At 43.7% G+C, this 72,089-nt stretch overlaps 1 protein-coding gene and 1 long non-coding RNA gene across 2 annotated transcripts in view; both read left to right on the forward strand.

Annotated features, from left to right (window-relative positions):
• LOC137639916 (uncharacterized) overlaps positions 1-4,360 on the forward strand; it is a 10,322-nt gene extending 5,962 nt beyond the window's left edge. The window contains exons 3-4 of the mRNA XM_068372209.1: positions 3,799-4,074; positions 4,356-4,360. Of these exons, the coding sequence (XP_068228310.1) occupies positions 3,799-4,074; positions 4,356-4,360 (281 nt within the window). The remainder of the gene's footprint in view (positions 1-3,798; positions 4,075-4,355) is intronic.
• A 9,902-nt stretch (positions 4,361-14,262) lies between these two features.
• LOC137645357 (uncharacterized) lies at positions 14,263-41,955 on the forward strand. Its single transcript, XR_011045301.1, has 3 exons — positions 14,263-14,560; positions 16,422-16,794; positions 41,585-41,955. It is a non-coding gene; the product is annotated as an uncharacterized lncRNA (long non-coding RNA).
• The last annotated feature ends 30,134 nt before the right edge of the window (positions 41,956-72,089 follow it).

The following is a 72,089-nucleotide window of genomic DNA, read 5'->3' on the forward strand; positions in this document are numbered from 1 at the left end:
CCCCTCTTCCACAGCTTTAAGGCACGCAGCGAAGGCCTTTTCCAAGAATGGAAGTACCGCATTTTCAGGTGCGACATAAGTAGGGTGCTTCTTGCTCAGGGCCGGAAGCTTAGAGCAGGTAAAACCCCTACTCTTGAACGTGTTGGCTAGCATAGCCTGGGCCTTCGCGAGATCGAACACTATCTCTTCCTTCGGTTCGGTCTCTTCTTTAGAGGCAGGTTCAGAGCGAAGTCGGACGTAACAGTCCGGGTAGGCCTCGAAGTTTGGGAAGAACTCCACGTCTTCCAAAGGGACCGTGCCGAACTTGTCGCTGACGAAGATCCTGCCGGTCGCGATAACCATATGCTCAGCATACCTCCATGGGTTGGCATGTGAGCAAGCGGGGAGATCCTTAACCGAAATCCTCTTCGGTTCTCTGGATCCCATCATGGACCTGATGAACTCCTGATTCTCCTTTAACCTGTCGTCCATGATGGCTCTAATCAACCGGATCATTTCTTGAGTGGATGAAGAGGGATCCGGGGTCGTGGAGGTAGACGGGATAGACACTTCCGTCGGTGTAGGAGTAGGGGCGGAGATGGAAGGAGGAGCGACCTCTTGCTCCGACTCGGCGTATTCCACCTGGTCTTCGTCATCTTCAGCTCCTTGAGCCATAAGGGTCTTCTCCGTGTCTTCCGAGACATCCGACATATGTTCGTCATCTTCGGAATCCAGGCGGCACTCGTGCATGGACTGGGCCATGACAACATCAGGTTCCACTGTAATTTGGACAGTGGGGATCACATCCTTGGGTACCACTGAATCAGGGGAGGCCTTAGGGAACAGGAGTGACCTCATTTCTTCAGTGGCCAGGTACGGTCCGGTGGCATTCTTCTGGAAGCCACGCACCCACTTGCGTAGCTTCTCCCGAGAAGTGTCCCTGACCTCCGCTGAGGGAGGGTTATGGAAGGCATCAACTAGGTGAGCCTGGCAGACCGTACAATTCAGTGGGTCCCAGAATTTCAGATCCCCTTTCTTGTTAGCACAAGGGGCGTGAGTCCTGCAAGCCGTATGCCCGTAGAAGTGCGGGCGTTTCACAGCGCAGAAGTCGAAGTCACACTTCATCTGCTCCTCCTGTGGAAGAAAGAGAAAATGAGTATGGGGGGAGTCATAATAGTGGTTCTTAAGCTAAGTTAAGATTAATCATTAATTTTAACTTAAAGAAAGGGTGTGATGCATAGAGATTGAAGTAGTAAAGAAAACATACTCCATGCATCCCGCCCGGCTGGCTACCGCAAGCTTTATCCCTGGATAATCCGAGATGGCCGAAGGCACAGGATAGTATTCCTTAAAATTCCACAGGGCAATGGAATTCCATGGAAAAAACCAAGGATAAGTTTGGGACCGAGATCACTCAGTCCCAAATTAGGGGGCTAACAGGTCCCTTAGGGTAACTGCTTCCGGCAACCAGCCGCGCTAAGATGCACGCAGCATGCTGGAATTTTGAAGAATGCAAAGAGACAGCATGATTACTAATAGAACAGTACCAAGGCACTGATCTAAAGAGTGTAAACAGGCCATCTGTTTGCAGTGTAGGGCTATCAGTATACAAGTGATAGCTAGTAGAAGGGGGTGCAAGTAGTCTTGACGCCTCCGGGAGGTTCCGGCAGACCTCCGGCACGCTGTAGGCCGCTCCAGCAGAGTTTCTGGCATTAGAACAGACAAAATGTAAGTCAAGAGTAATACCAGGGTGGCGGCCGCCGGCACAACGGCGGCACGCTGGCAGAGGAGCGGCGGCTCCGGCAGCCGCAGGATGCCGGATTGGTGACTGGGACAAGGATGGTTATAGCTGAACCAGGTTGCCGGCAGTGGATGCCGGAACTCCGGTGGCCGACCGGCAGGCGGACGGCGAAGCTAGGAGGAAGGAGGAGAGCCATCGGCGGTCGACAGTCCCCCGGCAAGCGGGGGGGCTGGCAGCATGAGGGTAGGGGAGAGTCACCAAGGTAGGAGGCGGGTATCGCCGACAGTGGAGGCGGCAAGGGACCGGCACCCGGATAGTGAGAGAGACAGGGGGAGGGATGTAAGAAGTCCAGTCATGGACTCCCAGACATCCCCCCCTGAGAGGGTGTACCCATGATAGAGGCAGGCTCTATCACCCAGGAGCAGGGGTCTCAGAGGACCGGGAGCTAGGGTAGCCCAAGGGAGGGCTAGGGGACACCCAAAGAGGGGGGAGACCTCCACATGCAGAACACATCCAGTGGCTAACCCCATAGGACACTATGAAGGGTATATGTACCAGAGCGGACTGCACATGGAAGCTCGGGGTAGCCCTATCACTCCACCCTAAGGAGGAGTTGTAGGACAGGGGACAGATGGGTATAGACTAACCTAAGTGTAGGCTAGGTTATACAAGAGATAGGTGGGGAGGGGAGAAGAGAAGAGTCTTCCAAGGAAGGGGTTCTGTACCAGAGCGGCCACTAGGGAAAGGGAGGACACTCCCTAACCTAAGATAAGGCAGCCAAGCTGAAACGGTGCATGGGTACAGTTTCAGCAGGGGACAGAGTAACCTTCCAAAACCTAACCTAGAGCAGGGCTAAGAGCCCTGAACTAGGAAAGATAGAAGACATATCGCTATCGCAGGACAGTCATAGACTATTCCTAGCCATAGAGGAAGGGCTAGCCTTTCCTCACTCTCGGACGCAACCCTAAGGGGGGTTCATTCCCTTAGGGAGGACTGAGAGGCGATAAATACTCCATTAGACACTTGATCCCTCTACTTAGAAAGGGAATCAAGGCTAAACAGAGGGAATGCCAAGGCAGGGGATGAAGGAAGCATATAGGGGTCCTACAAGTAGGTTAGGTTAGGAAGGGACACTAACTAACCTATCCCCTATATGGTCCCTGAAGGCGAAAAAACACTTGCATCACGGTCGAAAGTATTGTAAAATAATGCCACTATCTTCATAACTTAGCCTAGGATCACTAATAAAATCATGCATGAACACTTATATATAGGCGCTCTGGCCTGGGGGCTATAGAAGCCGACTGGTATGAGGTCAATCGATGACCGATAAAAAGCGTCGAAACACGATATAAAAGTTCCTAGCTATGAAGACTAAATAAACTAATGTAATCGATTAGTAAATAAGGCCGGAAGCGTTGTTGTGGCTAACTAAATAAGGCATGCATAACAACAACGACGCCATAAAATGGCGGGTCCGGTAGAGCCACAGCTCTGCCACAAAACAGCAATTATCTCGGAAAGTAATATTTACTTTACGGTCAGAGCTTAACTAAACAATACTGGAACCTTGTACTCAACTTTCCAGAAGAAGGCGAGGCTGAAGGTAGTGACATTACGTAGATGCAAAGCGATAAGTAAAGCAGAGGGAAAATCCGTCTAAGTAGGGCGAGCTACTGAACAAAGGATGAAGACGGACGTGACGTCATTTAAGCAATGGCGCCCGTTTGTTTACGTCTCGAGTACCAGTAGTAGCCACGAATGAGATTAGCTATGGAACGGCTCCCAGCTATTCTCAGCCCTTACACACCGAAGCATTAACTCTGTTCGGGGTGTAGATAGCTATGTGGCGCGTTAATACATGCGTCCCCTGTTGATATACGATGTCTTAAAGGGAAACCTTTAGGATACTCGCTCCAGAAGTTAGAATTCTGTGATAACCTGTGGTTAAATTCTCTGGGAATATCTTAGTAGTTATTTACCCAAGGAAGCTACCAAAAAGGAACCTTCCATCAGGACGCCATGGCTCGAGCCCAAAAATCAAAGTGATCCTGTTTCTAAACATATCCTTGTTGAAGATGAGCATAGTGAAATTAATACAGATTTGACTGAAACTGAAAGGGAAGGAGAGTCCCGTTACCCAAGTAGGGAGCGAACTGCTCCCAAATATCTTGAAGAATATGTTGATCCTGATAATGTTGATTTACTGGGCTATTCTGTTCATTATTGTTGTAAAGTAACTGAAATTCCTGAAAGCTATAGAGAGGCATTAAATTCACATGTGGCTCACAAATGGATAGCTGCAATGGATGATGAAATTCAATCTTTGAGAGATAACAATACTTATGAATTGTGTAGTTTACCAAACAACCGTTGTATTGTAGGTGGACGATGGGTATATGCCATTAAAGAAGGGTTAAATGGTGAAGAGCAATATAAAGCTCGCTATGTTGCAAAAGGGTATTCCCAAATTGAAGGTGTTGATTATACTGATACTTTTTCTCCTACAGTGCGTATGACCTCAATTAGAATGCTTATGCAATTGGCAGTACAATATGATTTAATTGTGCATTGTATGGATTTTAAAACTGCCTATCTTAATTCTGATATTGATTGTGAAATATTTGTTCAACAGCCTGAAGGTTACATTGAGACAGGAAGTAATAATGAACAATTGGTTTGGAAACTGAATAAATCTCTGTATGGTTTAAAGCAATCAGGCAGAAATTGGAATAATATGCTCCATGATTTCTTAATTCAAAATGATTTTGAGCAGTCATTAAGTGATCATTGTGTGTATGTCAATAAAAGACATAACTTTCATGTAATTATTTTGGTTTGGGTTGATGATATGATCATTGCCAGTAGTAATGAGAAAGCTCTGTTTGACACTAAACGTGTATTATGTCATAGATTTGAGATGAAAGATTTAGGGAAACTTTCATGGTTTTTGGGTATTGAGATTGTTTTTGATGGAGATTGTATATAAAATGAACCAGAGTAAGTTCCTTGAGAAAGTTCAAAATGGATGAATGCAACCCAAAGTCAATTCCTTGTGATCTAAGTGTTAATAAGTGTACTTTTGAGGAAAGTCCTGAACTAGTTGATAGTACTCTTTACAGAAACATTGTTGGAAGCTTGATATATATCATGACTTGTACTAGGCCTGATTTAAGTTTTGTTGTGTCTAAACTTTCACAGTTTATGGCTAGGCCAACTCAAAGTCATTTGGCTATGTGTAAATATGTTCTAAAATTTCTTAAAGGTACTAAACAACATTGCCTTGTTTTTAAGAGGTCTTACGGTACTATTGAGATTTCTGGTTACTGCGACTCAGACTGGGGTAGTTCTGAAGATCGTAAAAGTATTTCAGGTTATTGTTACCAAATGAATGCTGATAGTGCTCTTATTTCTTGGAAGAGTAAGAAACAAAGCAATGTAGCTTTAAGTTCTTGTGAAGCTGAGTATGTTTCATTGACTTTTGCTATCCAAGAAGCAAAATTTTTGCAGCAGTTGTTAACTGATATGATTAATGTTGAAGTCAAACCCATCATATTATTTGTTGATAACCAAGGGGCAATTAAACTTGCTAAGAACCCTGTTTACCATCAAAGGTCTAAACATATAGACATAAGCTATCATTTTATCCGTAATGAAGTTATGAGTAAAAATGTTGATTTAGTGTATGTCCCCTCAAGTGAAAATAAAGCCGATATGTTTACAAAACCAGTAACTAAAGCAAAGTTGATTTATTTTAATTTGTGTCATTAATGGTTTTGTAATATTGACCTTTGATAGTTTTGTATTTTTTTTTTTATTACCATGATGCATATATTTGTTTGATGTGTAGTAATTTGCAGATTGATGAGAATAAAAGTTTATGAGGGGGTGTTAGAATATTAAACTTTTATTTATGATGCATTAGTGTATGATTATGCGCTTGGGTACAACCGTACAATCATTTGTTTTTACCCATAATTCTTGTCATGATGTGCGTGGCGTGACGCCGCTTTCTTTTGTCCATATAGTCACGTGTAACCGGCAAGTTCATGGCCGAACGACCTGTGGACTGCTGCCTCCCACATTCTCCATTAAAGTGACTCTTTTAGTGATAATCTTTTATTATAACCCACCATCATGTCCTTCGAGCTCACAAGTAAGTCCTTTCTAATTGTTCTCTCTCCCCACGCCTATTGTACCCAGGTCGGTTTCCGTGTAGTCTTGATAGGGTAGATGTAAAGTTTGTATCTATAAATATTTTGTCGATCCTTGTGCCAGGGGATCAGTGTTGTTGTGTAAAGTAACTCTAAAGGTCTCGGTAAGAGGTTTATCGAAATAACTTTATAAATGTTCAATTAATTTGTTGATATCTTGAGTCCGAAGTGGACATAGTTTTTTTTCGGTCACATGTTCTCGTATGTCAAGTAAAGGTTATTTTTTCATGTTTCTTTCGTATTAGATTATTATTTTTGTCATAAAATTTGTTAAAAATACCCATATTCTAATTACTCCCCCGATGGTTTTGAGTAGTTTGTCCGTAAGACTTTGTGATCTGCCCAGTACATCGGGCTATTTTGTATAAACCGGTGAAAATTTTGCCACAGGTTCTACCAAAATTCACTAAATTCAATGCATTTTTCCAGTCGGATAAAGTTGTGATTACAGTACTGCATGATAAAGTTTGTTTGCTTTATAAGGAATTGTTGTTTTCGTTCATGCAGAGAGAATATGTAGTAAAGACTGATCTTGAGAGGGTTAATACCTCTAGGGAAGATAAATACCTTAAAGACACTGTGAAATGTATCTGGGGGTGGGAGTACGGAGTGAACTTGACAAGATAGACTCAAAAGAAAACAGGTTAGAATTGTCAGACTTTTATAAACGCTGTAAAGACTTCTTGAGGGTAGCGTGTATGGAAATCAAGAAAAGGTATGACTTTAGTGACAAGATAATCCCTCAGCTAGGTTGTTTCATTCCTGAAAATGCTATCTCTAATTCCTATAGGGAAGCAATCCCTTCATTGTATTCACTCATTGCGGAAGTTCCTTTAATTGTGTCACCAGATGACAAATCACTTATACAAAGACTGGATGACCAATGGAGAATTCTCCCAGCATTTAAAGCTTCTTTAACTTATGATAGCAAATTGCCTCCTGATATATTTTGGACTGAAATATTGAAAAGAGAAGATGGTGATTTTTCTGATTTGGCAAATTTTGCTCTCTGTGCTCTTAGTTTACCTCATTCTAATGCTGAGTGTGAGAGGGTATACAGCAAAATAAATTTGTACAAAACAAAATTTTCAATATTAAACTTAGCCGGTGATCATATAGCTGTCAGCTCTGCTGCCCAACAGAAAAACCTAATGACAAAATACGCCAGCGATCGCTATACAGGTGGGGGTGTACATCAACTGCGCCATCTGTCGAGCAGGTACTCAAGTACTCCATGTCAACACAGAACCAATTTTCTCTGTCGTGCCACTGGCAAGACCTACTAAATACGCTGTTACTAACTGGATTTGTTTTCACAACTATTTGGTGAAGTACACTATTCTAGTTTTGAGCTTTCGCTATGCAGGGGTTTTATCTTCATCTCAAAACTTGAACTCGTTTTGGATAGATTTAATTATGGTGACAAAGAGAGTATGGACTCTCACTTTTAAATGGCCGACCCTTCCCTTAGACGGAAGTGTGTTTAGGTTTTCAGTAATTTTGCTTAACACGTTATAGATCTATATATTTTATATCTCTCCGCCTTTATTAGGCCTCTTCGATTAACTTTCCATTTATTATAAACATATAAAAATAAATTTTTATGTTTTGTTTATATGCGACCTTTCCTGATAGTAGGCGGTCCTAACTTGGAACCGAAGTTAATCAACGTTGAGCCCGTTATATCGTATTTAGCCTTTAAGGAATTTAAAACTTTTTAATGTAATGTTTTATGAAAGAATTTCTTTGATAGTCTTCGTACTGTTTTCAAAGATGAACTAACGTTTAGTTTTTTTTAGACTACGCAGTTGTTGACGTTCAGGACGTTCAACTTGCGCTCTATCGTTACGATAGAGAGAGAGTGTATCACGGTTTCACTTTGCAGTAAGAGTAAATCGATTCTGACGTTTCGTTCATTCTTTCTTAACTTAAATGGTTTAAATTCTAAATTAAAGGAACTTTTTATTTGGAAATCCTTTCAGTTTTTTTCCATTAGCCAAATAACATGTTTTTTTGACGATATATAATTGGGCTCTTCTCTCAGGTGCTAAATCAAGAGAGAAAGAGAGAGAGAGAGAGAGATAGAGACGGAGGGAGAGAGAGGAGAAAAAATGTTCCATTCAAGCGGGTAACGTTGTTCTCGTGTTACTCTCCTCCCTAGTCGCTGTACGGGGAAGAAGGTAAAACGTTTCTAGGGTTTTATCCTTGTCCCCAGGCTATGTGCGGTGAGAGTTTGTAAACGTAGTTTATTTGAACTAGTGTTTAGTCTCTTTCCCAGCCACTGAATTCTTTATCTTTATATATGTTTTCTGTTTTTGCTAGTATTAAAGTTTCGATTTCAGTGAAATAAGTGCAAAACAGAAAATCGAAGTGATAAAGTGATATGCGCAAAGTGGTAGTGTTGCGTCCGAGGGTTCGTCTGTTCGTGCCTGTCGTTCACCTAGTCCGGGACCTCTTGCAAGCTCCCAAGCCCAGGGGAGAAGTAATGTCGAACGACTTATGGGTTCGTCAGGCCTTGATCAACGAACAGACGTTTCCCTCCGTGGTTTCGGGCGTATCTACCCAAGATCGCCCCACCCACACAAAGACGAGATAGCCCATTTACTTCTCGTCTGCGGAAGAGGTTTCGCGTAAGAAACCATGGACCAAGGTCTCGCAGCTTATTAAGCGCAAGTCGGTCCCTTCCGCGCAGGTCCAACGGCCCAGTTGTAGCCACTGGGTCAGTTCGGACTCGCTGCAGTCTTCCGATGACTGCACACCTCCTAAGAGAGGCAAAGTGGTACCGCAACAGGCAGTAACACCGTCTGTTGCCGCACCTGCTGCTGTAGACCCTAAGTGGTGTTTGCTACAGTCTATGCAGACACAGTTAGCATCTTTTATGCAGGAGTATCGTGCGGAGAAGGTTGACGCTGCACCCGTTAGCCTACAACCAACCACGGTTGTGCGTACAGTAGACGCTGAGGCTACCTGCTCCCGCACTCCGCCTGTGAGAGTTCCACCACCCATGCGCAGTGTACCCTGCCAGCCGCACGTTGACGTTCACAGACGCACGCTACCCTCCGTTGACGTTCGCGAGTTACCACAACAACAGGAGGGTGGAGTTAAGTTGCTTTGTTTTGACGCTGTGCGTCAACCTCCGCATTCTAGAGTTGTTTTGACTGCTCAGTATAGACAGCGCTGTGCGTCAACCTCCGCATTCTAGAGTTGTTTTGACTGCTCAGTATAGACAGTCAAAGCAGTCTCGAGTGAACACTGTATGTCCTCACGCACCTGTTGTGGTTGACAGTTCAGTTGTTGACAGTTCACAGACTGTCAAGCAGTTACATGACGTTGCCTCCTGGTCTGCTACTAATGCACCAGTGCTGTATGTCCTCACGCACCTGTTGTGGTTGACAGTTCAGTTGTTGACAGTTCACAGACTGTCAAGCAGCTACATGACGTTGCCTTCTGGTCTGCTACTAATGCACCAGTGAGAGACTCGCTGAGATAACCTAGCTTTTATCGGACAAGGTTCCTGTAGATGAGAAAGTGCTGTTCTCCCTCCTACTGATATTCCTTTGAGGACTCTGTCATTTGGAGAGGAGCCTTAAGCTGCTTAGCCTCCTATGGACTTTAATTAAATCATGATGATTTTTTAAGGATCTTCGTCCGGATCTTGTAAAGCTGCTCCTCGTTCGCCTAAACGTCAGAACTTACACTAGGCCTAGCTACTTCGAAGCCGTTGTTGTTAAGCTAGTGCTCTCTCGCTCTCCTAGAGAGCGTTACGTTGGCTAGGCGACTGGTTTTTGCACCAGGAGGAGTTTTAGGGATACAGCCTTTGATTTCCCTTCTTTTAAACTGGCTTATAGAGCGAGAGTCTGATAGGACACGAGAGAAGTTCTCGGCTTGGGAGTTCATACCTCTGCCCAGATAGACTTCTCAATTCTGGTAGACTCGCCCTGGCCCCTAGCCAGGAGACGCTCCAAGTTGTTTACAGGTCAACTTCTCAACTTTTGTCGAGCCTTTGAAGTTTTGCTGTACTATTATGTCACACATAACAAGGCTTCCAGGGATGCTAAATGGTTCCGCCTCAGTCGCTAACCCCGTCTGTTGCCACACCTGCTCCCGTAGACCCTAATGGGCTTTGCTGCAAGACATGCAGTCCAAGCTTGTGTCCTTGATAGAGGACTTAAATGCGGAGAAGAACCTTCTGGCCAACAACCTTCCAACCGGTTGGTTGTGCGCCCTGTTGACGCTGAGGTATCATACTCGTGTCTGCCAGTTGAGGTGGTTCCTCCACCGATGCGACCCAGTGTGGGTTGCCAGTCGCACGTTGACGTTAAGCGACGCTCGGAGGTGGTTGTTGACGTTCAGTGTGTCACTAGGAAGACGTTCAACAACCAGCAGAGGTGACTTGTTGTGACGCAGTGCGTCAACCTCAGCAACCCGGTAGGGTGTTGACTGCACAACCCAGACAGTCTAGACAGTTTCGGGTTGACGCTGTACTTCCTCGCGCACCCATGGTTGTTGACAGTTCACAGACTGTGCAGCAGTGCCATGATATTGCGTCCGGCTCCGTCACGCATCCACCAGTGCGACCGGATTCAGCGAGTCAGACGTTGCCCACTCCATTGCCGTTTCCTCATCAGTTTCGGATGAGGAACCCTCTGATGAGGACGTTGCTGAACAAGACGATCAACCCCCAGCCCTGCTATCCATCCAGAAGATGCTGAAGAAGGAACGCTGCCCAGTCAGGCTGTGGATGAGTCTGGTAGGGACACTGTCATCCGTGGATCAATTTGTGTCACTAGGAAGACTACACCTCCGTCCTCTTCTATACCATCTAGCTTTTCACTGGAAAAAGGACAAGACGCTAGAAGCGGTCTCGATCCCGGTTTCCAGAAAGATAAAGTCTTGTCTGACTTGGTGAAAGGACTATATCAACCTTAGAGAGGGTCTTCCCCTGACTGTTCAGACTCCCAACTACGTTCTCTTCTCGGACGCATCGGACGTAGGCTGGGGTGCGACATTAGACGGTAGGGAATGCTCGGGATTATGGAGCTCGAGTCAAAGGACAATGCATTTCAACCGCAAGGAGCTACTGGCAGTATGTTTGACCTGGAAAGCTTCAGGTCTCTCCTTCAAGGCAAAGTGGTGGAGGTGAACTCGGACAACACCACGGCTTTGGCGTACATCTCCAAGCAAGGAGGGACCTACTCTCTGACATTGTACGAGATCGCAAGGGACCTCCTCACCTGGTCAAAAGGTCTAGACATTTCACTAGTAACGAGTTTCATCCTAGGCAACTTGAATGTCATGGCAGATTGTCTCAGTCGGAAGGGACAAATAATTCCAACAGAATGGACCCTCCACAAGGATGTATGCAAGAGACTTTGGGCCACCTGGGGCCAGCCAACCATAGATCTCTTCACAACCTCGATGACCAAGAGGCTCCCAATATTTTGCTCACCAATCCCGGACCCAGCAGCAGTTCATATAGATGCCTTTCTACTAGATTGGTTACATCTAGATCTATATGCATTCCCTCTGTTCAAGATTGTCAACAAGGTACTGCAGAAGTTCGCCTCTCACGAAGGGACAAGGTTGACGCTAGTTGCTTCCATCTGGCCCGCGAGAGAATGGCTCACCGAGGTACTTCGATGGCTAGTAGACGTTCCCAGAACACTTCCCCTAAGGGTGGACCTTCTACGTCAGCCACACTAAAGAAGGTACACCAAGGCCTCCACGCTCTTCGTCTGACTGCCTTCAGACTATCGAAAAACTCTCGAGAGCTAGAGGCTTTTCGAAGGAGGCAACCAGAGCGATTGCTAGAGCAAGGAGAACATCCACCCTTAGAGTCTACCAATCGAAGTGGGATATCTTCCGAAACTGGTGCAAGTCAGTATCCGTATCCTCGACCAGTACCTCTGTAACTCAAATAGCTGACTTTCTCTTATATCTGAGGAAAGAACGATCTCTTTCAGCTCCCACTATCAAGGGTTACAGAAGCATGTTGGCATCAGTCTTCCATCACAGAGGCTTAGATCTTTCCAACAATAAAGATCTACAGGACCTCCTTAAGTCTTTTGAGACCTCGAAGGAGCGTCGTTTGGTTACACCTGGTTGGAATTTAGACGTGGTACTAAGATTCCTTATGTCAGACAGGTTCGAACCGCTACAATCAGCCTCCCTGAAAGATCTCACCTTTAAGACTTTTCCTGATATGCTTAGCCACAGCTAAAAGAGTCAGTGAGATTCATGCCTTCAGCAAGAACATCGGATTCTCATCCGAAACGGCTACATGTTCTACAACTTGGTTTTCTAGCCAAACACGAGCTGCCTTCTCGGCCTTGACCAATATCGTTCGATATTCCAAACTTATTGTATGGTTGGAAATGAACTAGAAAGAGTCTTATGTCCTGTAAGAGCTCTTAAGTTCTATTTAAAACCTTTACGAGGCCCGTCTGAAGCTTTATGGTGTTCAGTTAAGAATCCATCTTTGCCTATGTCAAAGAATGCTTTATCCTATTTTTTCAGACTCTTAATACGAGAAGCTCATTCCCATCTGAATGAGGAAGACCAAGCTTTGCTGAAGGTAAGGACACACGAAGTTAGAGCTGTCGCAACTTCCGTGGCCTTTAAATAAAATAGATCTCTGCAAAGTATAATCGACGCAACCTATTGGAAAAGCAAATCAGTGTTCGCGTCTTTTTATCTTAAGAATGTCCAGTCTCTTTACGAGAACTGCTACACTCTGGGACCATTCGTAGCAACGAGTGCAGTAGTGGGTGTGGGCTCAACCACTACAATTCCCTAATTCCATAACCTTTTTAATCTTTCTCTTGAAATGTTTTATTATTGTTTTTGGGTTGTCCGGAAGGCTAAGAAGCCTTTCGCATCCTACTTGATTTGTCGGGTGGTCAAAGTCATTTCTTGAGAAGCGCCTAGATTAGAGGTTTTGATGAGGTCCTGTTGTATGGGTTGCAACCCTTGATACTTCAGATCCTAGGGGTCGCTCAGCATCCTAAGAGGATCGCGAGGGTCCGTAAGGAAGACGTACTTAAAAAGGCAGAGTAATTGTTCAAGTCGACTTCCTTACCAGGTACTTATTTATTTTATGTTTGTTATTTTGAATAACTGCTAAAATGAAATAAAAAATCCTTAGCTCATAATAATGTCAACATGTAATGCTGGTCTCTACCCACCCCCCTGGGTGTGAATCAGCTATATGATCACCGGCTAAGTTTAATATTGAAAAATGTTATTTTTATTAATAAAATACATTTTTGAATATACTTACCCAGTGGTCATATATTAAAGGACCCTCCCTTCCTCCCCAATAGAGACCCAGTGGGCCGAGGAGAAAATTGGTTCTGTGTTGACATGGAGTACTTGAGTACCTGCTCGACAGATGGCGCAGTTGATGTACACCCCCACCTGTATAGCGATCGCTGGCATATTTTGTCCTTAGGTTTTTCTGTCGGGCAGCAGAGCTGACAGCTATATGATCACCGGGTAAGTATATTCAAAAATTTATTTTATTAATAAAAATAACATAGAAATAAGCTCAAAACAGATACCGTCAATGGTGCTTTGCTGTCTTCTGAATGTATCAAAGAACAGAAGTCTTGCATTAACTTTAAACCACCAGAAGACATGATTGCTCGTGTAAAAAACAGTTCAGTTTTATATCAAGATGTAAAAGATGACTCTGAAGTAGAGTAAGGTCTTTCCTTTTATCTGCATACATTTTCTGTACTCATTTAAGCTGTTGTGGCACTAACCATTTGTGTATGTCAGTCAATTTTATAAGTTCTTTTTCAGGTACTATTTTATAAGTTCTTTTTCAGGTACTATAATAATTTCTTGTATGTTTCAGGTTTTTTACTTTTCTTTTCATGAGGAAAAATTCCAAGTAATTCTTATTTTTTCCTAAGTATTGAAATATACATGCTCTTTTTTCTGAATAAATGTATAGAAACATCCATATGTAAATATTTATCCCTTATAATTTTGCAAAAGGAAATTGTCATAATGTGAGAATGCAGAAGTGATATTAAGTAATAACCTAACTATCTAAAGCTCTAGTTCTTATTTATGTCAGACAGAAACTACAATTTACAGATAAACTGTCAAATATTGCATTAGAAAAAAGTGGTGGAAGAACACTATTTTAAATGACAATACAAAAACATGTATGCCCATATTCATTTAGTCTATATGCTGAAACTGCACAAGAACAATTTCCTTTGGTATTCTCAAAACTAGATTAAGTATTAGTATTAGGTAAATGTACGATAATTAATCTCAAGAATCTGATATATTTGTACGATAATTTTGGTAGGAAAACGATAATTTTGAACCCAAGGTACAATAATATGGCCAGAAAAATCTGGCAAGTGGCAACCCTGGCATCTGGCAACACTGCTTGCAAACGCCGCCGTTGCACGTGAGCTCCTGTGTAATTTGATGTAAGTGAAGAAAATTAAGGACATAAAGGTGTTATGGGCTCAAAATCGAATATGGAAAATAAGGGCAAGACCGGAACGAAGCCGAAAGTGAAGATGGTGAGGAACGAGGAAGTAGAAACCTCATCAGACGAAGAATGGAAAGGGAACCGGCTGACTGTGCCATGTGCGACAGAGAGGTAACCAAGAAACAATGGTTTCATTGTATATTATTACATCTCAATGTATCCTAGTATTCCAACTACTTTTTCTTATAGGAAAAATTACGCTCCTTTCGAAAATAACACTCGTTCCCGTCGCAAATGAATAGTTACAGAAATATATATACATCTATATCCGCCGATAATGGGGGACCCCCTTTGGAAACTCGGGGTTTTGGGTGGGGAAAACATACTGGGGAACCGATATATAACCGTAATTCAGTCCTTTTCTTCTCTATACATTTCTGAAACAATATGGAATCGCCTGTGACTACTGTGAGTCTTGGTTCCACAATGGTTGTGTTAAAATTAGCAGGGAAGATTATAAAGTGCTGCAGAATAACAAAAGTCTCTCTTGGTTTTGTAGAGAATGTAGGGGATCATATAGGAATATGAAGGTTGAGTTGGAAAATTTACAGTTTCATCCATTATGGGAAATCTATTATAATAATATATTTCCCGAGTAAAGCAAGTCTTTTGTAGTATTTCTGTAAAATATTATCTGTCGCAAATGCCTAGTTCTTTATATATCGACGATCAAACTCTCGCTACTCATGTCTTCCTCCCAGATATTTTCTAAGTCTGTTGTTATTGTTGACTGTGTCTTGTATTTGCTTAAATGAGCCCTGTAACCACTATAATCCGCCGACAAACTAGTCCACTATGAAGTCTTACACGTTTGGCCAATCAGAGCGCCTGTCCACTATGACGTCATACATGTTTGGCCAATCACAGCGCGACAATACAACAGCGCCACAATACAATATCTTCCCAGGCATTTCATTTCGTTTTTAGACATGGATACCATAGAAAGGGCGTCATCTCATGTTGCACAAGAAGTTGAAATTCCATTTTCTTGTCCTGACTGTTTCGTAACTTACAATGAATTTGTTGAAAAACTAGTGCATTTGTGCCAGAGACACAATTTAATTTTACAAAATCAAAATTGGCCTGCATGTCAAGGAACCTTCCCAACGGCTTCATGTTTTCCTCAAAGCAGCAACACATCTTATTGAACCAACAGTTTAAGGTAAGCTTCATTGATTTATAGAGTATATTATAATGGTGATAGTATAACGATGTATGCAGAAGTACCATCACTTTGGATTTGGTTTGATGGATGTGTTAGGTAGTGGCTGTAAGGGGGGGGGGTGGCCTCGCAGGGGTAGGCCTAGGTAGGGGTACAGGGCCCTAGGTTAGGTGGTTGTATTAGGTTCGGTAGTGTCCCAAAACTCACTGTGGCCTTAAGGGGGGGGGGTCGCAGGGGGGGGGAGGCCCCCCCCCCCCCCCCGGTAGGCCTAGGTAGGGGTACAGGGCCCCTAGGCTAGGTTAGGTGGGGTTATTAGGTTCAGTAGTGCCCTGAAAATCACTGTGGCCTTAAGGGGGGGTCGCAAGGGGGGCGGAGCCCCCCCCCGGTAGGGCTAGATAGGGGTATAGGGGGAGGGGTGGTGGAAGGATAAGTATTCATTTATTGCAAATATCATTTGACGCCCCCCCCCCCCCACCCAAAACCCCGGTTCCCACCTGGTGTCCCCCATAATTGTTGAGATGAAGTAGGGTCTTTCTGCATTCTAGAACAACTTGTTGTTTTAACTCCAATTACATAGTAAATCTCTAAATCGGATGGTTTGCGGTCAAAATAAACGTTAAATTCGTTGGAACTACACTATTTCTGATGCAACAAATATATTTTTATTCCAGTTTCCCCATAATGGATGAAACTGTAAATTTACCGTATTTTGTACCTTTTGATATGTTTTTATTTGTACCTTTGATATAGCCAATGGCATCCTACCAGTTTTGTAGGCACTAGCCTAAAAGTGTTTTCTTTTGTTTTCAGTTATACTCAATTAATGGCTCATGGTTTATATAATAAACTACAAAAAGGACCATGGAATGTTATTAACCCAATTTGAGAATCAACACTGAACGGGGCTAACATCAATAAATAAATACAGAGCCACGTACTGTTCACAAGAACAAGAAAACACAATTCGGTTAAGGATTGATGAACCCAAGAATAGGAGCCGAACCTAACCAAGGAAACGTGGAAAATCTACAAATCAAGACAAAATGGAGCTTAATGAACAAGAGAAAAAATGAAGATCAACATTTAGACCAAGATGAAGAGCAAGACTTGCATTCATTGAAACCTAGGCCTAGGCCTATATCACCTAGTATGGGTAAACGAGTGAGATTGCAATCAGAAAAAGGTAAGATGTATAATTTTGATCTTCTGGTTGATGAATTAAAAAAACACAAAAGAGATTGTTAGGCAAGATAAATAAGGAAGCAGATTTGGCACTTTCTAAAAATGATTGTAATGTAGGCCTACTACAGGATGTTGCAAATAGGCTTCAAATAGAATTAAAGAATATTAACTTAACTCTCCAAAGTGAAAGAATCAGAAATACCAGAGGTTGATATTGTATGGAGTTTAGAGTTAATTACCAGGAAATATGCTTTGAAAGTCACACTAGGTTAACAATATTAAAAGCAAAAATGAAACATGAACAAGAAGATAAAATGTCAAATGTCTCTCTCAAGTCAAAGTCTTCATCTAGTAGGTCACATCATACAAGTGTAAGTAAATCTTCACATGTTTCTAGTACTAAGAGAATAGAACGTGTTTTTGGGCTCAAGCCATGGCGTCCTGATGGAAGGTTCCTTTTTGGTAGCTTCCTTGGGTATATAACTACTAAATATTCCCAGAGAATTTAACCACAGGTTATCACAGAATTCTAACTTCTGGAGCGAGTATCCTAAAGGTTTCCCTTTAAGATATCGTATATCAACAGGGGACGCATGTATTAACGCGCCACATAGCTATCTACACCCCACATAGAGTTAACACTTCGATGTGTAGGGGCGGAGAATAGCTGGGGAGCCGTTCCACAGCTAATCTCGTTCGTGGTTACTTTTGGTACTCGAGACGTAAACAAACGGGCGCCATTGCTAAATGACGTCACGTCCGTCCTCATCCTTCGCTTAGTAGCTTGCCTTACTAGTCGGATTTTTCCCTGTGCGTATCTTATCGACTTGCATCTTAGCCATGTCTCTACCCTCGGCCTCGCCTTCTTCTGGAAAGTTGAGTACAAGGTTCCAGTATTGTTTAAATAAGCTCTGACCGTAAAGTAACATTTACTTTTCGAGATATTTTATGTTTTGTGGCAGAGCTGTGCCTCGACCGGACCCGCCATTTTATGGCGTCGCTGTTGTTTTGCATGCCTTATTTAGCTAGCCTCAACAGCGTTTTCCGGCCTCATTAACTAATCGATACTATTAGTTGTTTAGTCTTCATAGCTAGGAACTTTATATATCGTGTTTTGACGCCTTATTATCGGTCATCATCTGACCCCAAACCAGCTCGCTAGTCTAGCCCCTAGGCCAATACGCCTAACATCAGTGTTCATGCATGATATATTTCAGTGATCCTAGGTTTAGTTATGAAGATAGTGGCATTATTTTACAATACTGTTGACTGTGATGCAAGTGTTTTCGCCTTCAGGGACCATATAGGGATAGGTTAGATAGTGTGCCTTTCTAACCTAACCTACATGTAGGACCCCTATATGCTTCCTTCACCCCCTGCCTTAGGGCATCCCCTCTGTGTAGCCTTGCTCCCCCTATCACGTAAGGGGATCAAGCTCATATCAGAGTATCTATCGCTTCTCTGTCCTCCCTAAGGGAATGATCCCCCCTTAGGGTTGCGTCCGAGAATGAGGAACGGCATGTCCTTCCTCTATTGCTGGGGCTAGGTCTCCGACCTTTCCTGCAATAGCGATACGTCTTCCATCCTTCCTAGTTCAGGGTGTAACATCCCTGCTCTAGGCTAGGCTTGGGGGGAGTTAGTTCTGTGTCTTGCTGAAACGATACCCATGCACCGTTCTCAGACAGGCTACCTTACCTTAGGCTAGGGAGCGTCCTCCCTTCCTTGGTGGCCGCTTTGGTACAGAGCCTCCTCCATAGAAAACCCTTCTTCTTCTCCCCTCCCCACCTATCTCTTGTATGGCCTAGCCTATACTTAGGTTAGTCTATACCCATCTGTCCCCTGTCCTACAACTCCTCCTTAGGGTGGAGTGATAGGGCTACCTGAGCTCCTGTGTGCAGTCCGCCCTGGTACATATACCCTTCATAGTGTCCTATGGGGTTAGCCACTTGATGCGTTTTGTCCACAGGGGTTCTCCCCCCTCTTGGGTGTTCCCTAGCCCTCCCTTGGGCTACCCTGGCTCCCGGCCGTCTGCGCCCCCTGCTTCTGGGTGATAAGGCTAGCCTCTATCATGGGTACACCCACTCAGGTGGGATGTCTTAGGGTCAGTGGCCGTACCCCTACATCCCTCCTTCTGTCTCTTTCACTATCCTGGTGCCGGTCCCTTGCCGCCTCCCCTGTCGGTGATACCCACCTCCTACCCTTGGTGACACATTCCTTGCCCCCTGGGTCGTCAGTCCTCCGTGTGCCGGGGGACTGCCGCCTCCCGTCGGCGTCCAGCCGATGGCCTTCCCTCATACCTCATAGCTTCGGTCGTCCGTCCACCGGTCCGGCCCCCGGAGTGCCAGCATCCACTGCCGGCAGTTCGGTTCTGCTATAGCCCTTTCCTTTTCCCTGTCACCAAGCTGGCAACATTCGGCTGCCGGAGCCGCCTCTCCCCGCCGGCGTGCCGCCGTTGTGCCGGCGGCCGCCATCCTGGTATTACCCGACTTATATTTTTGTCTTCCCTAATGCCAGAAACTCTGCCGGAGCCTTCCGGAGGCGTCAAAGCGACTTGCACCCCTTCTACTAGCTATCATCTCATGCTGATAGCCCTACATTGCAACCAGATGGTTTTACTACATAAATAGATAGGTATTATCTTACCGTTCTATTAATAACCATGCTGTCTTCTTGCATATCACAGATTTCCAGCATGCTGTGTGTATCTTAGCACGGCTGGTTGCCGGAAACCGTTACCCTATGGGATCTTCTACGTTCCCAATTCTATGGTCTGAGTGGCCTCAGTCCCAGTTTTATATCCTTGGCAATTCCCACTGTCTTCCTGGCATTCTATGAAGAATTCTGTCCTGTGCCCTCGGTCACAACAAATTGCCTTCCTGGCATTCTATGAAGAATTCTGTCCTGTGCCCTCGGTCACAACAAATTGCCTATGGATAAGGTTACGGTAACCAGCCGGGCGGGTTACACGGAGTATGTGTCTATCTCCTTCTTTTCCGCCCATTCTCTGAACATCACATTGTTTATACCACTTAATATTAAGTTAAAGATTAATCCTTTAATATTTAACTTTAGAATACAAGTCATTCTTATGACTTCCCCATACTCATGTCCTCTTTCTCTTACAGGAAGAGCACGTGAAGTGCGACCACGGCTTCTGTGGAGTGAAGAGCCTGCACTTTTATGGGCACACGGCGTGTAGGACTCGCGCCCCTTGTGCCAACAAGAGAGGTGATCTGAAGTTTTGGGACCCGCAGAACTGTTCGGTCTGCCAGGACCGCCTGGTCGAGGCGTTCAATAACCCTCCCTCAGCGGAGGTTAGGGACGCTCCTCGAGAGAAGCCACGCAAATGGGTGCGTGGCTTCCAGAAGAACGCCACTGGACCATACCTTGCCTCTGAAGACTTGAGGGCCTTACTGTTCCCAAAGGCATCCCCAGACTCTGTGGTCCCCAAGGATCAGATCCCCACCGTCCAGATCACGGTGGAACCCGATGTTGTCATGGCCCAGTCCATGCACGAGTGTCGCCTGGATACCGACAACGCGGAGCGTATGTCGGAGACAACGGAGAGGAACCTCATGGCCGAAGAATTGGACTAAGAAGAAGACCGAGTGGAATACGCCGAGTCGGAGCAAGAGGTCGCTCCGCCTTCCACCACCGCCCCAACTCCTACACCGACGGAAGTATCACTCCCGTCTACCTCCGCCACCCCGGACCCATCCCAACCAGCGCCCAGGAGATGTTCCGTATGCTCGAAGCTCTTATGGACAAGAAACTCCGTGAAACACACGAATACATCAGGACCATGGGAAGTTCCAAGGAGCCGAAAAGGATTTCGGTTAAGGACCTCCCGGCATGCTCGCACGCCAACCCCTGGAGGTATGCTGAGCATATGCCTATTGCAACGGGCAGGATCTTCGTCAGTGAGAAGGTTGGCTCGGTTGCCCTGGAAGAAGTGGAGTTCTTCCCGAGTTTTGAGGCTTATCCGGACTGTTACGTCCGGCTTCGATCCGAACCTGCCTCTAAAGAAGAGACCGAACCTAAGGAGGTGATAGTGTTCGATCTCCCGAAGGCCCAGGCTATGCTGGCCAATGCTTTTAAAAGTAGGGGTTTTACCTGCTCAAAGCTTCCGGCGCTGAGCAAGAAGCACCCTACCTACGTCGCACCAGATGATGCGATCCTCCCCTTCATGGAAAAGGCCTTCGCTGCGGTACACAAGGCAGTGGAAGAAGGGAAACCTTGCCCTGCACTGGAGGAGTGCAGACCCTTCTCCCTGATTACTCCCCCCGATGTTCGACACTGGAAAGATATCCAGCATACTTTCGTGGTGGGGAAACTAGATCCTGACGTTGCTGGACGTCAGTTTAACGAAGACCTCCCAAAACTTAATGACCATCTCCTTTGTCGGGAACAAGACAAGAAGGAAAGGCTCGCCGCATCCATGTCCCTCCAGGTACAGCTTGACGTCATGGCCGGTGACACTAGAGTCCCCGACCACTACATGGTGCTCGCCAAAACGCATTTGGCGACTGTAGTTAAGGACTTGTACTGCTTCTTGAAGGCTCGGAGAGCCTGTCGTGAATTCGTGTTCTCAAGTGCCACAGTGAGACACGAACCCCGGAGGCTGATTTCCTCCAACATCTGGGGTAAGCACCTCTTTCCCTCTGATCTTGTGAAAGAGATCACCGACAAGGCCGCCACGGAGAACAGGAACCTTCTCCACAAGTGGGGCATGTTGAAGAAGAGGAAATCCTCTCAGGACGACGGCCCTCAACCTGAGAGGAAATCCTCCAAGCAAAAACCCCAGCAACGTCAACAGAGACGGCAGTTTCCGGGACCCGCTACTCCCCAAGTGGTTGCTCAGCCACAGCAGACCTTTCAGCTGGTCACCCAACCGGTCTTGTCCCAGTCACCGGTTTTCACCCCTGCTTTCGAGCAAGAGACGACTACCTTTCGTCCCAAAGGTAGAGGCTCAAGCATAGGTGCAGGCAGAGACGCATCTCGCCGTCCCTCCAGAGGCAGAGGAGGAAGGGGAGCTAGCGGCCGAGGCAGTAAACCCTCGGGACACCAGAAGCAATGAAGTGCTTCCGGTGGGAGGAAGACTCCGCCAATTCCAGGATCGTTGGACCTTCGATCCCTGGGCACACAGCATCGTCGGACCTTCGATCCCTGGGCACACAGCATCGTCAAGAAGGGTCTAGGCTGGAGTTGGACTCAACCACCCCCAACCTTCCAGCAATTCTTCCAACAATCAACCCCCCTTCAGGAAGAATATGTTCTAGATCTCTTGAACAAGAAGGTGATAAGGAGGGTAAAGTCAACCAGGTTCCAAGGGAGACTGTTTTGCGTCCTCAAGAAGGACTCCGACAAGCTCAGAGTCATTCTAGACTTATCCCCCCTCAACAAGTTCATAGCGAACAACAAGTTCAAGATGGTGACTCTTCAACAGATAAGGACCCTTCTGCCTCAAGGTTCCTACACGGTCTCCATAGACCTGGCGGATGCCTATTGGCACGTTCCAATGAACCACCACGCTTCCTCCTACCTAGGATTTCGACTCCAAAGGAAAAGCTACGCCTTCAGGGCCATGCCCTCCGTCCTCAATGTGGCCCCTCGGATCTTCACAAAGCTGGCGGATGCCATCGTTCAACAGCTGCGCCTCCGAGACGTCCAGGTGATGGCCTACCTCGACGACTGGCTAGTCTGGGCTCCATCGCCAGAGGATTGTTTAAAATCCTGCAACAAAGTCACCCAGTTCCTAGAACACCTTGGATTCAAGATAAACACGAAGAAATCTCGCCTCTCTCCAGCTCAGAAGTTCCAATGGTTAGGAATCCAGTGGAACCTTCAGTCACACCGCCTTTCCATTCCCCAGAAGAAAAGGAAGGAAATAGCAGGGTCTGTCAAGCGACTGCTGAAATCCAAACGGATCTCAAGACGTCGGCAGGAACGAGTTCTAGGCTCTCTACAGTTCGCCTCGGTGACAAACCCAGTGCTTCGTGCACAGCTAAAGGATGCCGCGGGAGTCTGGAGACGTTCCGCATCCATCGCTCGAAGAGACTTCAAGAGACAGCTCCCAAACAGACTTCGGCTGCTCCTCAAGCCGTGGTCGGAAGCAAAGGCCCTGAAAAGGTCCATCCCTCTTCAACACCCACCTCTATCACTCAACATCCACACGGACGCCTCGCTGGAGGGTTGGGGAGGTCACTCCCACCAAAAACAGGCTCAAGAAACATGGTCTCCCCTATTCAAGACGTTTCACATCAACACCTTGGAGGCCATGGTGGTCCTTCTAACTCTGAAGAAACTCTCCCCGCCTCCCTCGATCCATATTCGTCTAACCCTAGACAACTCTGTGGTAGTTCGATGTCTCAATCGCCAAGGCTCAAGATCGCCCAAGATAAATCAGGTGCTTCTGATAATCTTCCGTCTGGCAGAGAAGAAGAAATGGCACCTGTCTGCAGTTCACCTACAAGGATTCCGCAACGTGACGGCGAACGCTCTATCCCGGACAAGCCCGATAGAGTCGGAATGGTCTCTAGACGCAAGATCATTCTCCTTCATCTCTCACCAAGTCCCAGAACTTCAGATCGATCTCTTCGCAACGAGCGACAACAATGAACTTCCTCGATATGTGGCCCCGTACGAGGACCCCAAGGCAGAAGCAGTGGACGCCATGTCACTGGACTGGAACAGATGGTCCAAGATCTACCTGTTCCCTCCCACCAACCTTCTGCTGAAAGTTCTCTCCAAGCTGAGAACCTTCAAAGGGACAGCGGCCCTAGTGGCTCCCAAGTGGCCCCGGAGCAATTGGTACCCCCTGGTCCTGGAGCTGCAGCCCACGCTGATTTTGAGCGAAGCGAAAAATCTATTTTTGGGTGAGATAGCCATGGCGTCCTGATGGAAGGTTCCTTTTTGGTAGCTTCCTTGGGTATATAACTATTAAGATATTCCCAGAGAATTTAACCACAGGTTATCACAGAATTCTAACTTCTGGAGCGAGTATCCTAAAGGTTTCCCTTTAAGACATCGTATATCAACAGGGGACGCATGTATTAACGCGCCACATAGCTATAAGCACCCCATACAGAGTTAACACTTCGATATGGAGGGACGGAGAATAGCTGGGGAGCTGTTTCACAGCTAATCTCGTCCGTGGCTACTTTTGGTACTCAAGACGTAAACAAACGGGCGCCATTGCTAAATGACGTCACGTCCGTCCTCATCCTGAAGCCAGTTGCTTGCCGATCACCATAATACAGCAGTGCAGGGTGGGACCGGACAAACTGAACGAAGTAGCAGGGAGGGTCCATCAGGACGCCATGGCTATCTCACCCAAAAATAGATTTTTGGCTTCGCTCAAAATCCGTTTTTTGGGCTCAAGCCATGGCGTCCTGATGGAAGAATACCAGAGAATCAATGTATCGTGGTAGATTTTCCCCTTTTAGTGTAAGTGCCTAGGGCTTTGACAGGATAAGCATAGTAACCTCAATAGGAGAACCGATGGGAAGAAACTTCCTGCCCCCCCTGGCAGCGAAGTCCCAACGGACCATGCCGAAGATCAAAGTGGTCATCGAAGGGCTACTCACCTTGCTGGGAGAACATGAAGAACTCGGAGACAAGACTGAATGGTTGGCATTCATATAGGAACATTCACAAAGGCAGACAAGTGGTGGTTAGGCACTGTATGTGAATAGAGAGTCGTCTGGTCTCTAAGGTATGATGTAAGTAAGTATTCGTGTAGGAATATTACATTGCAGAAGTGAGTATATGATAAGGGTTGAACCCTTAGTCATCTTCATCGACATAAGAGGAAGGGGATAATGAAACTATGACAGTCATGTATTTCATAGTATAAGTAGGAGCGGATTGAGACGCACAAGTAATAAAATAGAAATTTTATTTCACAATTGCAGATCATGTTAAGGAAATGCAATAAAATTGTAAAAGTTATTTACAATAAATTATAATGTACATAGTCATGAAAGACTTGCTCTTGAATCTGAAAGAGAATTTCAAATTATTAGTAGGCACTCGTTCCAGAGGAACGTCAGTCTATTAAAATAAAACACATCATGCTCTAGGCATGCGGCACTCATGTGACGACTATGACATTTCACCTGGGAGAAGAACAGTCTATGAAAAAGCACTAAGTGTTTTTTAAATCACTACGTATCACGCGAGGGTCAACATAGGCACCCGAGGAGTTAAGAGTCCCAAGTAACTCCCTGTTCTGTGCAGAGTTAGGTGCAGGTTTCATAACACTACCTGCGGCTACCACAAAATGTTTGACTTCGTGCACTTGTTTTGCATAATGTTTGAAGAAAACACGCGAGGATTTCCAGCCTGTGAAACTCTTAAGACTTTCGAAATCCATACTCTGAAAGAAATTCAGAGACGATGCAACTTTTCTAGGATCGTGACCGGCGGGTGAACTGTCAGGATCCGCTCTGCGAATGAAGTAGGTGATTTTCGCTCTTAGTTGTTTCAGTGACAGGTCGCTGTCCGAAGTTTCTCCTTTAATGAGTTGGCCTCCACCAAAGTCTGAAGTTCTATGAAGATAGACCTTGAGGCTCTCTACTGGACATAGAGAGGCATCTTATTTCAGGGGGCATATTCTCCAAGGGCCCCATCTTTTGGTGGGTAATTAGTTTTTGGCGAGAAACGTCGGATCCGGGAAGAGGGTAAGGTCACCTGAATCTGTAAACAGGATGTGGCCCTCGTCCCTTGATAATGCCACTATTTCGCTGACTCGGGCTCCTGAAGCAAGAGCAAAAAAAAAGATAACTTTCTGAGTCAGATCCTTGAGAGGGCACAAATCATTGTCCAAGTTGGAGGCAAAATGGAGTTTATTGAAGATGTCGTTGGACAGATCAATCTGGAAGGCATACATTAGTGGTCTAGTCAAGGCCGATTTGCAAGTAGAAATCGTGTTGGCTGCCAAGCCGTGTCCGTGAAGGTGAATAAAGAAGGACATGCAAAAATCAATGGTGATTTCCGTAGGATTTTTGCCTTGACGAATGAGACCCATTTTCTCCAGGATGATTCGTATTGCCGTCGTGTGGATTCGATCTTGTATTCCTCGAGGAAGTCTAGACTTTTCTTCGAGATCCCAAACCTTTTCTTCGCGGCTAGGGAGAGAAAATCATGAGATGAAGGTCCTTGATTTTCGATGATGAAGCGAAGACAGTCGACTTCTGTACTTGCTGGGAGAGTACTGGGCCCGGGAGAGGGATCAGCGTGGGCTGCAGGTCTAGGACCAGCTCTTTCCCCCATTCTGTCTGATGAGGAGGGTACTCAACAAGACAAGAATATCGGTCAATCTCTCGATGACCCTGATAGCTCCGCTGTGGCATCAGGCGGAATGGTTTCCGGACCTTCTGCAACTCCTAACGGAACTCCCGAGAGAACTCCCTACGCGACACGAGCTACTCGAACAACCACACGCCAACATCTTTCACAAAGCTGTAGCTTCTCTACGACTTCACACCTGGAGACTATCCAGCATCTCCTCGCAGAGAGAGGATTTTCGCAAAAAGTTGTGAACAGGATGTCTGGACACCTGCGAAGGTCATCCGCAGGGGTCTACCAGGCAAAGTGGAGAATTTTCTGTGGTTGGTGTCGTGGAAGGAGTATCTCTCCACTCGATGCCACTATTCCAGCAATAGCAGAGTTCTTCGTGTATTTGCGAGAAGAAATGCACCTTTCAATCTCGGCAGTGAAAGGCTATTGCTCAGCCTTAAGTCTAGCCTTCAGGCTCAAAGGAGTGGACATTTCTTCTTGGCTGGAACTTTCCCTACTCATACGAAGTTATGAACTTACCTGCCCTCAGTCGGAAGTGAGACCTCCTCCATGGAACGTGGTTGAGTTCTCAGATGTCTTAAGAGACTCCCCTACGAACCATTACGCCAGGCTTCAGGTCACCACCTGACTTGGAAGACTGTGTTCCTACCAGCTTTGGCCTCGGCCAAACGAGTCAGTGAACTTCATGGTCTCTCGTATGACATCGCTCATTCAAGGGGATGGGGGGAGGAAACGTTCAGATTCGTCCCTGAGTTTACTGCTAAGATTCAGAATCCGGGAGTGCCGGACCCACGGTTCGACTCTTTCCAGGTTTCGAGTCTTCGTTCTGTAACAGATGACCTAGAGGCTATATCTTAAAAGAACGGCTGCAGTTCGTCCCCCAAGTGCAGCCATTGTTTGTAAGCACTGGGAGGACAAAGAGGAGGGTTGCCAAGAATACCATCTCGGCATGGATTCGGAAGGTAATCCATCTATCCCTGAATCCTGACCCTCCTCCGTCACGTCGCCCTAGAGCACACGATGTCAGGGGTGTAGCTACGTCCCTGGCCTTCAAAAAAAACTTCTCAGTGATGCAGGTTCTACAAGCAGGGGTGTGGAAGCGTCGGACGACCTTCACAGCCCACTACCTGCAAGATGTGACCCACAGGAGACTCGATACGTTCTCTATCGGTCCTGTGGTGGCTGCACAACATCTGGTTTAAATCTCAGGCTTCTTAATGCTTAATGGACAAGTAGCAGAAGGTTGAGGGCATTGTTACCCGGTCTTAGTCTGCATGAATGAAAAGGTATGTCTGACCCTTATTCTTTTCTTCATCCTCCCCTTTCTTGGGGAAAGCAGCATCCTGGGTTCTCTGCACAGCTGACCTCAAACCACTGCAGGTAAACCATGTTTCTTTGTGTTCCTAGTATTGGGAGAGTCCTAGCCTTAAGTTTTCATTTAAAGGACTTCAGGTAAACTTCCTAGGACGAGTCACTCTTCAAACCTTCACGCACAGCTTACATAAGGCTGCAGCCCTTGCATAGCAAGGTGCTAGCGAGGTGCAGGGACTCCTTATTGTTGAGTGCTGACACACTCAGATACTGAGTCCCCGGGCAAAGCCAAAAGCCAGTACTGGCCAGGACTTACCACCCTTCCTAAGGGTTGAGTAACCCATATTAAATAGCGTGGTTTGTATTTCAGTTACGGAACAAATGACAAATTTGTAGGTAATTTGTATTTTTTCTAACTATAAAAACCTTAGCTATTTAATCAAACTTGCCCGCCTGCCCTATCCCCCGTGAAGTCCTACCTCTAAGCAAAGGGAGCTCAGCACAGGTGTGTGTGAGGGTGGGGTAGCAAGTTACCCTCCCTACCCCCCCCCCCCCCCCCCGCTAACTAGCGGTGGGGTAGTAAACCCTCGTTAAAATTATAATGGCTTGTCATTTCAGCTACGACGAAAGTAATTACCCATATTAAATAGCTAAGGTTTGTATAGTTAGGAAAAATACAAATTCCCTACGAATTTGTTATTTTTCAATATTAATCTTACCCGATGATCATGTAGCTGTCAACTCCGTTGCCCGACAGAAATCTACGGTCGGGATACGCCAGCGATCGCTATACAGGTGGGGGTGTACTCAACAGCGCCATCTGTGGTCAGGTACTCAAGTACTTCTTGTCAACAAGACCTCAATTTTTCCTCTGTCGTGCCGCCGGCAAGACCTACATGGATACGCTGTTGATTTTGGAGTCTTTTGTTCACGTTTTGGTGATGTATTTGCTCTGAAATTTAGCCTTCGCTGTACAGGAAGCTTTATCCTTAGCTTAGCAAGCTTTTGGAATTAATTTGATTCATTGGTTAACGATCTTTGCTTTACTTTGGAATTCCCCCTTGACTACCTCTAAATTCAAGATGTCTGACCATTCCCAAGTTCCTAAATACAGGCAGTGTAGTGTTAGGACTTGTAATAGGCGTCTTCCGAAGGCCTCTATAGATCCTCACACCGTATGTTCCAATTGTAGGGGAAAATCCTGTCAATTGGAAGATCGATGTGGGGAATGTGCTGGGCTTTCGGAATTCGATTTTAATGAATTCCTCAGATATACACGTAGGTTAGAGAAGGAGAGAGATAGGAGGAGTTCTTCTCGCTCTGTGGATTTTTCCTCTCCCCATGCCCCTCAACCTTTTCCTTCCCCTGTGGTGGTGACTCCCGAACCTGCTACGAGTGCTCAGCCTGCAATGGCTGATATGTTGCGTGCCATTCAGGCTCTCGGTGATAAGGTGGAGTCGTTGGTTAGTGACCGCAATCAGCTCTTGGCAGATGTCAGAGAGCTGAAAGCGAAGAGTGCAGTGGGAAGTGTTAGTGCTAGTGCTGTGCATAGTGTCAGTGTCAGTGTTGCGCATGAGGGTACATCTGTGCGTGCCAGTCGTCCTCCCAGTCCGGGACCTCTTGCAAGCTCCCAAGCCCAGGAGAGAAGCAATGTCGAAGGACCAAAGGGTTCGGCAGGCCTTGATCGGCGCACAGATGTATCCTCAGTGGTTGCGGACGCATCTGCTAAGGATCGTCCCTTCCACTCCCAGACGAATGAGCCCTTACATTCCTCGTCTGTGGAAGAGGTTTCCAGGAGGAAACGGTGGACCAAGGTCTCACGACCGCTCAAACGTAAGGTCCCTTCCGAGCTAGTCCAACGACCCAGGTGTAGCCACTGGGTCAGTTCGGACTCGCCGCAGTCATCTGATGACTGCACACCTCCCAAGAGAGGTAGAGTGGTCCCTCAACAGGCCTCTGCACCATCTGTTGTTGCTCCAACCACAGTAGACCCTAAGTGGTCCATGCTGCAGACTATGCAGTCTCAGCTTGCGGCTTTTATGCAGGAGTATCATGCCGAGAAGGTTAACACCTCTCCTGTTATCCTACAACCCGCAGAGGTTGTGCGTTCAGCAGGTACTGCGGCTGCCTGCTCCCTACCTGTGAGAGCTCCTCCACCGATGCGCAGTCCTCACTGCCAGACGCATGTTCTTGCTGCACCATCTGCTAACATGCGTGAGCTGCCGCATCAGGAGTTGCCGGGTTCCAGCACTATGCGGCATTCTCCTCAGCCCATGCAGCATGCTCTGCAGACCTTACAGCATGCTCCGCATACCATGCAGCATGAGCCGCATACCATGCAGCATGAGCCGCATGCCTTACCTCATGCTCTGCATACCATACCGCATGCTCCTCAGCCCACCGCAGACCCTCCCTCACACCGGCCCTCTGCTTTTGTTGTTGCCAGCTCACAGTCTGTCCAGCAGAGGCATGATGATGAATCCGCAGGTACGCATGCACCCGTTCTGCAGGATTCAGCCGTTCAGCTTGCTGCTCTGCCTTTGCCACTCACTACTCAACTGTCGGATGAGGAGGTATCGGAGGATGAAGCTGCTCATCTGGATGATCCTCACTCTGATGTTGAAGGACACAAGTCTTCGCCACCCTCCTTAGACTTTCGCAAAGTCCTTGCTTTGTTCAGAGAATTATATCCTGAACACTTTGTGTCTGCAATCCCTCGTTCTCCTCCCTCCGAGTTTGCTCTGGGCATGCAGTCTGCTGCGCCTGCCTTCACCAAGCTTGTTCTCGCCAGATCATCAAGGAGAGCTTTGAGGGTTATGGGGGATTGGTTGCATTCCAAGAAGCAACTGGGAAGGACCTCTTTTGTGTTTCCTCCTCCCAAGCTGGCTTCTAAGTCGAGCGTCTGGTATGCCACGGGAGAGGAACCTGGCTTGGGGGTTCCTGCCTCTGCCCAGGCCGACTTCTCAAGTCTGGTTGACTCTCCCCGCAGGTTGGCTATGAGACGTTCGAAGATCTGCTGGTCCTTTTCCGATCTTGATCATATGTTGAAGGGAGTCTTTCGTGCCTTCGAGATATTCAACTTCCTCGATTGGTGTTTGGGAGCCTTAAGCAGGAAGACTTCCCCTTCTGACAAGGACTCGGCCATGCTAATCATGTCCAGCATGGACAAGGCAATACGGGATGGGTCTGGTGAACTTGCGGCTTCTTATGTATCAGGGGTCCTCAAGAAGAGATAACATCTGTGCTCCTTATCTGCTGGTATCACTCCTTGCCAGAAGTCAGAGTTGCTGTTTGCTCCTCTCTCCAAGTGTCTTTCCGGAGGAGTTGATTAAAGGGATGGCTGCCTCTCTTATCCAGAAGGATACGCATGACCTCATGGCTTCTTCTGCACGTAAGGGTAAAACCTTACCTTCCGTGCCTAGACCCTTCCGCCCTTTAGCAGTTGATACACCTGCTTCTAGGTTCATCCCGCCCTTTCGTGGCAGAACCTCCGGCAGAGGAGGTACCCGTGCAGACAGTCACCGTGGCAAGTCCAAGAAGGGTTCCAAGTCCGCAAAAGGCAAGTTTTGACTGCCTTCCTCTCCAGACAGCAGTAGGAGCCAGACTCAAGACCTTCTGGCAAGCTTGGGAGAGCAGAGGTGCAGACGCTCAGTCTGTGAAGTGGCTAAGGGAGGGATACAGAATTCCGTTCTGCCTCAATCCCCCTCTAGCTACATCTCCCATCAACCTCTCTCCCAACTACAAGGAGAAGGACAAGAGGCTAGCGTTGCAACAAGAGGTGTCGCTCTTGCTACAAAAGGAAGCAGTGGTCATAGTCCGGGATCATCAATCCCCGGGCTTTTACAACCGTCTCTTCCTGGTAGCCAAGAAGACAGGAGGTTGGAGACCGGTGCTGGACGTCAGTGCTCTCAATGCTTATGTCACCAAGCAGACGTTCACGATGGAGACGACGAAGTCGGTCCTAGCAGCGGTCAGGCAGGAGGACTGGATGGTCTCGTTAGACCTGAAAGACGCATACTTTCACGTCCCCATCCATCCAGACTCCCAACCTTTCCTAAGATTCGTCTTTGGAAAGGTTGTGTACCAGTTCCAAGCCCTGTGCTTTGGCCTAAGCACGGCACCTCTTGTGTTTACGAGACTGATGAGGAATATTGCGAAATTCCTTCACTTGGCAGACATCAGAGCCTCCCTCTATTTAGACGACTGGCTTTTAAGAGCTCCCACAAGTCGTCGCTGTCTGGAGAATCTCAGATGGACTATGGATCTGACCAAGGAACTGGGCCTCCTGGTCAATTTAGAGAAGTCCCAGCTCGTCCCATCCCAGACCATTGTTTACCTGGGTATGGAGATTCAGAATCAAGCTTTTCGGGCTTTTCCGTTGGCCCCAAGGATCAACCAAGCCCTAGAGTGCATCCAGAGCATGCTGAGAAGGAACCGATGCTCAGTCAGGCAGTGGATGAGTCTAACAGGGACACTTTCATCGCTGGCCCTGTTCATCGAGTTAGGGAGACTCCACCTCCGCCCCCTTCAGTATCATCTAGCTGCTCACTGGATAAAGGACATGACGCTAGAGACGGTCTCAGTTCCTGTTTCCGAAGAGATGAGGTCTACTCTAACATGGTGGAAGAACAGCATTCTTCTCAAGGAAGGTCTATCTTTAGCTGTTCAGACCCCCGACCACCGTCTCTTCTCGGACGCATCAGACTCGGGCTGGGGTGCGACATTGGACGGACAGGAATGCTCGGGAACATGGAATCAGGAGCAAAGGACACTTCACATCAATTGCAAGGAGTTGTTGGCGGTTCATCTGGCCTTGATAAACTTCAAGTCCCTCCAGCTAAACAAGGTGGTGGAGGTGAACTCCGACAACACCACAGCCTTGGCTTACATCTCCAAGCAGGGGGGGACTCATTCGAGGAAGTTGTTCGAGATCGCAAGGGACCTCCTCATTTGGTCAAAAGATCGAAAGCTCACGCTGGTAACGAGGTTCATTCAGGGCGATATGAATGTCATGGCAGATCACCTCAGCCGGAAGGGTCAGGTCATCCCCTCAGAGTGGACCCTTCACAAGAATGTTTGCAGCAGACTTTGGGCCCTGTGGGGTCAGCCAACCATAGATCTGTTCGCTACCTCGATGACCAAGAGGCTCCCATTGTATTGTTCTCCGATTCCAGACCCAGCAGCAGTTCACGTGGATGCCTTTCTGCTGGATTGGTCCCATCTCGACCTGTATGCATTCCCGCCGTTCAAGATTGTCAACAGGGTACTTCAGAAGTTCGCCTCTCACAAAGGTACACGGCTGACGTTGGTTGCTCCCCTCTGGCCCGCGAGAGAATGGTTCACAGAGGTACTGCAATGGCTGGTCGACGTTCCCAGGACTCTTCCTCTAAGAGTGGACCTTCTGCGTCAACCTCACATAAAGAAGGTACACCCAAACCTCCACGCTCTTCGTCTGACTGCCTTCAGACTATCGAAAGACTCTCAAGAGCTAGAGGCTTTTCGAAGGAGGCAGCCAGAGCGATTGCCAGAGCAAGGAGGACATCCACTCTGAGTCTATCAATCTAAATGGGAAGTCTTCCGAAGCTGGTGCAAGGCCAATGCAGTTTCCTCAACCAGTACCACTGTAACCCAGATTGCTGACTTCCTGTTACATCTAAGGAACGTTAGATCCCTATCAGCTCCTACGATCAAGGGTTACAGAAGTATGTTGGCAGCGGTTTTCCGCCACAGAGGCTTGTATCTTTCCACCAACAAAGATCTACAGGACCTCCTTAGGTCTTTTGAGACCTCAAAGGAACGTCGGTTGTCCACTCCAGGCTGGAATCTAGACGTGGTCCTAAGGTTCCTGATGTCATCTAGATTTGAACCGCTCCAATCAGCCTCTTTTAAGGACCTCACATTAAAAACTCTTTTCCTCGTATGCCTAGCAACAGCTAAAAGAGTAAGTGAGATCCACGCCTTCAGCAGGAACATAGGTTTCACATCGGAAACGGCTACATGTTCCTTGCAGCTCGGTTTTTTGGCTAAAAACGAGCTTCCTTCACGTCCTTGGCCTAAATCGTTCGAGATCTCTAGCCTGTCCAACATGGTGGGTAACGAACTGGAGAGAGTACTTTGCCCAGTCAGAGCTCTTAAGTACTATCTAAAAAGGTCAAAACCCTTACGAGGACAATCAGAAGCCTTATGGTGTGCTGTTAAGAAGCCTTCGCTACCAATGTCTAAGAACGCAGTTTCTTACTACATCAGGCTTCTGATTAGAGAAGCTCATTCTCATATGAAGGAAGAAGACCTTGCTTTGCTGAAGGTAAGGACACATGAAGTGAGAGCTGTGGCTACTTCAGTGGCCTTCAAACAGAACCGTTCTCTGCAGAGTGTTATGGATGCAACCTATTGGAGAAGCAAGTCAGTGTTCGCATCATTCTATCTCAAAGATGTCCAGTCTCTTTACGAGAACTGCTACACCCTGGGACCATTCGTAGCAGCGAGTGCAGTAGTAGGTGAGGGCTCAGCCACTACATTCCCATAATCCCATAACCTTTTTAACCTTTCTCTTGAATACTTTTTATTGTTGTTTTTGGGTTGTACGGTCGGCTAAGAAGCTTCCGCATCCTGGTTGATTTGGCGGGTGGTCAATTCTTTCTTGAGAAGCGCCTAGGTTAGAGGTTGTGATGAGGTCCTTTAGTATGGGTTGCAGCCCTTTATACTTCAGCACCTAAGAGTCGTTCAGCATCCTAAGAGGACCGCTACGCTCAGTAAGGAAGACGTACTTAATAAAGGCAGAGTAATGGTTCAAGTCGACTTCCTTACCAGGTACTTATTTATTTTATATTGTTATTTTGAATAACTAATAAAATGAAATACGGGATACTTAGCTTCTTTGTTAACATGTATGCTGGTCTCCACCCACCACCCTGGGTGTGAATCAGCTACATGATCATCGGGTAAGATTAATATTGAAAAATGTTATTTTCATTAGTAAAATAAATTTTTTAATATACTTACCCGATGATCATGATTTAAAGGACCCGCCCTTCCTCCCCTTAGAGAACCAGTGGACCGAGGAGAAAATTGAGGTCTTGTTGACAAGAAGTACTTGAGTACCTGACCACAGATGGCGCTGGTGAGTACACCCCCACCTGTATAGCGATCGCTGGCGTATCCCGACCGTAGATTTCTGTCGGGCAACGGAGTTGACAGCTACATGATCATCGGGTAAGTATATTCAAAAATTTATTTTACTAATGAAAATAACATTTTTCATTAGTAAAATAAATTTTTGAATATACTTACCCGATGATCATGATTTAAAGGACCCGCCCTTCCTCCCCATAGAGAACCAGTGGACCGAGGAGAAAATTGAGGTCTTGTTGACAAGAAGTACTTGAGTACCTGACCACAGATGGCGCTGTTGAGTACACCCCCACCTGTATAGCGATCGCTGGCGTATCCCGACCGTAGATTTCTGTCGGGCAACGGAGTTGACAGCTACATGATCATCGGGTAAGTATATTCAAAAATTTATTTTACTAATGAAAATAACATTTTTAAATATTTAACTTAGCCGGTGAATATATAATAGCTGACGTCTCCGGCGGCTCGACAGAAAAACACAAAAACTCGCGAGCGATCGCTATGAAGGTTGCGGGTGTGCCCACCAGCGCCAACTATCGGCCAGATACAGCATATACATGTAAACAGCTCCAGTTCTTCTCTGTCGGTCTTGTCGACAAGTTGATTCCATTACTCGCTGTTAACCTGGAGTTTTTCGTCAGTCTAGGTGAAGTACTTCTTTTTGGTTTTGAGCTTTCGCAGTGCAGGTGTTTTTATCTTCAATTTAAACTCTTGAACTCTTTTTTGGATAGATTTAATTGTTGATGACTTTGGATTGTTTTTTGGACTTTCTTTGACTTTTCAAAATGGCTGACCCTTCTCAAATTCCTAAATTTCGTAAATGTAATGCTAGGGATTGTAACAAACGTCTTCCAAAGGCGTCTCTCGACCCACATACTGTATGTTCTAATTGTCGGGGTAAAACCTGTCAATTAGGAGATCGGTGTGATGAGTGCGTGGTACTTTCGGAATTCGACTGGCTAGAGTTTTATAAGTATTCTCGTAAGCTAGAGAGAGATAGGGTGAGGAGAAGTTCCTCTAGATCATTAGAATTTTCCTCCTCCCATGCCCCTGAACCTAATCCTTCCCCAGTAGTAGTTGTGCCTGAACCTTCTACTAGCACTCATGACCCATCGATGCGGGATATGTTACGTGCCATTCAATCTTTGGGCGAGAGAGTTGAAACTTTAGCTACGGACCGTAATCAACTCATGGCGGATGTAAAAGAGTTAAAGTGTCAGAGTGCCCCATTAGAAAATCGTGGGGATAAAGTGATTAGTGCGCAAAGTGTTATCAGTGTTGCGACCGAGGGTTCGTCTGTTCGTGCCTGTCGTCGGCCTAGTCCGAGACCTCTTGCAAGCTCCCATGCACCAGGGAGAAGTAATGTCGTAGGACTTATGGGTTCGAGAGGCTTTAACCAACGAACAGACGTTCCCTCTATGGTTTCGGGCGTGTCTCGTCAAGACCGCCCCTACCATAAGACGAGCGAGGCGATTTTCTCCTCGTCATCCGAAGGCTTCTCGCGTAAGAAACCGTGGAGCAAGGTTTCGAGACCCTTAAAGCGGAAGTCGGTCCCTTCAGGACAGGTCCAGCGTCCTGGTTGTAGCCATTGGGACAGCTCTGACCCTGTGCAGTCATCGGAAGACTGCTCGCCGCCCAAACAGAAGTGTAACACAGGCTCCGAGAGTCTTAGTGTAGGCAATGTTTTGCAGTCACAGACGTTACCCTCGTCTCGAACCGCACCCACTCCCGTTGATCCTAAATGGGTTGTGCTGCAAGATATGCAGAATAAGCTGGCCTCTCTTATGGAGGAGTATACTGCTGAGCAGGTTCACGATGATCCTCGCCGTTACGCTGATCGAGATCCTGGCCGTCAGCCGCCCAAACGAGCCTTTGCTCGTCCTGTTGACGTTGACGTTACAAAGTTACGTCAGTCACGTGACGTAGAGCCTCACTCGATGCAGTCCCGTGTTGACTTTCAGCCGCTTGTGGACGTTCAGCCGCTGCCGCATGCTCGTGTTGACGTTCAGGACGTTCGCCAACCAGCTAACTTGACTTGTTTTGACGTTGAGCGTCAAGCACCGCAGTCAAGAGTTGTTTTGACTGCTCAATCTAGGCAGTCAAGGCAGTCTCGAGTTGACGTCGAACGTCCTCCCGCTCCTGTTGTTGTTGCTAGTCAGTCCGTTAAGCAGTTACATGACGTAGCGTCCTGGACTGCTACTGATGCTCCTGTGCGTGTGGACTCTGCTTGTCAAGCATTGCCACCAAGGCAGGTCTCTCCCTTGCTTGAGACTCATCAGTTGTCGGACGAGGTTCCTTCAGATGAGGACGTTGCTGACCCTCATCCTAATGATAATCCTTTGGACGTTTTGTCAGATGTAGAAGAACCTAAGGCTGTTCAACCTTCGATGGATTTTGAGAAGATCATGATGATTTTCAAGGATCTTTTTCCAGATCATTTTGTTGCTGTTGCTCCTCGTTCGCCTCCGTCTGAGTTTGCTCTAGGCTTAGCTGCTACCAAGCCTGCCTTTACTAAGCTAGTGCTTTCTCGCTCTTCTAAGAGGGCTTTACGTCTTCTAAGAGGGCTTTACGTCTTCTAGGCGACTGGTTGGATACCAGGAGGAGTTTGTGGAAGACAGCCTTTGCCTTCCCACCTTTTAAGCTTGCTTCTCGATCGAGCGTCTGGTATGACACGGGAGAAGTTCTCGGCTTGGGAGTCCCTGCCTCTGCCCATGGTGACTTCTCAAGCCTCGTAGACTCTCCCCGTCGCCTGGCCATGAGACGCTCGAAGATTTGTTGGTCCTCCTCGGACCTTGACCATCTACTTACAGCCGTATACAGGGCCTTTGAAGTTTTTAACTTTCTTGATTGGTCTTTAGGAGCATTGAGTAGGAAGATCTCGTCTGCTGACCAAGATGTATCCTTACTTATCATGTCCTGTATGGACAAAGCCATCCGCGATGGCTCCAATGAGCTCGCCTCCACCTTACGTCGGGAGTCTTGAAGAAGAGAGAAACCCTTTGCTCTTTCCTTTCAGCAGGAGTTACTCCCTGTCAGAGATCGGAACTGCTCTTTGCTCCCTTATCGGCTGCCTTGTTTCCACAACAGCTGATTAAGGACATAGCTGCTTCGCTTGTGCAGAAGGACACACATGACCTGATGGCGTCCTCTGCTCGCAAGGGTACTCCTTCTTCATCCTTTGTGAGACCCAGAATCGAGACTCCTGCGTCTAGATTTATCCCGCCCTTTCGTGGCAGAGCTCCCAGCAGGGGAGGCTCTCGTGCCGAGGGAAAGAGAGGTAAGAAGAGAGGAGCCAAGTCCTCCCGTGGCAGAGTCTGACTGCCCACGGCCTCAGACAGCGGTAGGGGCCAGATTGAACAGCTTCTGGCAGGCCTGGGAGAAGAGGGCTGCAGACCAAGAGTCTGTTCTGTTGCTCAAAGAGGGGTACAAAATTCCGTTTGTACGCAAACCTCCTCTAGTGACAACTCCCATAGACTTCTCTCCCAGGTATCGAGTGGAGTCAAAGAGACAAGCCCTACATCAAGAAGTGTCTCTGTTGCTAGAGAAGGGAGCGGTGGTGAAAGTCTCGGACCTTCAATCACCGGGGTTTTACAACCGTCTCTTCCTAGTCCCAAAGCATACAGGAGGTTGAAGGCCAGTGCTAGACGTCAGTGCTCTCAACGTTTTTGTTACGAAAACAAAATTCACGATGGAGACCACGAAGTCCGTCTTAGCAGCGGTCAGAGAGGGAGACTGGATGGTCTCTCTCGACCTGCGAGATGCGTACTTCCACATTCCTATACACCCAGATTCCCAACCGTTTCTGAGGTTTGTTTACAGGAATGTGGTGTACCAGTTTCGAGCACTGTGCTTCGGCCTCAGTCCTGCTCCTCTCGTGTTTACGAGGCTCATGAGGAATGGGGCAAAATTCCTTCATCTATCGGGAATCCGAGCCTCCCTGTACTTGGACAACTGGCTTCTCAGAGCATCGTCCAGTCATCGCTGTCTGCAGGATCTACATTGGACGTTGGGTCTGGCCAAGGAGTTGGGACTTTTGGTCAACTTAGAAAAGTCCCAACTGATCCCATCCCAGACTATTCTATATTTGGGGATGGAGATTCGCAGTCTAGTTTTTCGGGCTTTTCCGTCTGCCACCCGAATAGAACAAGCCCTGCTCAAAGTCCAACTAATGCTGAAAAGAGAACGTTGTTCAGTAAGGAGTTGGATGAGTCTCATAGGGACTCTCTCATCCCTGGAGCAGTTTGTCTCGCTAGGGAGACTGCACCTTCGGCCTCTCCAGTTCCATTTAGCCTCTCACTGGAACAAGGGCAAGACTTTAGAGACGGTATCAATCCCAGTCTCCGAACCAGTAAAAGCATGCCTGAACTGGTGGGACAGCAATATCAGTCTGAGAAAGGGCCTGTCCCTAGCAGTCAAGAACCCAAACCACGTGTTGTTCTCAGACGCGTCGGATTTGGGTTGGGGTGCGACCCTGGATGGTCGGGAATGCTCGGGTCTGTGTACCTCAGTTCAGAAGAGCATGCACATCAACGGCAAGGAGCTATTAGCAGTCCACTTGGCCTTGATGAATTTCGAAAACATTCTTCGAAACAAAGTGGTAGAGATCAACTCGGACAACACCACAGCTTTGGCGTACATCTCCAAGCAAGGAGGCACTCACTCCCACACGCTGTACGTGATCGCAAGGGACCTTCTCATATGGTAAAAAAATCGAGGCATCTCCCTGTTGACGAGATTCATCCAGGGGGACTTGAACGTCTTGGCAGACTGTCTCAGTCGGAGGGGTCAGGTGATACCCACGGAATGGACCCTCCACAAGGACGTGTGCAAGAGTCTTTGGGCGACTTGGGGTCAACCCACCATAGACCTCTTTGCCACCTCGTTGACCAAAAGGCTCCCAATCTATTGCTCACCAGTCCCAGATCCAGAGGCGATCCACATAGACGCGTTTCTACTGGACTGGTCTCACCTGGACTTATATGCATTCCCACCATTCAAGATAGTCAACAAGGTACTGCAGAAGTTCGCCTCTCACGAAGGGACAAGGTTGACGTTGGTTGCTCCCCTCTGGCCCGCGAGAGAGTGGTTCACCGAGGTACTTCAATGGCTGGTAGACATTCCAAGGAGTCTTCCTCTAAGGGTAGATCTCTTACGTCAGCCCCACGTAAAGAATGTTCATCAAAGCCTCCCCGCTCTTCGTCTGACTGCCTTCAGACTATCGAAAGACTCAAGAGCTCGAGGCTTTTCGAAGGAGGCAGCCAGTGCGATTGCGAGAGCTAGGAGAGCTTCTACCATCAAAGTATACCAGTCGAAGTGGGAAGTCTTTCGAGACTGGTGCAAGTCAGCATCTGTGTCCTCTTCCAGTACCTCTGTAGCCCAAATCGCAGATTTTCTATTACATCTGAGAAATGTTCGCTCCCTCTCAGCACCCACTATTAAGGGCTACAGGAGCATGTTGGCTTCGGTCTTTAGACATAGAGGCTTAGATCTTTCCAACAATAAAGATCTCCAAGATCTCCTTAAGTCTTTCGAGACCTCTAAGGAACGTCGTATGGCAACTCCTGGATGGAACTTAGACGTGGTCCTAAGGTTCCTGATGTCAGACAGGTTTGAGCCATTACATTCAGCCTCCCTGAAGGATCTCACCCTCAAGACGCTTTCCCTAGTGTGCTTGGCTTCGGCTAAAAGGGTCAGTGAAATTCATGCCTTCAGTAAGAACATCGGCTTTTTCACAGAGAAAGCCACATGTTCACTTCAACTTGGTTTCCTAGCCAAAAATGAACTGCCTTCTCGTCCTTGGCCTAAGTCTTTTGATATACCTTGCCTGTCAGAGATCGTAGGCAACGAACTTGAAAGAGTACTGTGTCCAGTTAGAGCTCTTAAGTTCTACTTAGCTCGTACTAAGTCCTTACGAGGTGGATCTGAGGCCTTATGGTGCTCAGTTAAGAAGCCATCATTACCTATGTTAAAGAATGCTTTGTCATATTTTATCAGATTTTTAATCCGAGGGGCTCATTCTCACTTGAATGAAACAGACCGATGCTTGCTTAAGGTTAAGACGCACGAAGTAAGAGCTATAGCAACTTCCGTGGCCTTTAAGCAAAATAGATCTCTGCGAAGTATTATGGACGCGACCTTTTGGAGAAGCAAGTCGGTATTCGCGTCATTTTACTTAAAAGATGTCCAGACTCTTTATGAGGACTGCTACACACTGGGTCCATTCGTTGCAGCGAGTGCAGTAGTGGGTGAGGGTTCTACCACTACATTCCCTTAATTCCAATATCCTTTTAATCTGTCTCTTGAAATGTTTTTAATCTTGTTTTTGGGTTGTACGGAAGGCTAAGAAGCCTTTCGCATCCTGGTTGATTTGGCGGGTGGTCAAATGTCATTTCTTGAGAGCGCCCAGATTAGGGGTTTGATGAGGTCCTGTTGTATGGGTTGCCGCCCTTGATACTTCAGCTCCTGGGAGTCTTTCAGCATCCTAAGAGGATGGCTGGGCTTCGTGAGGAAGACAGACTAACAAGGCAGAGTAATCGTCTTAAGTCAACTTCCTTACCAGGTACCTATATGTATTTGGGTTTTGTTATGATATAACTGTCAAAAACTCTAAGCATATACGCTGTAAACTGTATTAATACTGGTCTCTACCCACCACCATGGGTGTGAATCAGCTATTATATATTCACCGGCTAAGTTAAATATTTAAAAATGATATTTTGATTATAAAATAAATTTTTGAATATACTTACCCGGTGAATATATAAATTAAAGGCCCCCCCCCCCCCCCTTCCTCCCCGATAGAGACCCAGCGGGATGAGAAGAACTGGAGCTGTTTACATGTATATGCGGTATCTGGCCGATAGTTGGCGCTGGTGGGCACACCCGCAACCTTCATAGCGATCGCTCGCGAGTTTTTGTGTTTTTCTGTCGAGCCGCCGGAGACGTCAGCTATTATATATTCACCGGGTAAGTATATTCAAAAATTTATTTTATAATCAAAATATCATTTTTCCTCCTAATCTAAGAGAAGCACATTCTGTTTTCCCTAGTTTGTGAGTGTTGATCCCAGTATTCAGACTGAAGCAGACAGAATTACAAACTTGGACAGGCTTGTTCGGGAAATATTAAGTGGCATTGAAAGCTCCGTCAAATTAACCGAAGTTTACAGTCATCTCAAGGAACTCTGGCAGAATACCGTTAATAGACAGCCTTGTATGGGTGACGGTATCCATATACTGTATACTTTCCATTTAGTATTTTTGTTAGGGTGTGGTAACTATTGGTTTTTTATGTATTAGTTTCAAGTCAGTTTTAATGTTTTAAGTGTTATTCGTTTTGTTTAATTATTGTATTCGTTAGTTTCAAGGATACTAGTGTGTTTAAATGTCCATTCTGTTCAAGAGTCCAGTTGCTAAGATAAAGTAAGGGCAAAGTTTGTTGCAGACTTTTTATCAGCAAGACAGATTCAAGGGTGTGGGGTTTGTTTTTTGCTTTCAGCCTCCTGGTGCCTTCCTGTATTGATCAGAGGTCCAGTGCAGTCGCCTTCATTTCCCTCGGCAAAGTACAGCAAGTTGGTTCTGTCTCGTGTAAAAATACACCATTTAAAATGAATCTGTGATCTTACTGGGTCTTGAAGAGAAAGTAAACTATTGTTTCCCTATTTTCTAGGCAAGTTAGAATAGAGGCAGCATCGACATCGAGGAATGCTTCAGTTCTAGTAGCATGCTTCATTTCTAGAGGCTATATTCCTCTTCCTCAGAGGGAGGTAGTGGTAATGGTGGTGGATGGATAACCACGACCCTTTATCATCCACTGCAGTTAGTTACCTTCAGGGGTTCATGCACTTCGAAGGCAACTGCGACAAAACCTTCAGTCTCTGCCACAATTTCAGTATTGGCCTTGAAGGAGCTTTGATCAGAACCTCCAGCTGTTACTCAAGTTGGCACTCCACTTCTCCATCTGCTAAAATACTCCCTTAGACACAAGCCAATAATAGAACCAGTTTGTATAATATCACACACAAGACTTGTACAGAAAATTAAACTCCAACAATTCAAATACATTAATGAAAAAGGTAGAAATAAAGGCAAATATGAAAATAGAAGTGCATCAATTTAATGTGGCAACATATAAATAAGAAATAGGCATTCCAATGTTTTGAAATATAAAAACTGACCTACAAACTTTATCAAAGTGTGATAATTTAATGTAGCAAGGGGAACATAAAAAGGCATTCCAGCATTTTGCTGGTTTTCAAACATGTCGGCACTCTCTTTGAAAATAACAAAAGGCATTCTGTTACAACCTACCAGGTTGTAATGCAGGTTCTTTCAAGATATTTAAAATCTCATGGATTGCAGTCGGTAAAAGTACGTCAGTGATGAGGAAAGACGGAAACAGAGACCCAAGAAAACTTAACAATATTTATTATAAACAAGAACAATAACTTAAATCAACCTTGTGAGATTAAATACACTTAATTATACACATATTCAAGAAAACAAATAATGGTTCTCGGGAACTCACAAGAAAATAACCTAAAGCTACTACACTAAACCCTAAATATGAGAAAATTCTAATAGAGAAAACATTTAATAATAACCAAGTGGATCCAAATACGGCTAGCCAAAATAATCAATAACCTAATGATAAAAAGGTAGAAGGAAGTGGGAGATGAAACTAAGGAAAACTTTAATATTCCTACCTACTATACAAATCTAAACAATGTGGAACTCTGATTACAAAAATTAACACACAACATACATCAATGAAACTCCAATATATACAAACAATTATAAACAAACAAAATGGGTAAAATAAACAACTTCACCTCAAGTGAAGTACCAGAAGATAAGTTGAACTCAGGGCCGTGCTTAATCCATTAAACTGCTAACGGAAGGGTAAAGCTGCACGCCAGGCATTGAGGGGCAATCCACTTCCCTATACAAGAGGAATGATAATTTGTCTTACCTGGTGTGGCGATTTTTCACCGGTTTATACAAAATAGCCCGATGTACTGGGCAGATCACAAAGTCTTAGGGACAAGCTACTCAAAACCATCGGGGGAGTAATTAGAATATGGGCATTTTTAACAAATTTTATTACAAAAATAATCTAATACGTAAGAAACATGAAAAATTAACCTTTACTTAACATACGAGAACATGTGACTAAAAAAAAAACTATGTCCACTTCGGACTCAAGATATCAACAAAATTAATTAATCATTTATAAAGTTATCTCGATAAAACCCTTATCGAGACCCCTAGACGTGCTTTACACAATATCACTGATCCCTGGCACAAGGATCGACAAAATATCAACAGATAAAAACTTTACAACTCTATCAAGACCTACACGGAAACCGACCTGGGTACAATAGGCGTGGGGAGAGAGAACAATTAGAAAGGACTTACTGTGATTGGGGACGTCGGATCAAAGAGGGCGAGCTAGCCTTGCAACTTCCGACGTCACCTTTTTGGCGCAATTTGTCCTGAACCTAAATTTCTAGATTGGATTTTTTTATCATGTTACAATAGAATGACGTTATTTTTCCTAATCTTAAATTACTAGCAATTGATTTTATTAGTCTCAGCGTCTTCCTACCAGGCGGTTTCTCCTTTTGGTTCTAAACGTTCCCGTCTGGAACTACATTCATTCGCCCGCGAGTTTTCTCCTCTCCAGATGTCAGGATGCCAGAAAACTTTCAATCAATCAATCCAATTTGACGTAGTCGTAGGTGGAGTCAAATGGCGGGAATTTCGATTGATCAGGTCGAAATTCCCGACATCCTCCACGCCCCAAAATAAGGAGCGATGAAACGTCGGTCAATTGGATGGAGCTGGACTCGGGGTGGGGGGAGGGACTTACTCCTAGACTCTGTTAGGCTCGCTGCGTAGCGCTCCGCAACGACTCGAACAGAGTACGCACAATATACAACAGCAATGTTACCCCGGGGTAATAAAAACAATCAATAATATACTGTCATACAACAGTTCAAATTAGGCAATGGGCCTAGCAATTCTAAAGCACTCGTGTAATACACATAAGGAACAGCAGAAATAAGTGATAATGTGTACACACATTTTACAGAATTCAAATGGCAAGCAATTAGGCAATGGCCCTAAATCAAACAGAAAATGGCAATGGAAATGCACACAATTCAAATGCAAAGGCAATTAGGCAATGGGCCTAAATCAATTCAAGAAATGGCAGAAATGCAAACATAACAATTCAAGTGCAAAAGCAATTAGGCAATGGGCCTAAAACAATCAGAAAATGGCAGAAATGCATACATGACAATTCAAATTCAGTCTGTCTCAACTCACAATAATCGAGACTTCTATAGCGCTGCTACATGCAGGCTGTTACTTAATGGAGTACAAGAGGGAGGGGTTGGTTCTGTGCAACGCTCGGTCTGTACGCACGAGAGACCATCCCGTCCCCGTTCTCCACCCCTACGCACTTCCAACCTCCGCAGATTCACGCACACCTCACAAACTCCACCCTCCCTACCTTCCAGATAGGACACGCCCCCTTTTCACTTACAGTTTACAGCTACTTTTTATATATCGTCACCTTTCAGCAGACAGTCCATTAGTTCTCGCTGTTTCGCGGCAGCCCTTCTCAATGGGCGTGCAGAACGTCTTTGTGCGTTCGTCTGCTCTGATTCAGTTTCATTTTCACTTCTTTCACTAACTGCATAGTTCTCACCTTCCTCGTCGTTGTCGTCCGTTCCTGTGGCTGGTTGTTGAGTTGTCGTAGCTGTTGCCATACCCTGGTCGTTCCCAGACGTCTCCGCTATCCCTGGCATTCCGGCTGTCGAACTGTACGCGCCCTCTTCTCCGTCATCGCTGTCGTCTCCTTCATGGTCATCCTCAGAGGGGGCTATTTCTAGGGGAACCAGGTGGCTGACAGCTCGCAGCGATTCGACACCCTCAAACAACACTTTCGCCGAACGTACGACTCCGTAGTCGTTAGGATACGTCTCCACGACACGTCCCAGAGGCCAAGTCGCTCTCTTCTTATTCTCCTGCTTAACTAGCACGATGTCTCCGGGGTGCAGCTTGGAGGGTTCCCCGGGCCGACAGTCGTGCCGGGCTCTCAAAGCACTCAAGTATTCCCTTCTCCAGCGTTCCCTAAAGGCTTTGAGTGAATCTGTCAATCTTACGTAACGATCACGTAGCTTCCGAGAGGTGAAGGTTGCGTTGAGATGGTCGTCCGGTAAGATTGGTGCCATGAGGTGGACTTGGTGTCCTCTTATCAAATGGGAGGGGGTGAGGACTTCATCCTCGCGCTCGTCACCGCTGTACATAAGCGGTCGATTATTCACCACTGCTTCTGCTTCTTTCACGAGGGTTAGCACGTGGGCGTCCGGCAGGTACTTCTTTCCGAGGGCTATCTGGAGGGTCCGTTTCGTTACTCCTATCAAACGTTCGAAGAACCCACCTTTCCAAGGTGCACGGGGCGTCTGAAACCGCCACTTTATGCCAGTTTTCCTCAGGAACTGCTGGACTTCATCCTCTTCATAAAGTCCACGCAGGAAGTGGCTGGCAGCCTTGAAGGTTTGATGGTTATCAGACATGATGAGCTGTGGGGCACCGTGGGTGGCACTAAACCGTCTAAGTGCCAACACGAATTCTTCTGCTTCCAAAGAGGGACAGAAGTCAAGGTACACGGCTCTGCTAGCCATGCAGGTTATGATTAGTATATATCCTGGCCGTGTCTCAGTGTTAATTGCTGCTGTGTGGTCCACTCCGACCGCCATGAAGGGTTTTGTGAGGGTGATCCTTTCCTTTGGCAGGGGGGGTGGTGGTGGCTGTCTCGTTAGAGGCTGGAAGGCCAGCTTGCATTCAGGGCATTGCCGCACGGTTCGCTTCACAATGGAACGCAGACCCGCCACCCAACATTTCTGTCGAAAGATACCTATTAGAGTATTCACCCCACAATGCAAATGTAACTGATGCAAATAATTTAAATACATCCTAACCAAATGCCCTTTGGCTGGCAAGAGAATTAAATGATCAGTTTCTCCTACATGGGACACTCGTCCCCTGGTGCAGATGAGATTATCTACTAAAACTAAATTCAATTGTCTAGCAAAATTAGCAACTTCACGAGGGGGTCCGACTCCGCCCTCTAAGTAGGCATAAACAGTAGGCAAATAATGTTTTTGCTCTATTTGTACAACAATACTGAACGGATGCCGTTCTATCTTAGCAAACTTTAAAACTAGTCTGGCTACTCGTAACAAGAATTGGAACCCTACTTTCCTTTTCAGGACGTCCCAAATCTCGCCTGGGGGGGTAGGACACATCTCCTCCCTCAACTCCTGCACCGCCGCTACTACGTGAGTTTGATGTAGTAGATCTTCCTCCTCGTAAGGAACAGTCTTTCCCGTGGTCCTGAGGAATTCTGGACCGTTCCTCCACAGGGGGTTAGCTTGCAATTGCTGAGCCGTTGCACCTCGGGATAGGATATCGGCAGGGTTCTGATGACTAGGGACATGGTTCAGACTGAAACTACAAACCTGCTGAATAAAATTAATTTCCGCCACTCTGTTAGAAACAAACACATTTTTATTAGACCTGGCATCGGGCGATGCTACCCATGCCAACGTTACCTTACTGTCGGTCCACATTACTATTTCCCGTGGCTCGATCAGATCCTTGAGCGTTCTTGCTAGTCTGCTGCCTAACAACAAGGCCAGTAACTCTAGCTTAGGGATCGTCAGCTTGCTCATCCCTTTCGGAGTGATCCGGGTTTTACTCGTTACCAGACTTACCCGATTGCATTCGTCCCTAGTATATGCTACTGCTCCATATGCCTTACTGCTGGCATCGGTGAACACATGAAGTTGTAAGCCTCTTCTTCCTATTGATCTTTGAAAGGTGATGTCGCTCACCGCTTTCAAATCATTCAACAATTCACTTGCCTCTTTAGCCCTTTCTTTTCCTAAAACATCATCCCAACCTACATTATCCTCCCATAGTTGTTGAAGGAAAAGCTTTCCCCTCACAAATAATGGGTTTATCAAACCTATCGGATCATATATGGAGACTAATAGGGAAAGTACCCTACGCTTCGTGGGCACCCATCCCTCCCCCAACTCACAGATCCTTTTGCTTTCTTTCACACACAATCTGTCCACGTCCCGGGCCCATCGCAGCCTCAGCACGTTCACACTCACAGGCTCACTCCACTGTTTCTCGCTATCGAAGGCCAAGTGAATGCTGGCCCACCCTTCTAAGGGCATACCCGCCCCTTTTAAGATGTTATGTACAGACTCATGCTCTCGCCTCATATGTTCTATATCTTCAAACGTGGCCAGATAATTATCGACATAAAAGGATTTTACTAAATCTGGGCGCCCTTCCTCTTTAAAATGACAATTTAATATTTGTTGTAGCAAAAATGGACTAGCTGTGATGCCGAACACCACGACTCTAAAGGCGAAGGTAAGCGCTCGACCAGCTGCCTTGCGCCACAGAAATCGTGTGTATTTGGCATCACGAGGATCTAACAAAACACGATGGAATGCTTTACTAATGTCGTCTAACATGGCATATCGATTCAACCTAAACCTTATAATTAAACTATATGCTACCTCTACCAAATTGGGCCCAGGTAAGAGACATTCATTCAATGACTTGCAACCTTGTGACTTGGCCGAGGCATTGAACACGATTCTAAGGGGGGTGGTACGGCTGTCTTTCTTAACACCAAAGTGTGGCATGTAATAACCTTCCACTACGGGATTTTTCACCTCTGATATAAAACCTGCTTCGAGATATTTATCTATCACTCCCTGATGTTGTTCAAGATATTCCCTATCCTTTCTGAATTTTGTCTGCAACGACTCCAACTGCGCCACAGCGTTACGATAATTTGTTTCTGGCCTAGCATCCGACCCGAATGGTAGGCTAACCTGATATCCCTCAGGTTTTCTTAAAACGCTTTGCGATACCTTTCGCACAGCCTCGGCCTCGCGAACAGTGTATTGCTCAGATGGGGCGATGCCAACACGGTCTAATCGCCACCACTCATCTACATCATACAGATATGGCTCGTCCGTGATTCTGCACACACTCAACGTTCTAACTTGTTCGACCTTTTTCCCTTGGAACAGCCACTGTGGCACCTTCCCGTACGGGGACATACCATTATGCGTTAAGAAAAGATTTATCCCATCTACTTTTTCAACACCTATGACGAAATAGCTAAAATAGTTAGCCCCAACTAAAATGTGAACGTTCTTCATGGTATCTGATTGGTTTGCTGGATCGGCTAACGTGACTCCCTTGGTCAACAGATGCTGTCTGACCTTTATGTATCGGGACGTCCACGTGTTCGTGTGCTACCAACTTCATACGCACGATTCTTTTCCCCATTTCAACCCTGCAACTCACTACATCGTATTGTCCGCTTACTTCCTCGGAACCAAACAGAGCTATATTCAAGGATACTCTTCCTACCACCGGTAGGCCTAATTGACGGGCAATTTTTGCAGAGATGAAGCTCCTCTGGCTTCCTGAGTCGAGAAATAGGCGGACTCGCTTACTACCTTGCTTTTGTTGAATACCTGCCATGGCTGTTGGCAAGATAGTGCATGGGAGGTCCACATCAGACCTCTGCGCGATCTTTGCGCTCGTGCATGGTTTAGATTCTACTTTAACTTTGGATGGATGGGGGGCAGTTTGGTTCTGCGCAGGCGTCGCATTTACTACGGGGCGGGACGTTGTTGATTGACTATTACTATGACTAGGGATTGATTGCGGTCTACCCGCATCGCAAATTGCAGTGTGGTGCTTAGCATTACAGTTTCTACAGGAATTTGAAACGGGACATTTATCGCTACGATGGCCTGATTTCGTGCAATTAAAACAAAGACCCCTTTTTAGCAAAATGCGACGTCTAGCAGCTACGTCTGTCACTTGGCGACATCCGTGAGGCGGATGCCGTTCGCTACAAAATGGGCAGGAATTATGGTGGATGGGATGGGATGGGTTTTCGGTCTTACACTACTGTCTGGTCTTTTGTCACTCTCAAGACTGTCGCCTCTCTGCAACGCATCGTCTTCTAACATTCTTACAATAAAATCTATTGCCTCAAAAAACTCGTGCAACGTATAGTCGCATTTCCTCAAATGCTCTACCACTTTGCGGTATAGTTTTCCCTCTGAAAGTTTTTGATTAATGAGGCTCATGACCATGCCCTGGCCTAAGTCATTGGTACTAAGTCTTTTGATTTGTTCAATAATGATGGTCAACTCAAAACGGAACCTTTTGAGTTCTACTGGGTTTAGTGACGGCACAAAGATGTTGGCTAATTTACGGTGCAGAATCACGAGTGTCTGGTGCACGTTGCCATACTGCTTATCTAATAGGTCTAATGCTACACTATAGTTCGCGGCGGTTACACTTGAAGATTTGATGATCCTAAGCGGCTCTTTGCCCAACGTCCCCAATAACTATGTGAATTTAGACACTTCGTCTAAATCAGCTCTTCGATCCACGTGGATCGTGAATAGTTCACGGTACGATGCGTACTCTTGCACTTCCCCTTCAAACGTGGGGAGAGGCAGCGGCTTCAACCTGGGGAGGGCAACATTCCCCGTTGAAGGGCCTTTCACCTTATCTATTCTATTGTACAATAGTGTGGAAGCACGTGTCGCTTCACCTAACATATGCCTAATTCGGGCTTCGATATTAGATTCTAATTTAACACACTGGCTTTTGTATAGCTCTTTAAGCTGTCGGACCTCTGCCTGCAACTCAGTTACCAAATTCTGGTAAACGGACTCGGAGTAAGTCTCTATCAGTGCCCTTTGCGTTTCGCTTAGTAAATCCTCCAGTAGGCCCATCGACGCCTCGATATGAACGATCGTGGACACAGCCATCTTAATTACTTTACTTTACGTTTGGGGGGGTTGGGCAAGGCAAGGAAAGAAAGATAATTTTACGTTAAGAAGGGACTCAAACTGACCCACGTGGGCGATCGCACATCGGGACGTAGATGAACCTTTGATTGTTCCTTCTCTCCCACCCTTAAAAGCACATACTCTAATTAGTCCCGTCCGGCTCTGGGAAGCACTTGTGATCCGGTTCGAAGGACCAAATGTGGCGATTTTTCACCGGTTTATACAAAATAGCCCGATGTACTGGGCAGATCACAAAGTCTTAGGGACAAGCTACTCAAAACCATCGGGGGAGTAATTAGAATATGGGCATTTTTAACAAATTTTATTACAAAAATAATCTAATACGTAAGAAACATGAAAAATTAACCTTTACTTAACATACGAGAACATGTGACTAAAAAAAAATATGTCCACTTCGGACTCAAGATATCAACAAAATTAATTAATCATTTATAAAGTTATCTCGATAAAACCCTTATCGAGACCCCTAGACGTGCTTTACACAATATCACTGATCCCCTGGCACAAGGATCGACAAAATATCAACAGATAAAAACTTTACAACTCTATCAAGACCTACACGGAAACCGACCTGGGTACAATAGGCGTGGGGAGAGAGAACAATTAGAAAGGACTTACTGTGATTGGGGACGTCGGATCAAAGAGGGCGAGCTAGCCTTGCAACTTCCGACGTCACCTTTTTGGCGCAATTTGTCCTGAACCTAAATTTCTAGATTGGATTTTTTTATCATGTTACAATAGAATGACGTTATTTTTCCTAATCTTAAATTACTAGCAATTGATTTTATTAGTCTCAGCGTCTTCCTACCAGGCGGTTTCTCTTTTTGGTTCTAAACGTTCCCGTCTGGAACTACATTCATTCGCCCGCGAGTTTTCTCCTCTCCCTCCAATTTGACGTAGTCGTAGGTGGAGTCAAATGGCGGGAATTTCGATTGATCAGGTCGAAATTCCCGACACCTGGCGTCAGCCGCCCTACGTATCTCCTCATGAGCCAATTTGCTCTCACACTCGTACACAGCTGGACTGGATGAATACGGCCAGTAAAATCTAGGTTCAGTGTCGGGAAACAGCTTCGACACCAATCCTGTGCAAATCCTCCGACGGGAACAAGTAGCAGAGAACTACCGTCGCAGATGACATGAGCATCTGCTAAACACTTCAACCGAAGTACGAAGGTAATAGCCAAAAGTTGTCCTCCAATTCACAAGGAATGCTGAGACGAGAAATATCGTTGGTGAGAGCTTGTCAAGACCCGAACTGCATTCACCGGTCGAACATGTCCACTCATCACCTTCCCAGCGTTCATCAACACTCACAGTAAAAAGAATAACAATCGTTAAAACGATAGTCCACTAATACACAAAGGAGGAGGAGGAGGCGCAAAAACACTATCCAACAATCGGAGAGCCACTTAACTTACATTAATACTATAGTAAACAAACAACAAAAATACTTTAACTTAAAAAGAAAAACAAGGCTGATTTAAATAAAACAAAGAAATAATTTTACGTTAACCTAATACCTTCCTCCCCCAAAACAAAAAAAATAATTCACATAGAATACATTTTTTTTTTCAAAATTTAACTGAAAAAATGCTGAAATGAAAAGGAATTAACAAGGTTACGGAAATAAAAAACCTGAAAAGAAGTTATAAATATAACAATACACATGCCAAAAAGAAAAAAAAAAACACATAGCTTCACGAAGAAGACTTACCAAATCAGAAAATGGGAATCTAAAATTAAAGGCTAAACTATAACTCCGAGTACAAAATAATAGGGAAAAAAAAAATTGATGGACCTTACTAAGGTTGAACATACAAAAACAACGCAATTAACCAAACCTACATCTAAACTAAACTCTGAGATAAGGACTCTCTCATACTCACACACATACTGGCCCTCAGATTTTACTATGGACAAATAGTTTTATACAAACCCAATGAAGACACGAGAAGGGCGAGGAAGGGACAAAAGCCAGAATTACATACGAGAAAGGGCATCAGGAATGCGGTTCTCCGATCCCTTAATATGTTTTATAACCAGAGTGAATTCCTGCAACTGCAAAGCCCATCTCAAAATTCTCTGATTGGACCCTTTCATCCTTTCTATGAACACTAGAGGATTGTGATCAGTCCAAATCTCTATCGGGAAGGAGAAATTGGTCACATAGGGTTTAAAATGCAACAAAGTACGAACCAAGGCTAAGGCCTCCTTCTCGATAGTTGAATACCGTTTCTCTGCTGCCAAAAGTTTACGGCTAAAGTAAGACATGGGAAGTACCTCTCCAGCCCCATTTCTCTGAAAGAGGACACCTCCAATGCCCACATCACTAGCATCCACCGCGATAATGAAATGTTTCTGAAAATCAGGGGACATTAGTATTGGGTTTGATATCAGCACCAGCTTGAGTTTAATAAAAGACTCCTCACATTGAGGAGACCACGCAAATTTCTGTCCTTTCTCCAATAACTTAGTAAGCGGCTGAGCAATGTCCGAGAAGTTTCGCACAAACCTTCTATAATAACCCGTCATTCCAAGGACTCTCCGAACTTCCCTGACATTACTCGGCCTCTTCAAATTTAAAATGGCATCGAGATTGGCTTGTTTAGGGGCTACCTGACCCAAACCAACCTCATGACCCAAATAGCACACTTTGGCTTTACCAAATTCACACTTACCCAAGTTCACAACAAGACCGGCATCCCTCAAAGCTTCAAACACTTCTCAATCTTACTATATGAGTTTGCCAATCATTGCTGTGAACAACTAAATCATCAATATAAATCTCACTGCCTTTCAACCCACAAATGACTCTGTTTATAAGCCTCTGAAAGGTGCATGCAGCATTTTTCATCCCAAAGGGCATCACTTTACATTCGTAAAGCCCAAAGGGAGTTACAAATGCGGAAATTTCCCGGGTTCGATCAGACAGGGCACTTGCCAATATCCTTTCAGCAAATCCAACTTGGTTATGAATTTTGCAGACCCTATCTGATCGAGACAGTCGTCAATTATCTTTACGGTAATCCACACACATTCTGTACTTTCCATCGGACTTTTTAACTAAAACTATCGGAGAGCTCCAAGGACTTATCGAAGGTTGGATGAGGTCATGTTTCAGCATATACTTTATTTCCTCCTCGACTATGTCCCTTTTCACTGGATTTAGTCGATAAGGACTGCTTTACAGGGGAAGCACTGCCCACATCCACATCTTGCTGAAGCAACCTCGTCCTACCTGGCGAACTACGAAATATTTCTGGAAAAGAACAGATTAAATTAATAATGCCCCTTTTCTGGGTAACTTCCAGATGGTCCAGCTCTCTTTTCAAAACCTCTAGATTTTGAATGTTATTAAAGAGAGCATCAGAAGATACCTGACCAACCAAGTCCTCAAAGTTATCCTCTGGAGACTCTACTTCTACAGACACAGGTTCACACACTATAGCTAAAGGATCCCTACCACATGAAATATAAGATTTTAATCTATTAATATGAAAGACCCCGCACTTTCGTTTGGTCCCGGGGGCTTCAATTTCATAATTCACTTCAGACAATTTTCTCAAAACCTTCCAGGGCCCCTTATACCTTGGCTCAAGGAAATTGTCTGAGTCTGTATTTCAACACCAATACAAATTCCCCAGGCTCAAACGATCGCACCTTGGTTTTCTTATCAAAATTTGATTTCATGATTACTTGGGAGGAAGCCAAATTTTCTCTTGCAAATTTCCACGCAATGGCTAACTTTTTCCGTAAATTCTCTACAAATTTCATCACATTAAGTTCCTCTTTCTGCCCAGATGATAACAATTCATGGAAAATTTCCAACGGACCACGTACTTTGTGCCCATAGATCAGCTCAAAGGGAGCTACACCTGTAGATGCATTTGGATGGTTCCTTATGGCAAAGAGAGCAAAGGGAAGTCCTTTTTCCCAATCCTCTCCTTGTTCATAGCAGTATTTTTTCAAAACTGATTTAAGTGTCTGGTGGAATCTTTCCACCACCCCCTGACTCTCTGGGTGGTAAGGTACGCTGGTAGTGCACTGAATGGCCAGTTCAGCACACTTACCCCTAAATACCTTACTCGTAAAATTCGTCCCACAGTCGGTCTGAATTTTACGAGGAAGTCCGTATCGGGAGAAAAATTCAATGAGCTTCTCAAATACTGCATTGGAAGTGATCTTTTTCATTGGGAATGCTTCAGGAAATCTAGAAGCTCGGTCCATGATGGTCAGGAGATGAGTAAACCCAGTCTTTGATGTAATGACCAACCGTATTTACGATCATTATATTCCTCTTGAATATAATCTATCAAAATCATATCTTATTTACAATCACCACTGTTTTTTAGTATATATCAAAAACTTATATTGGATAAAACCTATACATCATCATCAACCTGTGGGTTTGAATCTTGTGTTACATCTTGCCGAACATTTATCATTCTCACAAGGGTTTGGGCAACAGTCATTGGATCTTGTTCATTATATGGAATATTCCTTAACCTCGGAAGACCGTTATTGATTTGATGACCGACCGTATTTATACGATCATTGAAATTACAAATGTGAGTGAACAAATTCTAAATGAAAACATTTCCAAAAATATGAAAAAAAAAAAAAATTATAGTATTTTTTTGCAAGGACGTACCGGTGCGTCCATGGGGGTAAAGGGATGGCTTTTGTGAAACGTACCAGTACGTCTTTTGGGGGTAAAAGGGTTAAATAAGTTGTGTTTGGCTGTTGCTAAATGTGTTTGTAATTTAAAACTATGTATTGTTCAATGCAAAGCTCTTGTGTATGAATATTTTTTAGATTTGAACAAAAGGGATAGAAAACTTATCTAGTGCAAATATTACTCGCTGCTTTCAAATATTCAAAAACAGAGAAGCAATACCCCAGTAACTGACAAAGAAAGCTATAATTTTTTTAACCTTTTGTTTTATCATGCTGAACATGAATCATTTTCAGAAGGGTTTCGGCAACAGTCATTCTATTTTGTTCATTGTAAGGAATCTTCCTTAACTTAGGAAGACCGTTATTGATTTGATGAAGGATGGTATTTATACGCTCATTGAAATTATTCACACGGTCTGCGTTTAAATGGTGACCGGCCCCTTGTACAATCTGAAATTTAATAATAGGTTATTTTCATCTCAAGTATTTCTTTCAAGTTAAGTAGTAACTTACATGTCCACTCATCACCTTCCCAGCGTTCATCAACACTCACAGTAAAAAGAATAACAATCGTTAAAACGATAATCCACTAATACACAAAGGAGGAGGAGGAGGCGCAAAAACACTATCCAACAATCAGAGTGTATATAAAGCTACATTTTCTTAAAAATAATTTTCCCTTAAATGTACAAAAATAAATATCCAATAAGTCAAAGATACATTAAAAAACCTCCTGTCTCAATTTACATAACGGATCATCTTTTCTTGAATATCCATCCATCCATATACCAAAGGCACTTCCCCTAATTTTGGGGGGTAGCCGACATCAACAAAGAAACAAAACAAAAACAAAAAAGGGGACCTCTACTCTCTACGTTCCTCCAGATTATATTCCTCTTGAATATAATCTGTCAAAATCATATCTTATTTACAATCACCACTGTTTTTTAGTATATATCTAAAACTTATATTGGATAAAACCTATACATCACCATCAACCTGTGGGTTTGAATCTTGTGTTACATCTTGCCGAACATTTATCATTCTGACAAGGGTTTGGGCAACAGTCATTGGATCTTGTTCATTATATGGAATATTCCTTAAAGTCGGGAGACCGTTATTGATTTGATGACCGATGGTATTTATACGCTCGTTGAAGTTATTCACTCGGTCAGCGTATAAATGGTGACCGGCCCCTTTAACAATCTGAAATTTAATAATAGGTTATTTTCATCTCAAGTATTTCTTTCAAGTTAAGTAGTAACTTACATGTCCACTCATCACCTTCCCAGCGTTCATCAACACTCACAGTAAAAAGAATAACAATCGTTAAAACGATAGTCCACTAATACACAAAGGAGGAGGAGGAGGCGCAAAAACACTATCCAACAATCGGAGTGTATATAAAGCTACATTTTCTTAACAATAATTTTCCCTTAAATGTACAAAAATAAATATCCAATAAGTCAAAGATACATTAAAAAACCTCCTGTCTCAATTTACATAACGGATCATCTTTTCTTGAATATCCATCCATCCATATACCAAAGGCACTTCCCCTAATTTTGGGGGGTAGCCGACATCAACAAAGAAACAAAACAAAAACAAAAAAGGGGACCTCTACTCTCTACGTTCCTCCAGATTATATTCCTCTTGAATATAATCTATCAAAATCATATCTTATTTACAATCACCACTGTTTTTTAGTATATATCAAAAACTTATATTGGATAAAACCTATACATCATCATCAACCTGTGGGTTTGAATCTTGTGTTATATCTTGCCGAACATTTATCATTCTGACAAGGGTTTGGGCAACAGTCATTGGATCTTGTTCATTATATGGAATATTCCTTAACCTCGGAAGACCGTTATTGATTTGATGACCGACCGTATTTATACGATCATTGAAATTACAAATGTGAGTGAACAAATTCTAAATGAAAACATTTCCAAAAATATGAAAAAAAAAAAAAAAATTATAGTATTTTTTTGCAAGGATGTAGCGGTGCGTCCATGGGGGTAAAGGGATGGCTTTTGTGAAACGTACCAGTACGTCTTTTGGGGGTAAAAGGGTTAAATAAGTTGTGTTTGGCTGTTTCTAAATGTGTTTGTAATTTAAAACTATGTATTGTTCAATGCAAAGCTCTTGTGTATGAATATTTTTTAGATTTGAACAAAAGGGATAGAAAACTTATCTAGTGCAAATATTACTCGCTGCTTTCAAATATTCAAAAACAGAGAAGCAATACCCCAGTAACTGACAAAGAAAGCTATAATTTTATTAACCTTTTGTTTTATCATGCCGAACATGAATCATTTTCAGAAGGGTTTCGGCAACAGTCATTCTATTTTGTTCATTGTAAGGAATCTTCCTTAACGTAGGAAGACCGTTATTGATTTGATGAAGGATGGTATTTATACGCTCATTGAAATTATTCACACGGTCTGCGTATAAATGGTGACCGGCCCCTTGTACAATCTGAAATTTAATAATAGGTTATTTTCATCTCAAGTATTTCTTTCAAGTTAAGTAGTAACTTACATGTCCACTCATCACCTTCCCAGCGTTCATCAACACTCACAGTAAAAAGAATAACAATCGTTAAAACGATAGTCCACTAATACACAAAGGAGGAGGAGGAGGCGCAAAAACACTATCCAACAATCGGAGTGTATATAAAGCTACATTTTCTTAACAATAATTTTCCCTTAAATGTACAAAAATAAATATCCAATAAGTCAAAGATACATTAAAAAACCTCCTGTCTCAATTTACATAACAGATCATCTTTTCTTGAATATCCATCCATCCATATACCAAAGGCACTTCCCCTAATTTTGGGGGGTAGCCGACATCAACAAAGAAACAAAACAAAAAAGGGGACCTCTAATCTCTACGTTCCTCCAGATTATATTCCTCTTGAATATAATCTATCAAAATCATATCTTATTTACAATCACCACTGTTTTTTAGTATATATCAAAAACTTATATTGGATAAAACCTATACATCACCATCAACCTGTGGGTTTGAATCTTGTGTTACATCTTGCCGAACATTTATCATTCTGACAAGGGTTTGGGCAACAGTCATTGGATCTTGTTCATTATATGGAATATTCCTTAACGTCGGGAGACCGTTATTGATTTGATGACCGATGGTATTTATACGCTCGTTGAAATTATTCACTCGGTCAGCGTATAAATGGTGACCGGCCCCTTTAACAATCTGAAATTTAATAATAGGTTATTTTCATCTCAAGTATTTCTTTCAAGTTAAGTAGTAACTTACATGTCCACTCATCACCTTCCCAGCGTTCATCAACACTCACAGTAAAAAGAATAACAATCGTTAAAACGATAGTCCACTAATACACAAAGGAGGAGGAGGAGGCGCAAAAAAACACTATCCAACAATCGGAGTGTATATAAAGCTACATTTTCTTAAAAATAATTTTCCCTTAAATGTACAAAAATAAATATCCAATAAGTCAAAGATACATTAAAAAACCTCCTGTCTCAATTTACATAACGGATCATCTTTTCTTGAATATCCATCCATCCATATACCAAAGGCACTTCCCCTAATTTTGGGGGGTAGCCGACATCAACAAAGAAACAAAACAAAAACAAAAAAGGGGACCTCTACTCTCTACGTTCCTCCAGATTATATTCCTCTTGAATATAATCTATCAAAATCATATCTTATTTACAATCACCACTGTTTTTTAGTATATATCAAAAACTTATATTGGATAAAACCTATACATCATCATCAACCTGTGGGTTTGAATCTTGTGTTACATCTTGCCGAACATTTATCATTCTGACAAGGGTTTGGGCAACAGTCATTGGATCTTGTTCATTATATGGAATATTCCTTAACCTCGGAAGACCGTTATTGATTTGATGACCGACCGTATTTATACGATCATTGAAATTACAAATGTGAGTGAACAAATTCTAAATGAAAACATTTCCAAAAATATAAAAAAAAAAAATTATAGTATTTTTTTGCAAGGACGTACCGGTGCGTCCATGGGGGTAAAGGGATGGCTTTTGTGAAACGTACCAGTACTGTATTATAAAGACCATAGATCACAAAGTTAGTTACCATAAATACACTTGAAAATTAAATATAACAACACAATTGAAAAGGTTCACCCAAACATCACATTGATAAAAATATTATGAAATTTCAAGGTAAGGTGGATTACTAAACCACAAGGCTGTGAGTTTGGTCCCACAAAATCACTCAACGTTTCCACGGATGATTCCCACAAAAACAAGTATAGAGGACGGAAAAAAAATCTGAAGCCATCAGTTAAGAAGCCCATGCTTGGGAGATATTAGCAATATGATTTATAGATAATCATTTAATTGAAAGATTTAGCTTTATAGTATGGCATATATAAAACATTATCATCATAGTAAGTAGTAAAAGCATGAGATTCAAACTCACCAAAGGGACCAGCAGCTCTCACAAAAAGTAATGGGTTGATGTTGTCCAGCACAACACAAATGGGTTTAACCCAAAATGCCCCATCCGCAGGCCGCTCCGATAGTCCCCATGGCTCTGCTAAAATTAAATGTTCTATCCTGCAATGAAAAATAATTAAAAGATTTAGCTTTATAGTATGGCATATATAAAACATTATCATCATAGTAAGTAGTAAAAGCATGACATTCAAACTCACCAAAGGGACCAGCAGCTCTCACAAAAAATAATGGGTTGATGTTGTCCAGCACAACACAAATGGGTTTAACCCAAAATGCCCCATCCGCAGGCCGCTCTGATAGTCCCCATGGCTCTGCTAAAATTAAATGTTCTATCCTGCAATGAAAAATAATTAAAAGATTTAGCTTTATAGTATGGCATATATAAAACATTATCATCATAGTAAGTAGTAAAAGCATGACATTCAAACTCGCCAAAGGGACCAGCAGCTCTCACAAAAAATAATGGGTTGATGTTGTCCAGCACAACACAAATGGTTTTAACCCAAAATGCCCCATCCGCAGGCCGCTCCGATAGTCCCCATGGCTCTGCTAAAATTAAATGTTCTATCCTGCAATGAAAAATAATTAAAAGATTTAGCTTTATAGTATGGCATATATAAAACATTATCATCATAGTAAGTAGTAAAAGCATGACATTCAAACTCACCAAAGGGACCAGCAGCTCTCACAAAAAATAATGGGTTGATGTTGTCCAGCACAACACAAATGGTTTTAACCCAAAATGCCCCATCCGCAGGCCGCTCCGATAGTCCCCATGGCTCTGCTAAAATTAAATGTTCTATCCTGCAATGAAAAATAATTAAAAGATTTAGCTTTATAGTATGGCATATATAAAACATTATCATCATAGTAAGTAGTAAAAGCATGACATTCAAACTCACCAAAGGGACCAGCAGCTCTCACAAAAAATAATGGGTTGATGTTGTCCAGCACAACACAAATGGGTTTAACCCAAAATGCCCCATCCGCAGGCCGCTCTGATAGTCCCCATGGCTCTGCTAAAATTAAATGTTCTATCCTGCAATGAAAAATAATTAAAAGATTTAGCTTTATAGTATGGCATATATAAAACATTATCATCATAGTAAGTAGTAAAAGCATGACATTCAAACTCGCCAAAGGGACCAGCAGCTCTCACAAAAAATAATGGGTTGATGTTGTCCAGCACAACACAAATGGTTTTAACCCAAAATGCCCCATCCGCAGGCCGCTCCGATAGTCCCCATGGCTCTGCTAAAATTAAATGTTCTATCCTGCAATGAAAAATAATTAAAAGATTTAGCTTTATAGTATGGCATATATAAAACATTATCATCATAGTAAGTAGTAAAAGCATGACATTCAAACTCACCAAAGGGACCAGCAGCTCTCACAAAAAATAATGGGTTGATGTTGTCCAGCACAACACAAATGGGTTTAACCCAAAATGCCCCATCCGCAGGCCGCTCTGATAGTCCCCATGGCTCTGCTAAAATTAAATGTTCTATCCTGCAATGAAAAATAATTAAAACCACATTTAAAAAGCATTGTAAATATAGCGCAAACACAAATCTGTCTTCTCACAGTTCTATTAGTCATATACAATAAGACTTGAATCTCATCCTGATAAACCAAGGTTGCCAGACTTGTATCTGCAGATAGAGGGAAGGTCTCATCAAACAAGCACCAACCACATGTATAAGTCTGTAAATGTACCCTGTTGTGGCATTCAGGTAAGGGTATTCCCTGCATATTTTCAGTACAGTACTTATATTTTTCATGCATTCATTCCATAATACTTATTTCAACATACTATACTTCACCCCTTAATGAATTTGTAAAAGAAAATATAATATATATATATATGTATATATATATATATATATATATATATATATATATATATATATATATATATATATATATATATATATTTGGACTTGATCGGTACTCTTCAATCTACTGTTTTCCTTAATTTATCTAGTGTGAGCTCCTAGTGTACATATTTACCTTTTGTTTTGCCAAAGATATTATTTTGTATTCCTTTGCATTCATTTCCCCTTCCATAATTAAAACTTTTATTAGTTTTTGTACTGATGTTAATCCTATTTTCAATATACCGTAATAATAACTAGAAAACTATATAGAGTGCTACCAAGTTAATTAATCATCTCAACTCGAGAAGATATTACTGAAAAGGCAAAAGATGTACCAACACCTGGATCTGAGAGATTTAGATCCAAGAACATGTCAAGAGCATTTTTCACTGATATAACATGGATTGGTATAATTTCACACTAATGACCGCAACAATGACATACAATAAGGGCGACAATGACACACAATCAGATCTACTGAGGGGTCATGGTTTTTCTGGAGTATTATAAGCTGATTTTGCAGGAGAAAAGGAGAGCACATTTCAAGACTAGCCTGAATAGCTACTTTAACCCCTTTGCTACTAGGCCCTGGATTCGCTACTGGAGCTCTATACAAGATTTGTCATCATCAGATATAGTCGCTCATTTATCCTTTAATAAGCTACCTTTCCATGTTTATTTATTTTACTGCTGATTACAGAATAATGTTTTCCCAAGTTTGCTTTATTCTCCAATGTATTTCACTCTAAACAACCAAAATGTTTTTCCATTCATTTGTAAGTGGTTACAGAATAATTTTGAAAAAAAAAAAAATAGTTTTATGTAATTATCTCTAAATAACGGTAAAGGACTGATTTTGTGTATAAAAAACTTTATATTTATTGAAGAGATTATGTTATTCTGTTATAATTCCACTATAAATAGCCGTCAAAAGATAAAAAATTACTTTTTAGTACTAATGAACTTTACGTTGTACAGAAATATCATGAAAATATCCCCCCTGTGAAGAATTTTCTTCACTCTTCTTCTTTCAATCGTATTTTTAGCTCTCTTCTACTAATACTATAGCTACCCCTTAAACATTCTCTCCTACATCTAGTTTTCTTTAACGAAACATAGGGAGGACTAATCTAAACTTGTTGACAGTGGCGCACGCCATGCTCGTGACGTCACAGCGTAGATACGCACAACAGATGGCCTTAGTTGTAACCCCGGCGTATGTTGGTTCTTTTCTTAAACTACGTGGGTTGAGATTAAATTTCTAAACTGAATTTTAAATATAAATTTCAATACTGCTGAATTGATGCATCTTATATTTCTCAATACCAATTAAGGTTTGTTAATTTTAAGATGTATGCCCATCGTACCAGTCCATTACTAATTAATCATTTAAAATATTTTTAGCAAGCCAGAATAGGTAGGATTATTGTATATATAAACTCCCTTAGAGCAGCAAGATTTCTCTAAGTATTTAGTACAAAATCCTGCCTCCTCTGCACTCCTTGCAACAAAATATTGCCCTGTCCTGAAGTCCCGATATGGCAACCCCAATGGATTACCGTGCGCATCAAGCTCCTCACCTGTCTGGAAAGGTGAAGCCAGGTGATCTCTTCGACCTTAGCGTCGGCCATTCTACGAGAAGCTGCCCTAGCCTGCTGACCTGCCTGGACATTGAATCCATGCACTTCTGGCTCACCCCCGCCATCCCCCTCTTCCAAAACGTGACTCACCAAGGAGTCCTGTGGCTGCCGGCTGGAGACTGTGAAGGAGCGGAACCTGGGAACCATATTACCAGAAAAATGATTCTTGGGGGTGGGCCAGGAAAGTGCAACGTGCCCATTAGTGCAACAACCAGGTCAACAGCTATCACGGGCATAGGACTGATCTTAAAGGAGTGCAGGTACTACATCAATGGCCATTTAGTTTTCCCCCATTTTTTATTAGCTTAGACTAATTTTAACTTGATAGGGAACCTGGCTAATTACAATATTCGGACTGTGTGCGGTGGGATTGTGTAAATATTTTTCCGTTATCATTTCTGGTTTGAGACTAGCATAGTCTCTGGGTCACGTGGGCCACGTGCCAGACCCCATTATGATTTTTGATCGTTGCAGACCACGTGTCTAACCCATCATTTTCATTATTTGAATTGCATCTCTTTTGATACCATTTTCTTGTCTTTGTTAAGATGTACGTTTCTTTTATGTAAATTTGTGAATAAATCAATATTAGGTTAATTAAACCTTCTTAGTATTTTTGCTCCCTCATTTATTTAATGTTTAAACTGGGAATATTTGAAGAGTAAGTCTATAGGTGGTAACAGCGAGGTACTTTGCATTAATATATTTGCTTCGAAGGTAAAGATCCTTATCTTTAAACTTTTAAACTACTTTACATCACTGCTCCCATTTTGGATTTTGTCTACCTTACATTAACGTAAAATAACTGTCCAGCATTTCATTGGGGTAGCTGGGACGGAGCCGGAACAGAGCCTGAGAATGAGATGACTATAGACCTGACAAAGCTAGAGTAGGCCATAAATTATTGTTAATCCTACGTGTGGAGTGCTTCGGCCTCTGGACAGTAAATTTCCCTTTTGTATGTGAGTGATGGTTAGTGAATTGTGACAGTAAAGTATTAGCAGGGTGTTTGTGCCCCGAGAGTAAGTGCTCATATCCTCCCCTGTTGAACTTTATGTAACTGTTATAAGGAGACTTTCCCGGACTAAGTTCCCACTCAGAACGTAACCATTAAAAAATTCTCCACACGAGTGGTCCTTCGAACCGGATCTTTTACCTTTGACTTGTGAAGCATTAACGTAATTAATCGGCTTGATTAAGCATATAGTAACTCGCTATATCACTTACCCACACGCACACAGCCAGTTTGTCGAATGTGTAATGCCCAGACTTTAATTGGGAAGAGAAATTTGTAATCATCATGATGTTTTTGTATCGACCACGTGTTTAAGGAAAGAACTGCGTAACCAGGTTAATTTGTTGCTTGAATGTTCTCTACAGAAAGACTAGAATTTGTCGTAGGAACTTCACTTTGCCTCGGATCCGTTCACCCACGTGTGGCGGAATCCTCTTATACCAGAAAGTTCTAAGCTACTTGAACTAAGGTTTTTTGTTGTTCAGACGTCCGTGTTTACTGCTCAGCTAGAGCACCGGTGTACTCGTCCTGTCAACTAATTTTGCTAGCTAAGCATCTAATTTGTAACATTTTGTACCTTGGTCTACCTTCCTTTGTGTCGTTTACCTTCCCTAACCAACCTTAACTTTTCTAACTAACATCACCGTATACCTAGCACGTGTCCTTGTCCTAAAGAGCGAATTGGCGTAACATAATTTTAAGTCTTCTTACGAGTAACGTAGAAACTTAATTTCACCAAGTCCGTTTCATTCCACGTGTTTGTTCTGAGATGGCGGATCTTGTTTACAGCCCAAACTAAGGGTTCGTAATTGCTTGCTACCGTAAGTAAATTACTGCGTGTAGTTAATTTAATTTCCTTTAGCGAGGAGATTATTTGTGTCCTTTATCGACGATATTTTTGTTTTACCTCCGCGTGAGGGAAATTTCATATTGTTTAGCCTCCAAGAGAGTGCACTTTAAAATCTAAGTCGTTGCCTCGTGCGCCTATCTACATTTTGAGTAGTTCAGTGGTCCCCTTAGTGCGCCCGTAATTGTGAAATCGTCACAACAGTGTCAGCCTCGACCTGTTATTTTCACCTTTAACTTACCTTTTTTGCATTCATAAGCCCATGTGCTTTCTAATATGTTCTGCTTTAAAGTAAATTAATTAGTCATTATCGCCACGTGCGTATATAATTCATTTTAGCAAAGTCTTTCACGTCACGTGACCGAGCATCGTCTGCTTTGTTAGGCCCCAGTCACTTTGAATTTTAAAGTAATTTCGTGATTTACTTTTTTCATCATTTAACCATTTTTCTCCTATCATGAGTAAATTTAAATGTTTAATTATCAACCTTGTAAATTTGTAAAGTTTCATTTTTACATTCCTTTAAAATTCAGATTTATCCCTTGTTTTGTTTTACGAATCCGTTCATCAAAAGTGGTCAATCCAAGATGGCGGATTTCATGTTTAACGTAAACAACCCTCCACCGCCTAAGGCGGAAACGCTTAGCCCCGAGGAGATTAACGCTAGGCTTAAGGAACAGGAATTAACATTCACCTTTGTGTGTGAGGACGCAGACCTAGCACTTCATGCTCTCGCTTCAGTAGATTTTCCTAACATGGGTCCTGAAGCCGTGGGTCATTTTAAAAGTGAAATTAGTAAAGTAAGAGACGAACTTTGCAATTACAAGACTTTTTGGAGACGTCATTACGACCATCCCATTGTTAAATTAAACTATCCCGTGCTTGCTGCCTGTTCAAGTAAAGTTGAAATTGCCTTTAATAGCCTCATGGCTCATCCCAATTTAATAATTAAAGCTAATCAGGCTAATTCTTCTTCGAGGGCGACACCTTCAGTGACACGTCCCTTTGTGAATGCCATTAACGTTCCCCTAATTGATCCTTCTAATGTCTCGGCAGTCAAGCCCAATGTAATTAATTTTGCATCAAATCCCCAACCTGTTCAATCGTCACATTCCAGTACTATGTTGCCAACACGGCATACGATTAGTGAGTTTGTGTCAGTCCCACGTGCTCCGTCCTCATCTCCGAACCTTAAGCCACCAGCGTATGATCACCCTCAACCCCCTTTGTCTTTGCCGCCGGTGACAGTCCGTCCCGGAGAAAAACTCATTCACAGTCTTGTCATGGACCCCCCAAGTGGTAGCGCAGATACCACACAACTTAACCGTGTGCGTGATGGCCAGCAGAGGCCTGTACCGGTTGTAGATTCAATCATTAAAGTCGTACCATCCCATAGACCAGTGCTCACGTTGCCTGACTGTCCAGTTCTTAAGCCCGTAACTTCCACTCTAACCCGTGTTGACGCTAAAACATCCCCGTCAGGATTTGAAACCCGCCCTCAGAAAGAGCTGCGTGATCGCAAGGTTAAGACCTTAGCAGTCAGAAATGAACCTTGTGCACTGACGGCGGATTTAGCGAAGGTCACACATGTAGACCTAGCACTGGAGCTTAGAGCGTGTTTACAAATCAATTTGCTTAAGGATAACGGTACCATGAACATCATTCATTGTTTTCATTCACTTTTGTATGGCACAACTGTAAGCCTTTATTATTTTTGGCAAGTCATTCAGCAGCATTTTTTCAGCCAATCCCTTGCTTTAACTTTAAAACGTAAATTTAATTTTTGCCTTGACAACTTGTCATGTTGCTATAATCCCCCTGACATCCTTCAGCTCGTGCTGAAATTAAGTTTTGTTTTTAATGTTCCCATCTTAAACGTTTCCCTTGAAGATGACATCCAAGACCTTAGTTGTCAGAAATACGATGTCCCCAGGGACCTAGTTTGTCTCATTTTATCATTCAGGCTAGTGTCAAATAACTTTTCACCTTTTAACGCCGAGAAGGAGGTAACTTTTCTCCTTTTGTCAGGCGACAAATTCGAAGCTTTCATCACGCTAGTCATTTCATATGTAAAGACATTTCATGTAAAACGTTGGGTGTCAGACCGGGATTGGGATTCACCCCCATAATTTTTAATTTGTCATTTGGCCGGACTGGTTGCTGAACTCGACCGTTATTGGCTTACGTTTGTTTGCTCTATCCGTACCCCTAGGGTGGGAAGAATTGAGTACTTTTAATCGTTCTATTATTATTGCATCGTACGTTTAAAGTTAACACTGATCATTTACTTATCTTAACGCTTCCGTGAAGCATTGCCTGCGTGGTTCAATATTCCCCAAATTCACGTGAAAGCATAACTTTTGATTCGATTGATTTCAATTAACGTCAACAGCGATTTGTTAACTTTAAACGGACGTTGATGTGAGAACAACTTCACTCATCATTCAGCCAGTAACCTTATCTCACCCATACTAACAAGTAGTTGAATCACATTTGCCGGAACTAACCCCTCTCCCTTTTTTCTCCCCTTTATCCCCAGGGTGTGAAGAATTTTCTTCACTCTTCTTCTTTCAATCGTATTTTTAGCTCTTTTCTACTAATACTATAGCTACCCCTTAAACATTCTCTCCTACATCTAGTTTTCTTTAACGAAACATAGGGAGGACTAATCTAAACTTGTTGACAGTGGCGCACGCCATGCTCGTGACGTCACAGCGTAGATACGCACAACAGATGGCCTTAGTTGTAACCCCGGCGTATGTTGGTTCTTTTCTTAAACTACGTGGGTTGAGATTAAATTCCTAAACTGAATTTTAAATATAAATTTCAATACTGCTGAATTGATGCATCTTATATTTCTCAATACCAATTAAGGTTTGTTAATTTTAAGATGTATGCCCATCGTACCAGTCCATTACTAATTAATCATTTAAAATATTATTTTTAGCAAGCCAGAATAGGTAGGATTATTGTATATATAAACTCCCTTAGAGCAGCAAGATTTCTCTAAGTATTTAGTACAAAATCCTGCCTCCTCTGCACTCCTTGCAACAAAATATTGCCCTGTCCTGAAGTCCCGATATGGCAACCCCAATGGATTACCGTGCGCATCAAGCTCCTCACCTGTCTGGAAAGGTGAAGCCAGGTGATCTCTTCGACCTTAGCGTCGGCCATTCTACGAGAAGCTGCCCTAGCCTGCTGACCTGCCTGGACATTGAATCCATGCACTTCTGGCTCACCCCCGCCATCCCCCTCTTCCAAAACGTGACTCACCAAGGAGTCCTGTGGCTGCCGGCTGGAGACTGTGAAGGAGCGGAACCTGGGAACCATATTACCAGAAAAAGGATTCTTGGGGTGGGCCAGAAAAGTGCAACGTGCCCATTAGTGCAACAACCAGGTCAACAGCTATCACGGGCATAGGACTGATCTTAAAGGAGTGCAGGTACTACATCAATGGCCATTTAGTTTTCCCCCATTTTTTATTAGCTTAGACTAATTTTAACTTGATAGGGAACCTGGCTAATTACAATATTCGGACTGTGTGCGGTGGGATTGTGTGTAAATATTTTTCCGTTATCATTTCTGGTTTGAGACTAGCATAGTCTCTGGGTCACGTGGGCCACGTGCCAGACCCCATTATGATTTTTGATTGTTGCAGACCACGTGTCTAACCCATCATTTTCATTATTTGAATTGCATCTCTTTTGATACCATTTTCTTGTCTTTGTTAAGATGTCCGTTTCTTTTATGTAAATTTGTGAATAAATCAATATTAGGTTAATTAAACCTTCTTAGTATTTTTGCTCCCTCATTTATTTAATGTTTAAACTGGGAATATTTGAAGAGTAAGTCTATAGGTGGTAACAGCGAGGTACTTTGCATTAATATATTTGCTTCGAAGGTAAAGATCCTTATCTTTAAACTTTTAAACTACTTTACATCACTGCTCCCATTTTGGATTTTGTCTACCTTACATTAACGTAAAATAACTGTCCAGCATTTCATTGGGGTAGCTGGGACGGAGCCGGAACAGAGCCTGAGAATGAGATGACTATAGACCTGACAAAGCTAGAGTAGGCCATAAATTATTGTTAATCCTACGTGTGGAGTGCTTCGGCCTCTGGACAGTAAATTTCCCTTTTGTATGTGAGTGATGGTTAGTGAATTGTGACAGTAAAGTATTAGCAGGGTGTTTGTGCCCCGAGAGTAAGTGCTCATATCCTCCCCTGTTGAACTTTATGTAACTGTTATAAGGAGACTTTCCCGGACTAAGTTCCCACTCAGAACGTAACCATTAAAAAATTCTCCACACCCCCCCCCCCCCTTTTTTTTTTGACAGTAAATATTATACAAGTCATAATTATAAGGTATGGTTTGTGTAAAAAAAAAAGTTATGTATTTATTCAATGTCTATGTTATTCCTTAATAATTCCATGATAGATAGCCGTCGAAAGATATAAAAATACTCGACAGTAATAATGGAATTTACGTTATACAGAAATATAATAAAAACAGCCATTCCTTTCCTTTGACACAAGAAGTATTCCATGACGATTACAGTAGTATTGATTTGAAAGCTCAAGATAGAGACAACTGGTGAAATCTAACAGAGGCCCTTTGCGTCAATAGGCGTAGAAGGAGATGATGATGATGATGATTCAAGTAAAATTACACCACACCACACTATTTATTCATTAGAATCTGATGAATGGAAAGGGAGTGGACTGTTACCATCATTATATCAGTGTGTTTGAAAGAGCACGATATTAATCGACATCAATTCGGAAACTTTATATTTACTGTACTACTATAGACCAAAATAAATTATAACAATATTGATGACGGTCTCCATCTGCTAGTTCACATCATCAACGATAGGGCACACGCCCGCTAATTTAAAACCGACAATTGCTGACAAATTCTAAATTATATTTAATGAATAAATAAAGCTTGACCATTGGATTCCAGTTCATCGGGCTTGTCGAAATATTGAGTGATGGTTAAAAGGAATTTTACTGTTCACCTTACATACACTGGATTAGGTTCTTTTAAAGTGTCAAACTGTAAAGACCACCAAAACATTAAAAATTTCAGTTACAAGGGAGCTTAAATTCCTAAAGCAACAACCTGTATTGTCTTTTGTACTAAAAAAATTAATGCATGAATCAAATTTACCTTTCTGGGTACTTAATAGCATACGATGATGCTAAAAAGCCACCGAAGGGATGGCCTAATAAGATGATTTTAGCAAGGTTCATTTTCTCCCTCCATATTGCAATTGAAATTATCAACTCCCTTTCTGATTCTATTGGATCTTTGGAGAATGCTGGGCGGGAGCTTCGACCAAACCTGTAATAATGAAATGCAGATAATGAAAATGGCTTTTACAAGTTCATAAATAACTGCTAAAAGATGAAGTACAAAATTTGTAGTAATTATAATAGCTTTCACTATCACTTATTAAAAAGGTGCAAACATTCACATGGAACATGCTTAAAAGGCCATCAATTATCAAAGCAAGCCCTATTACACAGCATACATATAGGTAAAAAAAATTAACACAAAAGATACTTTGTAAAAGGTGTTTTCATAATAAAACTAATATCAATAACCCTTAAATGAATATAGTAATTTATCCAGCCCTGAATCAACATTGACAACCCTGCTACTTCCTATTCTATCCCCCCTTTGGCAACACTGGCAGCAGAGCCGACTGCCCATTCACTTTGACAATCAGTTGTGAACTAAGGGATGTGGGGAAGGATGGGTTGGACTAGCTAAAATATCCAAGTAAGTCGCATTATTTTTACTACAAAAAATACCAGAGTAGTAAACATTACTTTAGGGTATTTTATCTAGCTGGATTATCTACATTAAAGTGGAGGATAAACCAAGATAGGTGAATCAAAGTATCATAGTTACCTTAAATTTACGTAAACCTAAGAAACGGCCGATTCTTAAAACTTTCCAATGCCTCAAGAATTATTCTCAAGAGAGTATTTGTAATTTGATGATGAAATATCCACTTTGAAAGGTATTTTAAACACTGATAATATAAGTTCTCAAGGACAAATTTTGACAAATGTTTTAACCAAATGTATTGATAAATGTGCTCCAATAGTAACAAAAGTAATCACCCACCCCCCTAAACCCTGGATAACAAATATCAAACCAAATATAACAATAAGAGATGAATTGCCAACCGATATCAAGAAGGACAGGAATAATACAATATTGAGACAATTTTAAAGAGAAAAAGAAGGAAGTAAAACTTGAAATGATTGACAGTATGAAACAACCCTACAGGAACAAACTTAAAAGCAATAAGAATAACTTGCGTACTTCCTGGCAAATAGTACGTTCAATTCTGCCCAATAATACTAACAAAGAATCTCAAATAGAAAATGAAGATTTAACTGACAGGGCAGAGAAATTTAATGAGTATTTTGCAAATGTAGAAAGAAAGACATATGAGAGAACGCAATAAGAACTGGCCAGGATGAAAGAATGCAATAAGAATTAGCCAGGAATAATACAAGAGCACAAACCGACAAACTAAATACTTTCCCAAACAATCAGTTATATTCTTTTAAACCATCACCTGTTGACTGTGATAGTGTCATTTTAGTCATTAGTTCTCTCATACCACTACGTTTTATAAAAAATACTAAATATAACAAATTTAGAAATAATTTGTATTTTTCCTAACTTACAAACCTGGAGCTATTTATAGGGGTATTACCTTCAGCGCAGCTGAAAGACGAGCCATGATAATTTTAGTGAGGGATAACTAGCCCAACCGCTAGTTAGCGGGTGGGGATTGGGGTAGACTGGCTACCCCGCTCACTCACACCTCTCAGCTGAGTAACCACTTTGCTTTATGACAGGACTTCTCGGGGGACAGGGTGGCGGGCCAATTTGTATAAATAGCTCCAGGTTTGCATGTTAGGATAAATACAAATTATTTCCAAATTTGTTATTTGTTCCGACACAGATACAAACCTTCGCTATTTATAGGGTGACTTACTCTTAGGAGGGAGGAAGTCCTCAC

The sequence above is a fragment of the Palaemon carinicauda genome, chromosome 1 (genome assembly GCF_036898095.1).
Source record: "Palaemon carinicauda isolate YSFRI2023 chromosome 1, ASM3689809v2, whole genome shotgun sequence".
Lineage (NCBI taxonomy): Eukaryota > Metazoa > Arthropoda > Malacostraca > Decapoda > Palaemonidae > Palaemon > Palaemon carinicauda.